The 72089-nt window shown below is 42.9% G+C and overlaps 4 protein-coding genes and 1 pseudogene across 4 annotated transcripts in view; 2 read left to right on the forward strand and 3 right to left on the reverse strand.

Annotated features, from left to right (window-relative positions):
* Positions 1-1637, forward strand: part of pheta2 (PH domain containing endocytic trafficking adaptor 2) — a 2489-nt gene extending 852 nt beyond the window's left edge. The window contains 5 exon segments of the mRNA XM_065010292.1: positions 260-368; positions 746-833; positions 836-1051; positions 1156-1175; positions 1177-1637. Of these exon segments, the coding sequence (XP_064866364.1) occupies positions 260-368; positions 746-833; positions 836-1051; positions 1156-1175; positions 1177-1590 (847 nt within the window). The 3' untranslated portion in view covers positions 1591-1637.
* Positions 1638-11985: 10348 nt separating this feature from the next.
* Positions 11986-16014, forward strand: mylpfa (myosin light chain, phosphorylatable, fast skeletal muscle a). Its single transcript, XM_065010293.1, has 7 exons — positions 11986-12074; positions 12747-12841; positions 14742-14821; positions 15013-15117; positions 15337-15415; positions 15523-15571; positions 15668-16014. The coding sequence occupies exons 1-7, from the start codon at positions 12072-12074 to the stop codon at positions 15767-15769; spliced, it is 513 nt and encodes a 170-aa protein (XP_064866365.1). The 5' UTR covers positions 11986-12071; the 3' UTR covers positions 15770-16014.
* Positions 16015-19847: 3833 nt separating this feature from the next.
* Positions 19848-32720, reverse strand: LOC115110764 (TBC1 domain family member 10B-like; annotated as a pseudogene).
* Positions 32721-49635: 16915 nt separating this feature from the next.
* LOC115110771 (3 beta-hydroxysteroid dehydrogenase type 7-like) lies at positions 49636-60036 on the reverse strand. Its single transcript, XM_029636670.2, has 6 exons — positions 59524-60036; positions 55928-56083; positions 54457-54565; positions 52540-52639; positions 51823-51985; positions 49636-51652 (listed from the first exon to the last, which is right to left on the reverse strand). Exons 1-6 carry the CDS (start codon positions 59681-59683, stop codon positions 51240-51242), a joined length of 1101 nt encoding a protein of 366 aa, XP_029492530.1. The 5' UTR covers positions 59684-60036; the 3' UTR covers positions 49636-51239.
* A 10121-nt stretch (positions 60037-70157) lies between these two features.
* Positions 70158-72089, reverse strand: part of setd1a (SET domain containing 1A, histone lysine methyltransferase) — a 14586-nt gene continuing 12654 nt past the window's right edge. The window contains 1 exon segment of the mRNA XM_065010313.1: positions 70158-72089. This exon segment is cut by the window's right edge and continues 276 nt beyond it. The gene's annotated coding sequence lies outside the window, so the exon portion shown is untranslated.

The following is a 72089-nucleotide window of genomic DNA, read 5'->3' on the forward strand; positions in this document are numbered from 1 at the left end:
AGAGGTAAGCTTGGATGACACATTACTCCTCCGCTAGACTGGCAAGAGATAGAGGTGGAAATTGTGTGTAGATTTAAGATCATTGTCATAAAGAATGGACTAGTTGAATACAGGATGATGGCAACTGGTTACTGGCAATGTTTCTTTACTGGTGAAAAAGAAAGGAGGTATTATGACAGACAAACAAGGCTCAAAGGTTATGTGTTTGTACTACTGGTGCTGGATTGATATTATCAAGGATGCCTTTCATCCTCTAAAGGATCCTCTCTTTGTTGGAGAACGTTGTAATGAAGATCCATGAGAAGATTTTAACCCATTACCTATCCTGCACCTCACCGATAGATAAAGAAGGATATCTCTACAAAAAGGTATTGTAAAACTTAACAGACACAAGCAAGAGACAAATTACATTATCAATATGCTGTGAGATTATGTTATAACACAGTCTTCTCTTGGCCTTTTTCGTTTCCCTGTCTAATAATAATATATCTCATTTGATATTTGAAGCTAGTTTATTATTATCAATGTCACCCCCTCTATTTATATATCACTGACATAAATAGAACATTGAAATGGAGGGCTTGTATAATGGCACTCATTTGGGTAAAATTATCTCTGTATTTATCTCTGTATCTATTCTGACTCTTTACAACTTCCCTTCATCAAAAATATTGTAACTTACTCCTCCCTTCTCCATCTTTCACCCCACCACCCTGGCATCCTCCTCTTACACATACCACATCAGAAAGAGAGGACCTCCTCCTACCAGAGACGCTGGTTTGTCCTGAAAGCCAATCTCCTGTTCTACCAGGAGCGTCCGGCAGATCGACACCTGCTGGGGTTATTGTCCTAGAGGGCTCTGCTGTCCAGCGCTGTGAGTCTGAGGGAGGACTGTTTGCCTTCTCCATGGTGTTCAGAGGTTCAGGGCTGAAAACCTACGGGCTTGCTGCTGAGAACCAGCTGGGCCAGGAGAGCTGGGTCAAAGCCCTGCTCACAGCCAGCCACTGTTACCTTTCACTGCTGGTCAGAGACCTGGGGAAGCAGTACGAAGGTGAGTGTGTGGAGAAAGTGTGGTGTGTGTATTGTTGTATTCATGCTTCAAAAATATGTGTTCCTTTCCTGCCTCTCAACCTGTATTCTTTTGTCACTAAGCAGAGGCTAAACGCCAAGCTGGCCCTGCTGAATCCCATCCAACGAACCACTGTGACTGGTCCAGGCTCAATGTGCCAATCCATGACTTACCTGAACTCATGCTCCTCCTCCTTCCTCATGCCAGGACCAGAGAGGAGAGAAGGGGGAAGCCACAGTGCCAGTAATCTATTACAAGCCCCTCCAATCCCCAGCAAAGTCATCAATAAGAGGTCCCCTAAGCATTGGCCCAAGAGAAATGCACATGTCACACCTATAAATGGACCAGCACCACCATATGGGGAATGGCCACAAGTGGACTTTGATCCTCTAGAGGATTTCACCAAGCTACATGATTACTATGGAGAGGAGGTGAAACAGCTGAGAGCTGATTGGCTGAGGAGGAGGCAGGAGGAAGAGGAGCACCTTGAGGAGGATCTCATTGACCTGAGTGAACACTGACCCACAGAGACAGTCACCACTCTGGTTATTTTGATGAGGACTTTGGTGTCACCTGTGTTACATCATGATGGGATTATAGTCCTATGAGGTTGATGATGACCCTAAAAATGTCTTGTCACTAAGCAGAGACTCATCATCAAACTCATAGACTAATCACCCATAGTGGTGTTGCAAACAACCAGATGCATCCGGTTCTCAGGGATAGAGCCCTGATGTGGGAACTCTGCTCGGGTGTTTCTTTTGTGCCTGCTACGTTAGGTTATAGGACTATAATCAGCTCATGCTGTATACACAGGTGACTGGTGACTGGTTCCTCTTAAACACTCTAGTTCCTCAAATGATAGTCACTTTCTTATTTCAGAGTACTGGCACGCCTACTGGTTTGTCTGTTACTGTTTGTAAATTATCATTAAAATCACTGGTATATTTTCTAGGTAATATTGATGGTAAGTGTGAAGCTTAACTTTCTGTCAGCAATCAGGGTAGTTATGCAATATTGAAGCAAAGAGCTTCCAGTCGAAGCTCGCATCTACTACAAGACCATGGTGCTTACCTACGGAATAGCAAGATAAACTGCCCCTCTCTACCTTCAGGCTATGCTCAAAACCTACACCCCAACCCGAGCACTCCGCTCTGCCACCTCAGGTTTCATGGCCCTCCCACCCCTACAGGAGGGCAGCTCCCGATCAGCCCTGTCCAAGCTCTTCTCTGTCCTGGCACCACAGGGGGAAACTTCCCCCTGAAGCTAGGACAGCAGAGTCCCTGCCCATTTTCCACAAACATCTGAAACCCTCTTAAACAGTAACTTAAATAAACAGTATCCTCACCTCAACCCCCCCAAAAAAAAACAACAACACAGCAACACTTCATCAGCGCTTGACCAGCTCTGCTTCTACTGATAGCTATGTTATTGAGGAAATATGTACTTTATATTCCTGTGATTATGTGGTTGTCCCACCTTGCTGTCTTAAGATGAATGTACTGACTGTAAGTAGCTCTGGATGAGAGCGTCTGCTGAATGACTCAAATGTCAAACGTAAAAACATCCTTGTGATGTGTTAAACATCATATATATTGATGTGTTGTTACACACTGTCAAGTAAAGGCTTCACATCCCTGTTTAACAAAATAATAAGTTACAGTGCAGCACTATATAATTAGGTGTATATCCTTCATGTTAAATGTATCCATTATTTTTAAGCAACTTTAATGCTTTATGCAGCTCAGCCATGCTGTACCACCAGAGGGTGCTACAAACACTAGCTGTGAATTAAACCATTAATGTCCACTGATTAAAACGTGTGACAAGACTCATTTAATTCAATCATAATATTGTTATAGAGAGAGACATAAGTATCAAAGAGCCCTCTCTGGTATTGCCCTGATGGGACATCCATCCACCAGCCAACATGTAACACATTCAGTTGAAAAACCAAGAGATGAAAAGTGAGCTAATATTAACAGGACCAATGTAGTCTCTCATGACAGATGTGAGATTTGGATCTGTGTTCTGAGATAAGGATATATGAGGATTAATATAATGTACACTAGTGAGACACCAGTGGTAAAATAAACAAGTTACTTATTTAAGAAAATCAGATCAACAGATCAAACTGAAGTTCACACAGTGGCAGGTATCCTAGCGGTAAAGAGCATTGGGCCAATAACCCAAAGGTTGCTGGTTTGAATCCCTGAGCTGACTAGGTGAAAAATCTGTGAATGTACCTTTGAGCAAGGCTCACATCCATATTTGCTCTGGGTCAGCTAAAAGGTGAAACTTTAACCTTTTAAGTTGAAGTGTGAAAGTGGTTTTCTATGTGCTTCTCAAAGATGAGACTTTGGCTTCACCACATAGCAGAAATTCAGACCAATCATCTAGAATGTGATAGATTTGTCCAGGGGAGCGTGGAAGTGTGTCACCTACACAAAGCACATACATCTGTATATTAACACCTCCTCACACTGTGACAGGATATAAACAAGCCATAAGGTGTAACCCAGGGCTGTTCAATTCCCTTCCTGGAGGGCCAAAACACTTTGTTTCTACCTGGTAGTTAATCGCACTCACCTGGTGTCCCAGGTCTGAATTAGTCCCTTATTAGAAGGAGAGGATGAAAGTCAGAAGTATTTCGTCCCTCCAGGACCGACATTGAACAGCCCTAGTAACCTGTCTTATAATAAAGTAGGCTATGTGCACTCTATATAAGGAAGTATGGGGTCCTGTTACAGAACTGTGTGTAGATAATGTATGGTACACCATATGACCAAGCATCCTTGAATGTAACTTCCCTGGTTAAATAAACTAAAGGATAATTAAAAATGACTTTACTTTACAGTTTACCATGGCAATAACAAGGCAGATCAGAGGCCATAGAACAACACAGACAACCGACGGCAGGTTACAGGCCCTACCCTAGTCTCCCGACACTGGGGAAGCTTCTCACCTGTCTGGCGGCACTTTGGGTTTAAGTTGTTTAAAAATAAATAAAAAATAAAAGACACCAGACTGGGATATATAAAAACAACTAGATGAGTGGATGAACTATAGATGGACAGTTTTAAAATTGATGATGAGTGGGGGGGGGGACAAGTTTCCTTTGCTATTTTGGTCTTTCTCAGCTGTCCCTCATATATATTCTCCTCAGAGCTCCTCCTGCACCCTCAGTCCCCCTCCCTGTGATCCCCTCCAACATGGCATTAGGAGTAGAGCACTTGAGGAGGGAGAGAGAGCTGGTGTGTGTGTTTTTGTTTATGAGTCCACAAGGAAAAATGCTATTTTAGGCTTACGGGTTAGGTTTTGGGTTAGGGTTACAATTGGGGTTAGGGTTACAATTAAGGCTAGGAGTTATGGTTTGATATAGGTTTAAGATTAGGGGTTTAGGAATAAAGTTAGGGTTATGGTTAGGTTCAAGGTTAGGGTAAATAGGATTTAGGATGGGAATCAATTCTTTGGTCACCACAAGGATAGCAATATAAAACTGTGTGTGTGTGGAGGGGGGGGGGAGTCTGACTTTCTGTGTGTGGCACTATGAAAACAAATGAAAGTGTGTGCATCACTAAAGTAGGATCTCTAATAAAACCTAGGAGAAAAAGGGGCATTGGTCAGGAGTTGACAGTGCCTGAAGTTTCTTGGGTTTTTGTCAAAGGTTAACAACCTGAGGTTGGTTTTAGGGAGTATAGTTTCTTTAGCACTCCTGCCACTGATGGTAAAACCTATTAATGGGACCCTTGTGCTAATCAAATTAGCAAAATAAAAAAAATCCCCATAAAAATCTGTCTGTTTAAGCTTGAGATATCTGAATTGTTTTGGGATGGGCTGCGTCTCCCATCGCTGTGGGCCTTCTGCATGGCAGTGGAAGGTGACAGCGGTGTGTTTGTCAGTCTTTGCAAAAATGTCTGTAGCATCCAATTAATATTACCCCACCATTGAAAGCTGTGACTCTCATGAACACCTACAAATCGTTGTTTGGCTCTACGACACCCACAAGCCTTTATTTATTTCACCTTTATTTAACCAGGTAGGCAAGTTGAGAACAAGTTATATTTTCAATTGAGACCTGGCCAAGATAAAGCAAAGCAGTTCGACACATACAACAACACAGAGTTACACATGGAGTAAAACAAACATACAGTCAATAATACAGTAGAAAAATAAGTCTATATACAATGTGAGCAAATGAGGTGCGATAAGGGAGGTAAAGGCAAAAAAAGGCCATAGTGGCGAAGTAAATACAATATAGCAAACACTGGAATGGTAGATTTGCAGTGGAAGAATGTGCAAAGTAGAAATATAAATAATGGGGTGCAAAGGAGCAAAATAAATAAATACAGTAGGGGAAGAGGTAGTTATTTGGGCTAAATTATAGATGGGCTATGTACAGGTGCAGTAATCTGTGAGCTGCTCTGACTGCTGGTGCTTAAAGCTAGTGAGGGAGACATGAGTCTCCAGTTTCAGAGATTTTTGTAGGTCGTTCCAGTTAATCAAATCAAATCAAATCAAATGTATTTATATAGCCCTTCGTACATCAGCTGATATCTCAAAGTGCTGTACAGAAACCCAGCCTAAAACCCCAAACAGCAAGCAATGCAGGTGTAGAAGCACGGTGGCTAGGAAAAACTCCCTAGAAAGGCCAAAACCTAGGAAGAAACCTAGAGAGGAACCAGGCTATGTGGGGTGGCCAGTCCTCTTCTGGCTGTGCCGGGTGGAGATTATAACAGAACATGGCCAAGATGTTCAAATGTTCATAAATGACCAGCATGGTCGAATAATAATAAGGCAGAACAGTTGAAACTGGAGCAGCAGCACAGTCAGGTGGAAGTTGAAACTGGAGCAGCAGCATGGCCAGGTGGACTGGGGACAGCAAGGAGTCATCATGTCAGGTAGTCCTGGGGCATGGTCCTAGGGCTCAGGTCAGTTGAAACTGGAACAGCAGCATGGCCAGGTGGACTGGGGACAGCAAGGAGTCATCATGTCAGGTAGTCCTGGGGCATGGTCCTAGGGCTCAGGTCCTCCGAGAGAGAGAAAGAAAGAGAGAAGGAGAGAATTAGAGAACACACACTTAGATTCACACAGGACACCGAATAGGACAGGAGAAGTACTCCAGATATAACAAACTGACCCCAGCCCCCCGACACATAAACTACTGCAGCATAAATACTGGAGGCTGAGACAGGAGGGGTCAGGAGACACTGTGGCCCCATCTGAGGACACCCCCGGACAGGGCCAAACAGGAAGGATATATCCCCACCCACTTTGCCAAAGCACAGCCCCCACACCACTAGAGGGATATCTTCAACCACCAACTTACCATCCTGAGACAAGGCTGAGTATAGCCCACAAAGATCTCCGCCACGGCACAACCCAAGGGGGGTGCCAACCCAGACAGGATGACCACAACAGTGAATCAACCCACTCAGGTGACGCACCCCCTCCAGGGACGGCATGAGAGAGCCCCAGTAAGCCAGTGACTCAGCCCCTGTAATAGGGTTAGAGGCAGAGAATCCCAGTGGAAAGAGGGGAACCGGCCAGGCAGAGACAGCAAGGGCGGTTCGTTGCTCCAGAGCCTTTCCGTTCACCTTCCCACTCCTGGGCCAGACTACACTCAATCATATGACCCACTGAAGAGATGAGTCTTCAGTAAAGACTTAAAGGTTGAGACCGAGTTTGCGTCTCTGACATGGGTAGGCAGACCGTTCCATAAAAATGGAGCTCTATAGGAGAAAGCCCTGCCTCCAGCTGTTTGCTTAGAAATTCTAGGGACAATTAGGAGGCCTGCGTCTTGTGACCGTAGCGTACGTGTAGGTATGTACGGCAGGACCAAATCAGAGAGATAGGTAGGAGCAAGCCCATGTAATGCTTTGTAGGTTAGCAGTAAAACCTTGAAATCAGCCCTTGCTTTGACAGGAAGCCAGTGTAGAGAGGCTAGCACTGGAGTAATATGATCAAATTTTTTGGTTCTAGTCAGGATTCTAGCAGCCGTATTTAGCACTAACTGAAGTTTATTTAATGCTTTATCCGGGTAGCCGGAAAATAGAGCATTGCAGTAGTCTAACCTAGAAGTGACAAAAGCATGGATTAATTTTTCTGCATCATTTTTGGACAGAAAGTTTCTGATTTTTGCAATGTTACGTAGATGGAAAAAAGCTGTCCTCGAAATGGTCTTGATATGTTCTTCAAAAGAGAGATCAGGGTCCAGAGTAACGCCGAGGTCCTTCACAGTTTTATTTGAGACGACTGTACAACCATTAAGATTAATTGTCAGATTCAACAGAAGATCTCTTTGTTTCTTGGGACCTAGAACAAGCATCTCTGTTTTGTCCGAGTTTAATAGTAGAAAGTTTGCAGCCATCCACTTCCTTATGTCTGAAACACATGCTTCTAGCGAGGGCAATTTTGGGGCTTCACCATGTTTCATTGAAATGTACAGCTGTGTGTCATCCGCATAGCAGTGAACGTTTACATTGTGTTTTCGAATAACATCCCCAAGAGGTAAAATGTATAGTGAAAACAATAGTGGTCCTAAAACGGAACCTTGAGGAACACCGAAATGTACAGTTGATTTGTCAGAGGACAAACCATTCACAGAGACAAACTGATATCTTTCCGACAGATAAGATCTAAACCAGGCCAGAACATGTCCGTGTAGACCAATTTGGGTTTCCAATCTCTCCAAAAGAATGTGGTGATCGATGGTATCAAAAGCAGCACTAAGGTCTAGGAGCATGAGGACAGATGCAGAGCCTCGGTCCGATGCCATTAAAATGTCATTTACCACCTTCACAAGTGCCGTCTCAGTGCTATGATGGGGTCTAAAACCAGACTGAAGCATTTCGTATACATTGTTTGTCTTCAGGAAGGCAGTGAGTTGCTGCGCAACAGCCTTCTCTAAAATTTTTGAGAGGAATGGAAGATTCGATATTGGCCGATAGTTTTTTATATTTTCTGGGTCAAGGTTTGGCTTTTTCAAGAGAGGCTTTATTACTGCCACTTTTAGTGAGTTTGGTACACATCCAGTGGATAGAGAGCCGTTTATTATGTTCAACATAGGAGGGCCAAGCACAGGAAGCAGCTCTTTCAGTAGTTTAGTTGGAATAGGGTTAATGGCAGCAGAGAACTGGAAGGAGAGGCGGCCAAAGGAGGAATTGGTTTTGGCGGTGACCAGAGAAATATACCTGCTGGAGCGCGTGCTACAGGTGGGAGATGCTATGGTGACCAGCGAGCTGAGATAAGGGGGGACTTTACCTAGCAGGGTCTTGTAGATGACCTGGAGACAGTGGGTTTGGCGACGAGTATGAAGCGAGGGCCAGCCAACGAGAGCATACAGGTCGCAGTGGTGGGTAGTATATGGTGCTTTGGTGACAAAAAGGATGGCACTGTGATAGACTGCATCCAATTTATTGAGTAGGGTATTGGAGGCTATTTTGTAAATGACATCGCCGAAGTCGAGGATCGGTAGGATGGTCAGTTTTACGAGGGTATGTTTGGCAGCATGAGTGAAGGATGCTTTGTTGCGAAATAGGAAGCCAATTCTAGATTTAACTTTGGATTGGAGATGTTTGATGTGGGTCTGGAAGGAGAGTTTAGTCTAACCAGACACCTAGGTATTTGTAGTTGTCCACGTATTTAAGTCAGAGCTGTCCAGAGTAGTGATGCTGGACGGGCGGGCAGGTGCAGGCAGCGATCGGTTGGAAAGCATGCATTTAGTTTTACTTGTGTTTGATGCCCTTCCATTCGATACAAGAAAGCTCAGGAAATTACAAGACTCATTTAAAATTAATTTCCTGAGCTTTCTTGCATCTCTCAGATATATAGAACAGACACTTTTAAAACATACTTCATTTTTTGCCATGTATATCATATCATTCAATGCGTTTCTATGGGCTAATAGCAAAAGGCCAAATTCAATGTTCCATCAAATAATAAAATACTGTATATATACACACACATTACACAGGAGGCTGCGGAGGGGTGGATGGCTCATAATAATGGCTGGAACGGCATGAATGGAAGGGCATCAAACACATGGAAACCATGCGTTTGATACTATTCCATTTAATCCGCTCCAGCCATTACCACAAGCCAGTCCCCCCCAAATGAAGGTGCCACCAACCAACTGTGAAATATATACACATACTGTAACTGGTCAAAAGTTTGGACACGCCTACTCATTCAAGGGTTTTTCCTTTATTTTCTACATAATAATATATAAAATGCCTAGAGAGTGCAAAAGTGTCATCAAGGCAAAGGGTGGCTACTTTGAAGAATCACAAACATAAAATATATTTTGATTTGTTTAACACTTTTTTTGGTTACTACATGATTTCATGTGTTATTTCATAGTGTTGTCTTCACTATTATTCTACAATGTAGAATATAGTAAAAAATAAAGAATAACACTGGAATGAGTGGGTGTGTCCAAACTTCTGACTGGTACTCTATATACAGTGCATTTGGAAAGTATTCAGACCCCTTGACTTTTTCACATTCTGTTACATTACAGCCTTACTCTAAAATGTTTTTTTTTTTTACTATATCCTCAATCTACACACAATACCCCATAATGAAAAAGCAAAAACAGATTCTTAGAAATGTTTTCAAATTTATTCCAAATAAAAAACTGAAATATAACATTTACATAAAGTATTCTGACCCCTACTTAGCACTTTGTTGAAGCACCTTTGGCAGCGATTACAGCTTCGAGTCTTCTTGGGTATGACCCAACAAGCTTGGCACACCTGTATTTGGAGTTTCCCCATTCTTCACTGCAGATCCTCTAAAGCTCTGTCAGGATGGATGGGGAGCGTCGCTGCACAGCCATTTTCAGGTCTCTCCAGAGATGTTTGATTGGGTTCTGGCTGGGCCACTCAAGGAAATTCAGAGACTTGACCCAAAGCCACTCCTGCGTAGTCTTGGCTGTGTGCCTAGGGTCGTTGTTCTGTTGGAAGGTGAACCTTTGCCCCAGTCTGAGGTCCTGAGCGCTCTGGAGCAGGTTTTCCTCAAGGATCTCGATTTTTCTTCATTCATCTTTCCTTCAAATCCTGACTAGTCTCCCAGTCCCTGCTACTGAAAAATATCCCCACAGCATGATGCTACCACCACCATGCTTCACCGTAGGGATGGTGCCAGGTTTCCTCCAGACGTGACGCTTGGCATTCAGGCCAAAGAGTTCAATCTTGGTTTCATCAGACCAGAGAATCTTGTTTCTCATGGTCTGAATGTCTTTAGGTGCCTTGTGGCAAACTCCAAGCGGGTTGTCATGTGCCTTTTACTGAGGAGTGTCTTCCGTCTGGCCACTCTACCATAAAGGCCTGATTGGTGGAGTGCTGCAGAGATAGTTGTCCTTCTGGAAAGTTCTCCCATCTCCACAGAGGAATTCTGGAGCTCTGTCAGAGGGACCATTGGGTTCTTGGTCATCTCCCTGACCAAGGCCCTTCTCCCCCGATTGCTCATTGGCAGGGCAGCCAGCTCTAGAAAGAGTCTTGGTGGTTCCAAACTTCTCCATTTAAGAATAAAGGAGGCCACTGTGTTCTTGGGGACCTTCAATGCTGCAGAATTTGCAGTGCCTCGACTCAGTCCTGTCTCTGAGCTCTACGGACGGTTCCTTCAACCTCATGGCTTGGTTTTTGCTCTGACATGCACTTTCCACTGTGGGAACTTATATAGACAGGTGTGTGGCTTTCCAAATCATGTCCAATCAATTGAATTTACCACAGGTGGACTCCAATCAAGTTGTAGAAACAACTCAAGGATGATCAATGGAAACAGGATGCACCTGAGCTCCATTTTGAGTCTCATAGCAAAGGGTCTGAACATTTATTAAACTTATTAAACAAAAAGTTTAATACATTTGCTAAAATTTCAACAACAATTTTTTTCATTCTCTTTGTCATTATGGGGTATTGTGTGTAGATTGACGAGGGGAAAACATGTATGTAATCCATTTTAGAATAAAGCTGTCAAGGGGTTTGAATACTTTTCGAATGCACTGTGTATATATATATATATAAATATGATTTGTTTTATTATTATTATTTTATGAAACATTGAATTTGGCCTTTTCCTATTAACTCAGATATATACCACTAGAGGTCCTTAAATTCAAAATCAAACAGCCGAATGGTCCTTGGTATAACCATCTTACAACTCCATATGTTAGCCTAATAGAAACCCAGGCTCGGGCCCTTAGACTCTAGAGGGATTATGGGAGACCTCACTACCGACACCAATTAACACGGTCTAATATACACAAACACTGTACCAGAGTGTTCCCAAAATATTCCAAATATTGATGCAGTGACAGTATTTTATGTAATGACATTACACATGCATGCTGGACAGTGCAGTGCCATGCAAAATGTGAGAAGGCCGTTTCAATTGCCTGTGGACATCGCTGGACATATGAATATAGAAAGTGTAGACAGAGAAATATATCTACCCATGCATGCACATGCATAAAAATGTATATTTCAAGTCACTAAGAGCACAAAATGTGTTTATTTTAGCCTTTAATATTGTAATGTAAAAACTAAAGTCAATGATAGGTTGATGTGCCACACTGAAGGGTGATGGTGATGGAGACTATGGAGGGGTGGGACGGTATCAAGATGTGTCCAGCCAGCCAGCAGTCCATCAAGCCTTTTACGTCCTGAATGTCCATATTAGTCCACGTGGGACACTAAACGTATGGCCTGGTCCCTGTTGTATCGGGTTCCCTTCATTCCAAGACTCCTGGGTCTATTTCTGATCTCCTGTAAGGTGATAGCTTGTCCCTCATTCTGCCTGTCGCTTAACTTTTGCTTCAAAATCATCCCTCCCTCCCTCTCTCTCTCTCTCTGCCTCTACAAATCCAAACTTGAGGCTGTGGCTAAAGTTAGCGCGGTCTACAGAGGTATATAAGCCCCCGAGGATAGGGGTTTAATGCGGCTTCACATCAGTCTCTTCTCTTGTTGACCATCCAAACCTCCATACATACCGTCTCGAGATGGTGAGTAACACCGGTCCTCACTTTCTGACTGCTTACCTGTCCACTACTCTGTGTGCTGTCGATGGGAACCTCCAGGAATAACACAGCATTCCCAGATTTTCTTGTTTTTCTATTTTAAGCTTTTTTGCTAGATTGAAAAATATATTTTGGAACTTTTTAAAACTCAACTGTACTTTGGACATTTTTGGGTGGTGACATTTTTAGACATTTTGTGTAAAGCTGTTCCTGGATATGCAATATCATTCACAGGATCTAAACATTGTGTTAACACTTTATTAACAACATTTATATAAAACATGCTGTAAAAGGTTAGCTACCTGAGGAAAATTAATGTTTTAATACATCCACATTCAAAAACACTGTCCTCTGTCCTGAGCCAGAGAAAGATTGTACCTGAACTGTTCTGAGAACATTTCAAGAGCTAGGTAGTAAACTACATTTACATATTCACCCCACATCACACTGATAGTCAGATCAAAGACTGTAACGCTAGATGGCGTACGAAACAGTGTACTGGACCTACACACAAGGACATCCTTTCACCTGTCGCTGACCAGGAACAGCTTGACACTGAAGTCAAAGGTCACTAATTGGCCTCCTGAGGGCTACAGCTGCAGGATGAACAGACCTAGAAGGTCCCATTGTTAAGCAGTTGATGTGTTTGTCCTTCAGGCACCCAAGAAGGCCAAGAGGAGGGGAGCAGCAGCAGAGGGCGGTTCCTCCAACGTGTTCTCCATGTTTGAGCAGAGCCAGATCCAGGAGTACAAGGAGGTGAGGATTTCTTAACACACTATGCAACACCTCATCACTTTTACACCTTAAAATGTCAATGGGACAGATTTCCTTTCAACTCCCTATCTGGGCTGAGAGTGAGTGACTCTAGTCTGGCCACCAGTCAGTTTCATTGTAACCTAATTCTGCTGTAGAGTGGCTGAAATAGTTGCTTACGCTGAAACAGACAGGCACAGTGGCTAAATTGATACTGTTATAATCATGAGTCAATCATGGTGTACTGTTTTCCTTGTTTCATTAAAGGAGTGAACCCAAATTAGATTGTAGGTGGCTGGCCTCTGATTGGTAAATTCTCAGTGCAGTTGCTATTTTGTCTGCCCCCCCCCCAACTTAAAAAAGCTCTCTGAAGTTTCTGTAACCTTTTGAAGCTCTCCAGGCCTCCCTCTCGTCTGAGCCTTCAGCTGTCACTCAATCTCTCATCTTAAGTCCTCTGCTGCTGAGGGCTGCATGTTTTAAGTATGGCAGGACAACTGGGCCCTGGCTGGCACTGTGCACACAGAGGAGAGGGGAAGGGCAGTGAGGGGGACTGGGGTGGAGGGAACAGGTGGGGAGAGAGTGAACAGAAGGGGTGGGGGGTGGCACCTTCTTGAGCTTCTGATAAGGTCTAGAGTTTGGAAGGCAGGTTAGTGTACCTGATTATGAGGAGAGGAAGGTTGGAGAGGTGAACGGTATGTAGATGAAAGACGGAGGGTAGAAAGTGGAAGGATACTGTGTGTATGGAAGGATGGATAAGGTCAGGAAATAGGGATCTGGCAGTAGGTGGGAGATTGTATATGATTGTATTTGTTTTCAAAAGTGTTGTCAAGGAATATGGGCACAGACTTGATGGAGGGAATTCTTGCTGCTGTATGTGATACAGACTTCTTAAGTTTCACTTGGGGAATGTCTGACATCATCATTGGGACAGTCTTAACACTTTGTAAGGATGGGGGGAGTGTGTGCATGTGTGTGAGTCAGGAAGATGGATTACCAGCTGCTTTTTTAAGTTCAAGATCAACCATGGGGGTCCTCTTGGGTTTCATAGACGTAAGAGATGAGGTCCAGAGACAGGCTGGGACAGTGGAAGAAGGATTTAACAGGTGTAACTTAATGAGCTCTCCCTAAATGAACTTGTAAGAATTTCAATTTCTTCTGTTCTTTTTAGGTCTCGCCTAACAAGGGTCACATAGCATTGTGCCATAAATAGGCAGCACCTGGCACTTAAATGACCATCGTTGACAGAGGTGTCTCTAAGTTGTATGGAGTGCACATGCTACCCACGTCCCACTACGCACAGGACTGAACCCCCCCTCTTCCATGTCCCACTACACACAGGACTGAACCCCCCTCCTCCATGTCCCACTACACACAGGACTGAACCCCCTCCTCCATGTCCCACTCCAGGACTGAACCCCCTCCTCCATGTCCCACTACTACAGGACTGAACCCCCTCCTCCATTTCCCACTACACACAGGACTGAACCCCCTCCATGTCCCACTATGCACAGGACTGAACCCCCCTCCTCCATGTCCCACTGGGGATGACATGTCCCACTATGGCAGACTCCCCCTGGTCCATTTCCCACTGGACTGAACCCCCCTTCCATGTCCCACTATGCAGGACTGAACCCCCTCTCTCCATGTCCCACTCACACAGGACTGAACCCCCCCCCCCTCCCTCCTCCATGCCCCACTTCACAGGACTGAACCCCTTCTCCTCCTTGTCCCACTAACAGAGACTGAACCCTCATGCCCCAGCAAGGACTGAACACCCCTCCTCCATGTCCCACTACGCACAGGACTGAACACCCCTCCTCCATGTCCCACTGGGGATGACAACTTGGCAGACTCTGGTGACTGGTGTTCATTTAAGACCTTTTGATTCTGACTTCATCCCTCTAACTTCCTCCTTCTCAGGCTTTCATCATTGAAAACAGTGTGCAAGGATGACTTGAGGGACGTGCTGGCCTCAATGGGTGAGCAAGGGTTACATTTAAGACCTTTTAAGATTCTGAGGACATATTATGTGACTGATTTGTCTGATTTGTCTTAAAAGTGTGCCTTAGTATGTCCACAATGTCCTATATGTACTGTATATGTGTGTGTGTGTGAGAGAGAGAGATAGATAATGGTGCTAGCTAACCTCCACTCCCTCCCTGCTCTGTAGGCCAGTTGAATGTGAAGAATGAGGAGCTGGAAGCCATGGTCAAGGAGGCCAGCGGCCCCATCAACTTCACCGTCTTCCTCACCATGTTCGGAGAGAAGCTCAAGGGTGGGTCTATAACTCACTGTACTTGCTTGCTCTATTTATGTTTCACAATATCCTAATTCCTTGGTTTGACTCTGTTAGGCTCACTGTCTAACTTGTTATAACCAGGTTATAATCGCTTCAAAGTGTTAGTGGCTTTCTAAGTACACTTCCATATCTGAGGACATTGCATGTGTCTTGCTGCCAGTGTAACATGCCTGCCTGACGCTCTGTGTGTCTCAGGTGCTGATCCCGAGGATGTCATCGTTAGTGCGTTCAAGGTCCTGGACCCCGATGCTACCGGTTTCATCAAGAAGGACTTGTGAGAATATTTCCTTCCTTATTTTACAGTTGTAGTAAATGAGTGCACTCCATAACAGAATCCACAGCTTCATGAATGTTTCTGACTTTGTCTCCCTCTCTCTCTAGCCTTCAGGAGCTCCTGACCACTCAGTGCGACAGGTTCTCTGCAGAGGAGGTGAATACATTTCTAATCATTCAGTTTGAATATCATCATGATCTCTCGTTGTCCCTTGACTTGGCGAGTGGCTGACCCTCCTTCTCCTCCCCTCAGATGAAGAACCTGTGGGCTGCCTTCCCCCCAGATGTGGCTGGCAACGTAGACTACAAGCAAATCTGCTACGTCATCACACACGGAGAGGAGAAGGAGGAGTAATGAAACAGACAGAAGAAAAGAAAACAGCCTCCCTTGCCATTCTACCTTCCTGCTCCTCTCTTCTTCCTTCTATTCTCTCATACCTTCCTTCTCTTTATGTGTACTCATGTGCTCTGTCTCTCACTCACACAAATTCTCTAAAAGACCCGTCTCCACTCAAGAAATTTGTGTGAGAGCGGGTGCTCATGGGTTGTCTGTTTGTTCGTGGGGATATGGGATTATTTTCAATAAAAATGATCTTTTAACATCTCCATCTCTTTCTCATCCACTTTCCCTTCCCTTAACCCTCTTCCTCCTTTTCATCTCTTACTCATATCTATCGTTGGTTGTTTCCCCAGTCTCTCTGTTAGAAGAAATGCACACAGCAAGTCGTATTCCACTGCTGTGGTATGGATGTGTAAACCCCAAGGTGAAATGGAGCACCAGTCTTTGCCTCGGCTGCAACAGCTCAGAGGTTAGACCTGGAAGTCCTTTCACTCCCCCTTTAATTTAACCCTCAGGTGGGCAAATAAACCAAACAGAGGGATATCGATCTATAAATATTGTAGATGTTATCTCCTGTAGATAAGGTGGGAAAATAGGAGATATTCTAAGAAGGAATGAGGCTAGAGAAAAACATGGTCTCCTTAAAGTGACGGCTACGTTTTTCTCAAGAAGTGAAAGGCTGCTCGAGAGAAGAGAAAGGACCCAAAGAAAACACTCGTCTTCCCCTCCTTTCCCTCCTCCCTTTCCTCCTTTACTTCTACCTCTTTGTTTTCTATAAGCTCCTTTGTTTTCTGCACCTGGACTAGCTTTAGTCTACCAGAAACTCCTCTGTAACAAATAAAAGGGACTAACTGTGAATAAAATCTCTTATCTTTTGTACACTAGTGTCTCTGTTCATGAGTGGTTCTGGTAGAGTGGGATTGAGAAACAACAGGGCTGGTGTGGGTGTATTTCCTGTGCTGTGTGCATTGGGGGAAGAAATACAAATTCTGAGACACCACCAAAATCTTATCAGCAGACTAGGCCCATTTGTAAAGACAGCAAAAATACACCGTTACTGCCCCCTGCTGGACGATAGATTGTCTGAAATATGAAGTTTTAGCAGAATGGAATAAAATGTTCATGCAGCTCATTGGGAGAATGTGGGCTATATCAATATGAAACGAGAATGCAAGGCAGAGCAGGGTTCTTTAATATATTATGGTTTATTATTCATCACAACTGTCATTATCATTAATTAAATACATCATGTGTAGATTTTCTGCAGGTAAGGAATGCATTTCATTATCTAGGATTTTATTTTCCACCAATAACAGTTCCATGTAAACTTAAAACAAAAAAGACACAGTTGGGGAGAAAGCAATGACAAAATAGAAAAACATAAAAGCAACAAACTTTAAAAAATCTAATCAGTGGGACGCTCCCGATTAAAAGCAATCAAGCTCAAGGATTTCAGGACCAAAGCAGAAATATTGCTCTATCCTGATTGGTTCTGATAGGGAGCAATGACAGGATGACTGTCACAACCTCTTGATGACTCAACATAGAATTGAGGACCTTAAGGAGCCTACCCAATTGGATGAAGCCAGGGCCTGCTTGGAGAAATATTGCTCTATCCTGATTGGTTCTGTAGCAACTCCATTCTCAGGGTTCTCCAACTAATTATTGCCATGAACACTACTGATCTCAGCAGTGGCATTGCTGGCCGTCAGTGCTGCTATTTGACAACATGCTTTGTGAACAGTAAGGTTTGCATAAACATGTTCAGGTCATCTTCGCCGACTCTACTCTGATCCAAGTGATTCTGAGAAGACAAAGCAAAATGTGGAGGAAGAAGGGGAAAGCAGAGGCTTCAAAAAATAACACGAGTTGGGGAAAAAAACAGTGAACACAAAGGACATTTTGGCTACGATTACACTAAAGACCCTCCTCTCCTACAAAAACAGTACAGAGAATCAGTGTTGAGAATCAACGGTTTCCACCAAGGAATGGTGTTACAGTAACAAACCGACACTATCCATCTAATGTACAGTATAGATACGTTACATAACACTGTCTGTGAGTGGGTTAGGGAGTTATTAAAACATCATCATGGTGGTTGGTTACAACATACTAGCAAAGACAGACAACTTCAGATCTTCAATTACAACCCATGGCAGAGTTGACTAAATGCCTCCCAGTATCTCATACAGTACTTTATGACCTTCGGCTCACTCAAATTATGTCATATCTGAAATACTCATGTGAATCTTAGTTGATTGGTTGATGGTCATTCCCCTGTTCTTCAATCACTGTCAGGTTTAATACTGTAATAAGGTAAATGGAGAATTGTGGACCTAACATTATCCATAGCTACCACAGTAAACTTGACATATGAAATGACATAAATAGGATTTGTTATCTTAGAAGATGACAAATGTGCAATAATGAAATCAAAACAGCCATACCAGTATCTAAAAAAAAAACAATACTTAACATTATCCTCCTTAAACTGGGCTTCACATCGCCAGCCATCCTTCCAGTTAACCAGGTGTCCTTTACTCGCATAGAAAAATAGCAGTCAGATCCAAAATAAAGAATAATACATATATAATATCTGATTAAATTAACCAACTTTGTACATAAATACATCAGAGCTTGAAGGTCAGAGTTCAGAGGTTAATGCTACATTGGCACACCTGACCCGCCCAGCACAAAGTGGCTTCCTATGGGTCCTAAAGGCGCAGGTGTAAGAGGTGAAACTATCCCATAGAGATGGAAAGAGGCCTCATCATTGTATCCGTGCCATTATGGCATCTGTGACAGCTTCATTGAGGCAATCTCCATTTCAAAGGAGTCAATTTTCTTCTTCCCAATTGGCTGATCCCCCCTGATGACCTGGTTGCACAACTCCAACAGGGTCACCAGTAGGGATCAGTCAATGAAGTTGGACATCCCACCCAGTTGACTACATTCAAATGGTGGAAGCCCTCATGGCCCTGCTCTTGTTAAAACAGTCTTTTGGCCACTAGAGGCCTCTATTATTCTCTATGAACTATCCAGATGAGATTCAACAACCTACCTACCAAACAGGAGTGGTCAACTTAAGTTTCTCAGATCACTCTAAATAGATCACATTCCAATGGGTTAATTTACTAAAAGCCTCACCCTTATTAACATTTGGCTAAATAAAATATAGATTATTTCATTTACCACAAGCAAAAAAAATAGATGGACATTTGATCTGATGGGCAGATTCAGAGTTGTCATTGAATGTAGAAGGACCCTCCCTCGCTAAACTACCAGTATCTATCATCATCTCCCACTATAAACATACTCAAAAGACTTGAAAAGACAAACAAAAATAATTGCATTCTAAAATGAAATCACTCCGTGTTGTTAGGGAGGTGCCATCCTGATCCATGCATGTCTGTCTGTCAAGGCTCAGAATGTCATGTTCATTTCTCCCTATCGCAGTGTACATCTCTCCATTTACCTGTTGGGATTATATTCCTCTGGCACTGGTCAGAGGACTAAAGATCAATAGATGAGAGAAAGGGGGGAGAAAACAAGCAACTCAATAAAGAGGAAGACAAAGACATGAGAGAAAGAGCAGAGAAAATGGGTGGCAATATTGAACGGTAACTCAGCTCACTACGCTACTAAGGCACACACTCACACAACACTTAACACTACAATAAATAGGTCCTCCCAGACATCCAAATACCATAGGTCACGGTCCTCAGTGCCTCTGGGTTTGAGATATTTATCAATGGTTTACTTTTATCTGCAGGCATTCCGGTTGGACATCTGACCACAAACTGAACACGACAGGGCATTATGGGGAACGACTCAAGGGTCCTACATGGATTTAGGATGTTCCATTTAGACCCAATCTATAACTCCCACCTACTCTATGTCCAAAGGCTTGTCTGTCCACCAGCTTTAGTCTGATAAAAACTAAATAAAATAAAAAACTAAATGAGAAAACAGGTGTGTGATCTTGGGAGATCCATTGTGAACCACACAGACAATTCTCCAGTTGCAAAAGGTGCCCCATCTTAATTATTCAAACTCATTGATGAAGAAAGCATGGGGGGGGGTATGGGGGGGCATGACCCCTGGGGTGCTAATAAAACCATGATCCAGATGTCTCCTGACTATATGTAGTCCTCAAGATGCACTATACAGGAGGCCTTCTCCTTTTCTCTCCTCTCATTCCACTTCTGGGGGTCTTTTGTTTCCATGTCCTCTTTTTTTCCTTCCCTGTTTTCTTTCTGAAGGAAAACAGGATAAACTAGGCAGAATCTCTTGGTGCTGTGGCTCCATTCTTCTCCTCTGCCTCGCCTCCCCCTCTGTCCTTTTTCTTCCCCCCCTTCTCCTTTTTCTTCTCTTTCTCTGCCCGCTCCTTCTCCTTCTTCTGGCTCTCCTTGTCTGCTTTGTCCTTCTTCTTCTCCTTCTCTTTCCTCTTCTCCTCCTCCTTCTCTTTCTTCTTGTCTTCCTTGCTGCTCCTCTTCTTCCTGTCATCCTCTCCTCCTGTAGCTGCTGCTGCCTCCTCCTCCTCTCCCTCCGTCTGGGAACGGGGGCAGAGGTGTGTTGTTAGCGGTGGGTGATGGGATGGTGGGTGTGATCTGCTCAGAAGTAACTTTGGGGGAGAGGGTGTTTGGTGGTGTATGGTGTACTGGGGCTGATGCACCAGGCTGGCTCTGTGCTGAGGTCTGGGCTGTGCCAGAAGAGGGGCCTGGACCAGACCCAACCAAAGGACTCTGAGAGGCAGGCGCCCTAGCTACAGAGCCACTAGACATGGGTGGTTTGTGGGCGGGGCCTCTGGGTGGGCTTGAAGCTGCCGCTGAGGGGTTCTGTCGCTGCATGGCCTCCATCCCAGAGGCCCCAGAGAAGGAGCCCTTCTTCTGAGAGAGGAAGGGGGTTTTGGACTTGCGGAAGCCGGGGAGGGAGAGCAGGCTGGAGGAGGCCCTGAGGGGCCCTGGAGGGGGGATGGACCCCAGGAAGGAGAAGCTACCCCCGGAGCTGATGGCGGAGGCCCGACGCTTGTGCTCGTGGATGTCCCGTGTCCCGTGGAGCCGTCGGACAGGCTGGTGGGTCAGTTCGCCCCTGGACTCCCTCCACTTCCTTACCTGAATACTGCACTCCCTCTCGATCAGAGCCTCGGTCACCGCTAGGGACACCACCTACACACAGACAGAGACATACAGAGGAAGTCATCAAACCAGATCTAGACACACAGACAGTGAAACGTCAGTTGAATCGTGTCAATGAGTCAGAGTATGTTTAGAACACATGTATGTGTGTGTATGTCTGTGTGTGTGTGTAAACACTGTTTACAGTCTCACCTCCTGCACCAATAGGTCCTCTCTGACAGACTCAGGTGGGATGTTCCGGAGGCGCTCCATGGTTTCGTACATGCCCTGGACCTCCCGCAGTTTATCCACCGAGCCAAGCATCTGCTTGAGCAGCACCAGGCCCACACGGAACACTATCTTCACTCCTAGAAAACAGCACAGTTAGCTAATAGTTAGCCACAGCATCATGTGCACTGTGTGTGTGTGTCTTACCCTCACAGAAGAACATGTCCCACACACGTAGCACACAGGACCACGGCAGGGTGCGTGAGAAGACACACATGAACCACTCGGTCATGTAGAGAATGGGGTCTATCTTAAACTTCTTCAGGTGACGGTAGGCCATGGGACAGACACGACGTAGCAGAGAGAAGAAGATCTCTCCATCCAACTGGATTGCTTCCTAAAAGAATGATGAGTCGGCTCAGTGTACACCGGAGAAGAAGATACAGTGTATGTGTTCGTTCACTCACCAATCCAGCGCTATAATATCCAGGCAGGTACGTCTCACAGATCTGCACCAGACACCAGAAGGCATGCTGCAAGTTGGGAATATACACATTATACCACATTATAAACACCTAGCCCCATCCCACTACTTCATCATTCTAGAACATTGTTCCCATTCCCAGTCTCCTCCACAGTCCCCCTCCCTCTCTCTGTGTCCCCCAGCAGACCCTCACCTCTGCAGGCATGTGCATGAGCAGGACAGCAGCCACCGGGGCCTGGGCCTGGCAGTATCCCTCTTCAGGTCTGTACACTGTGTAGGCTTTCAGTACCCTGTACAGATCCTGCTGCCTGGAAGCCACACCAGAAGAGAACAGACAGTTAGCACACATGCACTCAAAGTACATTTTTATTGTACATGTCAGCGTGCTCTACATGGACTGAACAAATCCTATTATACGTCAGTAAAGCATGGTCATTTACCCATGTCCACCGCGAGCAGCAAACATCTCATGGAAGGGGAACTGTCTATGCAGGTCCTTCTCTATAATGTCCAACCATTTAGGGTCTCCCTGCTCCCTCTCCAACTCCTACATAGATTGAGAAAGAAATGTTCAGATCATTTCTAATTGAGCAACTTTAAAGCAACATATCTAGTTGGAGCAACATAATATGGAACAGGACTGAGTATAACTAGGCCTTTAACAAAGCATGTCTGTGTCAGAGTGAAAGCAGAGAAAGGGAAGGAAAAAGGGTTTATCTGATATGATCTGTCCAGACCCCCAGGTCTGTGAAGGTAGACCCAGCCAGGCTGGATTACTGCCCAGGATAAGAGGCTTAGAGCTGGGGAGGTCTCTGCGCCCCCTAATAAACACCCCTGGAGATCTAACTGGTCGAACGAGCCACAACTCCTCCCCATCGCATTAACTTCTGGTTCCAGTTAGTCTGTCTACCTAGAGGTCACTGAAGAACTTCTGTATTCAAATACGTTCTTTGACTACAATGACCCTAAATACAGTTTGACTACAATGACCCTAAAATACAGTTTGACTACAATGACCCTAAATAGTTTGACTACAATGACCCTAAAATACAGTTTGACTACAATGACCCTAAATACAGTTTGACTACAATGACCCTAAATAGAGGCTGTGGGAATGATGGCCTTGGATTTGAATTGGTGAAGAGTATTTAGGCAGAGTTAGTCTTTTTTGAGTGTCTGCTTCACAATAGACATGTTTTTCATAGTGGAAGTGTGAGTATGAAGACAGAAAGGGTGTGGGTTAGTGGCAGTACCTCAAACTTGCCGGGGTTGGAGTCCAGGAGCTCCTTGCTGTTGGAGAGCAGCTGCCAGGCTTTAGCCCTGAGAGAAGAGGGGATCCCCTTCCTACAGCGCAACTTCACCTGGAACACACACATACACTTATGTTATACTCACATACAATGTATGTAATAGATATACAATCTCATACCATACATAGACAGATGTAGCTAAGTACCTTTTGGAAGCGTCTTGAGACCCATTTGTCCCAATTGTTGAACATGTCCAGCCATTTCAGCTCTCTCTGCCGTGCTACATCAACTCTGATGTCCTTATCACTGTAACACATGGAGAAAGAGTTAACAACACCAAGACACACATGCATGTCAACCACACTGGGCATGTAAGACAGTGTATTTATTGCTTTCCAGGGATTTTTTGCCATTGAAATCCTTGGGCAGGGCACCTAATTATTATTTTTTATATATAATAAATATATTTTCAGGATGGAAAAACACTTCCACTGTCAACGTAAACGATTTAAACCAGCTCAGATTACTGAGACTGCCAATGTTTGTCCTCCATTGGGCAGCACTTACACTGGTGCTAAGTGTCTGGATTATTCCTTTCATCTGGATGATGAGAGTGTGTGGAGAGCACAGCAGAATGATGCTGCCATCATGGCGATCCACAAGAGTCTGTCTGAAGAAGACTTGAAGAGTCGCTTCAATTAGATGTTCAGCATAATTCAGGATAAAGTGTATCGAAAAACTCCAAGAGGAGATGGAACACGTAGCACCCATTACCACGTCTTCATCCCCTCGACATTGACTGACCAAATGATCCAAGCTTATCATGCCAACCCCATGTGTGGCATCTTGGAGTTTACAAGACCTAACGAAGATTACAGGAGGTGGCTTACTGGCCAGGTTTACAGGTTGATACTAAGAGGTTTGTACAGCAGTGGGAAGTCTGCCAGAAATACAAACCAGACATTGGTAGACATGCCTGGAAACTGGAGCAGACATGGTGAACCATCCCAATGAAGTGCTGGGAATTTATCTCATGGGACTTTTTCCTCCCAGCCGTGGGAACCGGGAATTAATTTTTATTGGTGGTAGTGGACTACCACACACACTGGTTGGAGTCGTTTCCCCTCCATCCGCTATTGCTCTAATTCCGCGAAGAGGGGTCTTAACCAGATTCGTGATTCCAGACCAAATTCTCTCTGACCGAGGTCTGCGGCTCACATCAGGAATCTACAAAGAGCTCAGTACCTACTGGGGTGTAGCTGGCAAGCTGACCACGACCTACCATTCTCAGACCGACCTGACCGAGGGTAAACCGCACCTTGAAGGAGATGATTACTTCATTTAAGGGGGATCAGCACCCAAGGTGGGATCAGTATTTTCAGAGTTTCGCTTTGCACTGAAATCCGCAGTCCAGTAGATTTCTGGGGTCACTCCCGGCGAACTCCACCTGGGAAGACCACTAAAAGGTCAGATGGACAGAGTCTTGCAAAGTTTCAACGTTTCACCTGACTGCCCAGCATTTGATGCAGTCCAACAGCACCACACCTTGCTAGCCAGAGTGGAGGCCAGCAGAATCAAAGCCAAACAACGACAGGTCAGAAACTATGACAAACATAGACGAGTGTTTCCCACCCCAGTCTCATGTCTGGAGTCTCATGTCTGGATCAATTATCATCTGTCAAAGGCTTCCAAACAGTCCACTGCCAAGCTAGCTTCAAGATGGAAAGATCCATACCGCGTGGTGCAGCAGTTGAGGCCGGTGAACTACTTGGTCTGTTTGGAGGACACTTGGGAAGATGTCAGGACGGTGCATGTTGTTGACCTAAAGCCCTGCTACCCTACTGCAGAAGAGGCAAAAACAACACCTGCAGGAACTCTTCTTGGAGGAGGACTTTCCTGGTTTAGTGTAGGAGAAATCTGAACCTGCCAAAACCTGCATCCTCTCTGTTTCTACAGGCTTTGGCAAAATCCTGCACGGAGCCTTCACCATGCCCTGCCACTTTAAGAGCGCATCAGCAGTCAGGAAGGAGGAAATAACGATAGCTCTTCCGGCTCTGTGAAGAGCTCTCGGTTGGCGCGTGAGTTTGACAGTGTGTGCAACTCGGCAGAAGTATTGTTCATTTTCAGCATGCTTAGTTGTAAAGTGTTTAAGTCGATCACCGGTGTTACCGCTCTAGGTCGTGGTTGTAATCTTTTGGGACCGCTCCTGTCATTGTTCGCATGGAGTAGTAACTACATTGTTGCGAAGCTTTGAAAAACAAACCATCAGGTGTATCAGATATACAGACAGTGTAACTGCAAGTCCCCCGCCCTCTCATATTCCCTCTATCGCTCCTGTGCTTTTTACTGCAGCAGACTCTCTTTTTATCCTAGATGCTCCTTGAGATGTTCAGTGTCGTTGGACATTTTAGTTATTGTTTATTGTAGTTTGAACTGTATTGAGTTTGTGTGGGACTATTTACATTTGGCCAAGAAGATTTTTGGACATTTTAAGGCCTTCTTTGTATTGTCTATGAACACACACTCCACACACCCATTCATACCGCCCCCCTCTGAGGTAATGCAGATTATATTGCAAATCATCTAATGTTGATGACTGGGTTCTTTCTTGTCAATTGTTTCTATGAAGTTGCCTTTAAATTGCTCTGCCATTATTATTGGTTGGGTTCCCCCTGTGCTGTGACATGCGTTTTATATGGTGTCTTATCTTTTCTCTCCACTGGCTATCTGGCAAACAGGCTACACTCTAGGCAGTCTTCTGCTGATGTGTGTGGGTCTGGTAGAGGTACTCTATCTATCCTACTCTTTTCCTTTCAGCAGGGTTAATACCTGCCTGGTGCCTGAAATAAAATCTTTATCTTTACTAGAGGTCGATCGATTAATCGGAATGGCCGATTAATTAGGGCCAATTTCAAGTTTTCATAACAATCGGTAATCAGCATTTTTGGACACCGATCATGGCCAATTACATTGCACTCCACGAGGAGACTGTGTGGCAGGCTGACTACCTGTTATGCGAGTGCAGCAAGGAGCCATGGTAAGGTGCTAGCTAGCATTAACCGTATCTTAGAAAAAACCATCTTAACATAATCACTAGTTAACTACACATAGTTGATGATATTACTAGTTTATCTAGCTTGTCCTGCGTTGCATATAATCGATGCAGTGCCTGTTCATTTATCATTGAATCACAGCCTACTTTGCCAAACGGGTGATTTAACAAGAGCATTCGTGAAAAAAGCAGTCGTTGCACCAATGTGTACCTAACCATAAACATCAACTCCTTTCTTAAAATCAATACACAAGTATTTTTAAACCTGCATATTTAGTTAATATTGCCTGCTAACATTAACTTATTTTAACTAGGGAAATTGTGTCACTTCTCTTGGCATTCTGTGTAACAGAGTCAGGGTATATCATAAGGTGAACGCACCAATTTGTAAGTCTTAAATGTAATGTAATGTAAATGTATATGCAGCAGTTTTGGCCGCCTGGCTCGTTGCGAACTGTGTGAAGACTATTTACTCCTAACAAAGACAGCCAACTTCACCAAACGGGGGATGATTTAACAAAAGTGCATTTGCGAAAAAAGCACAATCGCTGCACGAATGTACCTAACCATAAACATCAATGCCTTTCTTAAAATCAATACACAGAAGTATATTTTACTAAACCTGCATATTTAGTTAAAAGAAATCCAGGTTAGCAGGCAATATTAAACTAGTGAAATTGTGTCACTTCTCTTACGTTCATGGCACACAGAGTCAGGGTATATGTAACAGTTTGGGCCGCCTGGCTCGCTAATTTGCCAGAATCTTACGTAATTATGACATAACATTGAAGGTTGTACAACGTAACAGGAATATTTAGACTTTCGGATGCCACCTGTATCTTATCTAACGGAACGGTTCTGTATTTCACAAAGAATAAACATTTTGTTTTCGAAATTATAGTTTCTGGATATGACCATATTAATGACCTAAGGCTCATATTTGTGTGTTATTATGTTATAATTAAGTCTATGATTTGATATTTGATAGAGCAGTCTGACTGAGCGGTGGTAGGCAGCAGCAGGCTCGTAAGCATTCATTCAAACAGCACTTTTGTTCGTTTGCCAGCAGCTCTTCGCTGTATTTCAAGCATTGAGCGGTTTATGACTTCAAGCCTATCAACTCCCGAGACTATGCTGGTGTAACCGATGTGAAATGGCTAGCTAGTTAGAGGTGGGCGCGCTAATAGCGTTTCAATCGGTGACGTCACTCGCTCTGAGACCTTGAAGTAGTTGTTCCCCTTACTCAGCAAGGGCCGAGGCTTTTGTGGAGCGATGGGTAACGATGCTTCGTGGGTAAATTTTGTCGATGTGTTCCTGGTTCAAGCCCAGGTAGGGGCGAGGAGAGGGATTGAAGCTATACTGTTACACTTGCAATACTAAAGTGCCTATAAGAACATCCAATAGTCAAAGGTACATGAAATACAAATGGTAGAGAGAGAAATAGTCCTATAATAACTACAACCTAAAATGTATTACCTGGGAAAATTGAAGACTCATGTTAAGAGGATCCACCAGCTTTCCATATGTTCTCATGTTCTGAGCAAGGAACTTAAAACGTTAGCTTTTTTACATGGCACATATTGCATTTTTACTTTTTTCTCCAACCAAATTGAACGTTTCATTATTTATTTGAGGCTAAATTGATTTTTATTGATGTATTATATTAAGTTAAGTTCAGTATTGTTGTAATTGTCATTATTACAAATAAATATATGTAAAACAATTTGGCCGATTAATCGGTATCTGCTTTTTTTGGTCCTCCAATAAATCGGTATCGGCATTGAAAAATCATAATCGGCCGACCTCTAATCTTTACCCCTCTCTAACAATACCGCTACAAAGTACGTAGAAAATATAATGGACCAACATATATTTTAAAAAATTATAATAGAATCTCTGAGAACTAACATCAGCAAAATAAAAGCTACAAAAATTACAAAAACAATTAATTGAACAGTATTAAATGTGTTATTATGTTTGAGCAAAAGAACACAGCATTAGAAATGGCAAAATGCATAGAATTGCAGGTAAATCACCTTAAAAAACTGCAACAACGTTCTCAGCTCCAAGGCAGAATATGTAGAAATGCAGGAAATTAGCAACATTTTCTCTCAGTTTCATGGCAGAATATGAAGAATTGCAGGAAAGTAGATTTAAAACAGCAAAAATGTATCTCAGTGCCATGGAGAAGTTTGGAGAATTGCAGGAAAGTGTCTTAAAAATATAAAAAATTGCGGGCCTCTAAAATCTAGCCCCACTGATGGGCTGACTGTGCCCCTTGTCACGACCCCTGCCATGCCCACTGTCACGACCCCTGCCATGCCCCTTGTCACAACCCCTGCCATGCCCACTGTCACGACCCCTGCCATGCCCCTTGTCACGACCCCTGCCATGCCCACTGTCACGACCCCTGCCATGCCCCTTGTCACAACCCCTGCCATGCCCACTGTCACGACCCCTGCCATGCCCCTTGTCACGACCCTGCCATGCCCACTGTCACGACCCCTGCCATGCCCCTTGTCACGACCCCTGCCATGCCCACTGTCACGACCCCTGCCATGCCCCTTGTCATGCCCCCCCTTGTCACGACCCCTGCCATGCCCCTTGTCACGACCCCTGCCATGCCCACTGTCACGACCCCTGCCATGCCCCTTGTCACGACCCCTGCCATGCCCACCACTTAAGCACATTTTTTAATCCAGAAAAAAAAACTGTTATCTAAATATGGATATCCTAAGATTGGATGCAGCCACAGGGTCATGTTCATTCAGTAGATTCCAAACAGGAGCTAGAGTTGTTTTAAATGGAAGCTGTGCGACCTGAGATTCTTTCAAAGGATTACTCATCTACAGATTTATATTATACTTCATATTATATGCTCATTTACAATATTTCTGTCCTACACTACTCTCTCACACACAGACACCCTTTGATAATGACCCTGAAGGGGAACAGGCTTAATCAATACCAAACTAAATCAATAAAACAGAGGAGGAAGTGCACTTAGAGAGACTGTCCGGGGGGAGGGGCAAGATACGTTCTCCAGAAAGAGAGGGAAATGAGTGGCTGGGCGAGGCACAGTCAGTACAAATTGTGTCACAAAAGCGCTCTCAGCACTATCTATCTGAGTCACACAAAGGAGAGATGAAGGACAGACCGATAAGTTTAGAGTGGATATAGGGAAGACTGGACAGAAAGGGTGGGGAGGGAAGAGATCACTTAGGGCAAGCTGGGTGACTCAGAGAAGATGACCAAGCCAGGAAAGACGGTTGATTGTCAAAGACTCCAGCCACCCAAGTCAGAGTTCTCTCTGCTACCGCACGGCAAGCGGCACCAAGTCTGGGACCAAAAGCTCCATAACAGCTTCTACCCCCAAGCCATAAAACTGCTTAACAGTTAATCAAATGGTCACCTGGAGTATTTGCATTGACCCCCCTTTGTTAATACGTTTTTGCACTGACTCTCTTGCACAGACTCTGTACACTCACAGGACTCTAACCACACACTCACTACACTGACATTCCAACACACACACATGCATATTGACGCTACACATACCCATTCACATTATGCTTCTGCTACTCTCTGTTTAGATCTATGCATAGTCACTTTACCCCTACCTTCATGTGCATATTACCTCAATAACCTCATACCCCTGCACATTGACTCTGTACCCTTTGTATACAACTTCATTATAGTTATTTTATTGTGTTACTATTTTTCCTTTAGTTTATTTAGCAAATGTTTCGCTTTTTTAAATTTATTTTTTACTCTGCACTGTTGGTTAATGAAGGACTAGTAAGTAAGCATTTTACGGTAAGGTCTACTACACCTGTTGTAGTCAGCGCATGTGACAATTAGAATTTTCTTTAAGAGAGAAAAAACAAACCAGTGTAATTGCCCATCTACAGTCAGAGTGAAGACACAGTAGATGTGTATTTTACATGGGTGTGTGCATAGAGTGAGGGTGTGTTTTTGTTTTACCATGCCCACCTGCCCTCGCTGTACTGGGTCCCGCCGAGGAAGCCATATTTGTCAGTGCGTCTGACAGCCAGGCCGTTGATCTCTGAGTCTGACCCGATAGAGCTTCCATCCTCCCCCAGGCCAGACAGAGACTCCAGGGTCCCTGACATCATGCTGGCTGACTCTAGGTAGCTGAGGGTGTCTGGGGCTGGGGCTCTGGGGTAGGGCAGGGAGAAGGAGACAGGTTCCTGGATCACTGGAGGGCTTGGGTGCCCTGCTCTGGAGGGGGTGTTGGGTAGCTCTACCATTCTGGGAGATTGGCTTGAGGTCTCGGGTATGGGAGACAGGCTGGGGGTGTCCAGTTTGGGAGGGGGTTGAGGGTTTGAGTGAGGGTTTTGGATTTCTTTTGGTGGCTGAGGATTTTGTGCTTCAGGGGCTGCAGCTGCTGCTGTTTGGGTGGAGTCTGGAGGAGGGGGAGTGTAAGTGGGGGCAGGAGGAGGGGGATATTCCACCATAGACTGAGGCTGAGCATAATCAGTAGCAGGATTAGTGTTCACAGTGACATGAACACTGGGGTAGAGATTAGGGGTGAGATTAAGACAAGAGGGGCTGGTAGTCTGCTGTGTTACCCCCTGTACCTCTTGCTTACTGTGGGCCTGTGTAGGGCCCTCTGAGGGGGCATTCAACAGCTCCTTGCCCCCTGGGTTACTCATTTCCTGCTTTACAGCCAACATTGGGCTGGCACCTGCCTCCATGTCTGTCTCCTTCACTCCCTCCCCTGGCACAATGCTACATCTACAGGTGGTATAGCAGGAGTACCTAGGGCTATTACAGGTAAGGCGGCAGGTCTCTCTGGGGTTATTAGAGGTGGGGGCACTGGAGTCTCTGGAGTTAACGCTGATGAGACGCGTTTGGGGGGACTCGGTGGAGGTCCTCTCCCCCCTCTCTTGGGAGAAGGAGGGTGAGAAGGAAGCGTCTCTCCTGGTACAGTTAATGTCAGAGAAGCTTTGTCACCGTACAGAGAGGACTTGGGGATGGGGTTCTCCTTAGGGGGCTCTGGGGTGGTGCTGCTGGGAGGAGAGGGGGCAGTAGAGGGTATGGGGAAGGAGGGGGCAGCATGTGTGTCACCTATAGCTGGAGGTGAGGGGATTAGGGCGGAGATTTCGGCCATGGCGCCTCCTTATTTTCTCCTTGACAGATGGAAAGAGAAGACAGAAAGGTTTCATGAGAAACCAAAGTTAACAGAACTCTTAATCATGATCACATGGAAACAACCTCTCCACATTTCCATAGTGTATTAGAGTAAATGACGTTGGACTGATGAAAATAAATAATACTGAGGCCATCAGTCCCTGCCCCACACTTGTCAAACAAGTTTTTCACAACAACAAAAAAGTCCTTGCTGCCACAACGTTAAATGAAGAAGTTGGCTGTATATTTCAAAATCATGGACATTATTTGAGAGATAGGCTAATGCCCAAAGTTTTATTGGCTACTATATTGGTGGAATTGCAGTTTTGAACAGTGGGGAAGATTCTAATAACAGACAATGAAAACCAGATAAAATGTAACAAACAGTTCCCTATATCTGAAAGAGGACATTGGACATTCATTACACACCTACCCCCTACTCTATGTCTTCTATTTGATATTTAGTTAGTGGACATGGATTTGGATTTTTCGAATTATTGCCCATTGGGGTATTTTCAACAAGCACCATCTCCACAATACAGTAACAATACAGTAATAGGTAGAATTATGCATGTCTATCTGAGGTTTCGCTTAATGTTGTTCAATATGATGATTTGACCTGTGTTATTTACTATACCCAAACCCACCTCTCCATTTCTGCCCAATATCTATCCAGTGTCATCGGACACTGAAAATCCACGGACAATCTACAGAGCTGGATGTTGACAATGACATGTCTACAATTCAAATACATTGTAGAATACATTCATTCAAGACTGCCTGGCCCTTACGATCAACTCAGGTGTGGCCACAAACAATATCAAGTGCATGCACTAACAAGCACAACAGTCAGACAAAATTACCTTCGCTAGCAACCACCGATGCAGTAACGTATTTCTTCTACCAAGATTACGGACAATATTATATTTATATTTCGCTGTGATCTAAGCAGGTTGGTTTGCTAACTCGCGTCAGCCAACACGCTAACTACCTAGCTACTATATATACCTAAAAACGAACGATTGTGTTTTCATATCCTCTCGATGCCTCATTCAAAGCGACACAACTTCCCGATTCAACCACAGGAAAATTATATTGTTGCCTAACAGGCATCTTAGTTTTTTAGTTAACTAATGGTCCACTCCCCTCCCTGACGTCGGGGCCCTGCCTGACCATAGGGTCCACGGCCTTGCCCAACCGCTTCCCTCGCTATAAACTCTCTCGTGTAAACTTACCCACGGCCCGCGTGTCTACGTGTTCCGTCCGCCTGGACGCCCAGGGCAGGGGGTTTGTCCGCGGGCCCCCCACAGCTCCGGTCCACTAAGCTCCTCCGTTCAATGAAAGCACGACAATGAGAGCTGGACTGTCCAGGCAACAAAAGTGAAATAAATAGACAACGGCTGAGCAGGTTAGGAGGCGCAATGTCCCCCAAAACTAGCTAGCTAGTTAGCCTACCTTGCTGGCTAATGATGTTAGAAGGGTGTTGTTAACCAAGCTGTCTGTTTGGGTTACTCTCTGGCATAACTGCAGAGAGTTTAAATCTTACAGATGTATATCATTTTACGACCAAATGGTATTCCTTTCTCCCAAACTGTCCTTCACAATCAGTGTGGTTGTGCTGCTGTTAGACATTTAGCACAAATCGCCTGCATTTCCTACTGCTGACAGCCACGTGCGCGCTCCTGTTAGTGCGATCGGGCACTCACACGTATAGGCATAATCGGGACCATCTGTCAACACGAGTGCAGAACATGGCAAAGAAAATAATAATATCAGGTTAAACTAGAACTAAGTACATAGTATTTGTCTCAAATAATCTTTCATTTTCAAATATGTTGTTGAATCTGTATATGCACCATTTGATTGAACTAAACTATCTTCTGATTTTTCACGGTAGCATACATTTGCCCGATTGTCGCTGTCTCTCAGTACTCCGCTTCCCTCTGCTGTTGGTATGAGGCCATTACTTTTTAGAATTATACCGACATCTCTACAATTTAACAGCAGGTAGCACAATACTTTAAGACCAGTATGAGACCAGTAGGTGGCATAAGATATTAACATTAACACGTTGTAAAACAAACTGTGTTGCCAATTGACTGACTTTCAGTTCCAATCATTACCATGAACATAATGTACATTATCGATGAAGTATGCATTATGATACATCATTCTACAAATATATTGTCGTAATCCTGTAATATCCTATGTTCTCCCCAAATCGTGGCTGAACAAGGATATGGTAAATATACAGTACCAGTCAAATGTTTGTACACACCTACTCATTCCAGGGTTTGTCTTTATTTTTTATTATTTTCTACATTGTAGAATAATAGTGGAGACATCAAAACGATTAAATAACACATATGGAATCATGTAGTAACCAAAATATGTTATATTTGGGATTCTTCAAAGTAGCCACCTTTTGCCTTGATGACAGCTTTGCACGCTATTGGCATGCTTACTTAGGGTGGCCATTTTATTAATTATTCAGCAGTCTTTTGGTACCCAGATCTGTGCATCGACTTCGACCTCATGGCTTGGTTTTTGCTCTGACATGCACTGTGAATTGTGGGACCTTATATTGACAGGTGTGTGCCTTTCCAAACCATGGCCAATCAATTGAATTTACCCCAGGTGGACTCCAATCAAGTTGTAGAACCATCTCAAGGATGATCAATGGAAATAGGATGCACCGTAGCTCAATTTCGAGTCTCATACAAAAGGTTTGAATACTTATATAAATAAGGTATTTTTATTTTTAATAAATGTTCACAATATTCAAAAAATCAGATTTTGCTTTGTCATTATGGGGTATTGTGTGTGTAGATTGATGAGGGGGGGAAAGTATATAATACATTTTAGAATAAGGGTGTAACGTAACAAAATGTGGAAAAAGGGAAAGGATCTGAATACTTTCCAGATGCACTGTACATTTGACATCCACAGTAGTACCATGCACAACAGAGGAGGCTGGTGGGAAGAGTTATAGGAGGACAGGCTCGTAATAATAGCTGAAATGAAATTAATGGAACAGAGTTAAACACGTGGTTCCCATGCGTTTGATGTTCCTTTCATTCTATTGTGTACTTTGTAGGGTTTGGAAGTCATAAGCGTTACTCAATTGTTATTGTCATTGATCCAACCCAGCCACTTACAACTCTGAGTGAAGCTCAACTAGCACAGGTCTTATTTATTTATTTTATTTGTTCACCTTTATTTATCCAGGTAGACCAGTTGAGAACAAGTTCTCATTTACAACTGCAACCTGGCCAAGATAAAGCAAAGCAGTGCGACACAAACAACAACACAGAGTTACACATGGAATAAACAAGCGTACAGTCAATAACAAAAAAAAAAAAGTCTATATACAGTGTGTGCAAATGACATGAGGAGGTAAGGCAATCAACAGGCCATAGTATTTGCATGTGTAAATATTTAGAAGATTGCTATGGAGAAACCAATCCAACACGGGACACCCAGACATGTCATAGAGTAGAATGGAATCCCTGACTGTTTACAAGGGAACTCCCTGGTTACTGGGTAGCCTCTCCTTCTTTCTTAAGTCTTCCCCTCATTCTTCCCTTTCAAGCTTATGTGGTTCAGAGCATTCTCTCTCTGCACAACTGAAATTGTATAAAAAAAGAGGCTGCACCGCTGTTGTGACATACCACATTGTTTGCTGTAACGTCCCTCTGGCTCTCAACCCTCACAGTGTTCGGTTCCACCACTAGAGCTGGAAGTATTTACTTTGATTCTGGAGTCTGAAAAAATGTTTCCATAATAGCAACATGGTTGCATAGTTCTGCATTACAAAACAACATCTGTGTAATCTCCATGGTAACTTTACATTTTTTCTCTACAATGACTCACTGGTTTGTAACTAGGACACACCATTGACATAATGAGGTTAGAGAGAACGTAAAGAATGTGTAATTAATGTTTTAAACCTTGTGTTCCATGTGTTCCTCCATTTTGTTTCTCTTGCCATTTCCGAGGTCACCATAGTCACTATGTGTTCCTGGACTTAGGCAGTTTCCAGGGAAGAGCTTGTGTAGTGTATTTTAAATTCTTGCTTGAGAAATAGTTTTTTGCTAAAAAGCAATTTTATGGGAATATATTACAGTAAGGTACTTATTCATTACCCAGAAATGATTTGATATTGATATAAAAACGACTGCATTGGGCCTTTAACAAAATCTAAAACAAACTGAGCAGGGCCAGACTAATGCATTTGGAGCCCCAAATATATGGGAAAACGGAAAGCTAGCTAAATATTGAATTTGAATATTCAATTAAATTGAAATCGAATTTTAAAATGGAATGCAATATTCATTCAATTCAGTTCATATTATGAATTCTATGATTACATTTGTGCATTACAAATTCTAAGATATATCATTAAAATGTAATATCGTAATATAAGTTCAAAATTATGGAATTCAAATACAGTTTCTGTTGGCAGTGAAATTGCTCCATATCTATTAACCAATTTACCACCTGGTGATATCACCAGGCAAGCTGAAACTCCCGCCCATGCAAACCTGCTGATTAGGTCCTATGTAGATTGTATTTTCAACCAGAAAGTATCAGGAAATAACACTGAACACATTTTTTCACAGTTTTCCACTGTTAGCTTCATCAGCTGTTGTACACAATGATTTATATATATACAGTGCCTTGCGAAAGTATTCGGCCCCCTTGAACTTTGCGACCTTTTGCCACATTTCAGGCTTCAAACATAAAGATATAAAACTGTATTTTTTTGTGAAGAATCAACAACAAGTGGGACACAATCATGAAGTGGAACGACATTTATTGGATATTTCAAACTTTTTTAACAAATTAAAACTGAAAAATTGGGCGTGCAAAATTATTCAGCCCCTTTACTTTCAGTGCAGCAAACTCTCTCCAGAAGTTCAGTGAGGATCTCTGAATGATCCAATGTTGACCTAAATGACTAATGATGATAAATACAATCCACCTGTGTGTAATCAAGTCTCCGTATAAATGCACCTGCACTGTGATAGTCTCAGAGGTCCGTTAAAAGCGCAGAGAGCATCATGAAGAACAAGGAACACACCAGGCAGGTCCGAGATACTGTTGTGAAGAAGTTTAAAGCCGGATTTGGATACAAAAAGATTTCCCAAGCTTTAAACATTCCAAGGAGCACTGTGCAAGCGATAATATTGAAATGGAAGGAGTATCAGACCACTGCAAATCTACCAAGACCTGGCCGTCCCTCTAAACTTTCAGCTCATACAAGGAGAAGACTGATCAGAGATGCAGCCAAGAGGCCCATGATCACTCTGGATGAACTGCAGAGATCTACAGCTGAGGTGGGAGACTCTGTCCATAGGACAACAATCAGTCGTATATTGCACAAATCTGGCCTTTATGGAAGAGTGGCAAGAAGAAAGCCATTTCTTAAAGATATCCATAAAAAGTGTCGGTTAAAGTTTGCCACAAGCCACCTGGGAGACACACCAAACATGTGGAAGAAGGTGCTCTGGTCAGATGAAACCAAAATTGAACTTTTTGCCAACAATACAAAACGTTATGTTTGGCGTAAAAGCAACACAGCTCATCAGCCTGAACACACCATCCCCACTGTCAAACATGGTGGTGGCAGCATCATGGTTTGGGCCTGCTTTTCTTCAGCAGGGACAGGGAAGATGGTTAAAATTGATGGGAAGATGGATGGAGCCAAATACAGGACCATTCTGGAAGAAAACCTGATGGAGTCTGCAAAAGACCTGAGACTGGGACGGAGATTTGTCTTCCAACAAGACAATGATCCAAAACATAAAGCAAAATCTACAATGGAATGGTTCAAAAATAAACATATTCAGGTGTTAGAATGGCCAAGTCAAAGTCCAGACCTGAATCCAATCGAGAATCTGTGGAAAGAACTGAAAACTGCTGTTCACAAATGCTCTCCATCCAACCTCACTGAGCTCGAGCTGTTTTGCAAGGAGGAATGGGAAAAAAATTCAGTCTCTCGATGTGCAAAACTGATAGAGACATACCCCAAGCGACTTACAGCTGTAATCGCAGCAAAAGGTGGCGCTACAAAGTATTAACTTAAGGGGGCTGAATAATTTTACACGCCCAATTTTTCAGTTTTTGATTTGTTAAAAAAGTTTGAAATATCCAATAAATGTTGTTCCACTTCATGATTGTGTCCCACTTGTTGTTGATTCTTCACAAAAAAATACAGTTTTATATCTTTATGTTTGAAGCCTGAAATGTGGCAAAAGGTCGCAAAGTTCAAGGGGGCCGAATACTTTCGCAAGGCACTGTACTAGATGAGTTATAGTGAGCGCTGTGTTGAAGCCACCTTGCCTCCATCTTGGCACTCCCTCACCTTTGTAAAAAATATTTACATTAGTTTTTGCCACATTTCTTTTATTACAGACACCTTATTCCATACTTCTAAATGATACTATGTGAGCTAAAAATATAAATACACTACCTTGCCAACAGTAAGTGGACACCTCTTCAAATTAGTTGATTCAGATTTTTCAGCCACACATGTTACTGACAGGTGTATAAAATTGAGCACACAGCCATGCAATCTCCATAGACAAACAGTGGCAGTAGAATGGACCGTGCTGAAGAGCTCAGTTACTTTCAACGTGGCAACGTCATAGGTACCTTTCCAACAAGTCAGTTCGTCACATTTCTGCCCTGATCCAGCTGCCCCGGTCAACTGTAACTGCTGTTATTGTGAAGTGGAAACGTCTAGGAGCAACAACAGTTCAGCTGCAAAGTGATAGGCCACTCAAGCCAACAGAAGGGGACTGCCGAGTGCTGAAGCATGTAGCACGTAAAAACTTCTGTCCTCGAATGCAACACTCACTACCGAGTTCCAAACGGCCTCTGGAAGCAACATCAGCGCAATAACTGTTTGTCGGGAGTTCATGAAATGGGTTTCCATGGCCGAACAGCCGCACACAAGCCTAAGATTACCATACGTAATGCCAAGCGTTGTCTGAAGTGGTGTAGTGGAAACGCGTTCTCTGGAGCGATGAATCACGCTTCACCATCTGTCAGTCCGACAGACGAATCTGGGTTTGGCGAATACCAGGAGAACGCTACCTGCCTGAATGCATAGTGCCAACTGTAAAGTTTGGTGCAGGAGGAATAATGGTCTGCGGCTGTTTTTCATAGTTCGGCTACGCCCCTAAATTCCAGTGAAGTGAAATCTTAACGCTACAGCATACACTGACATTCTAGATGATTTTGAGCTTCCAACTTTGTGGCACACAGAAATGGTTTGTTGAGATTGGTGTGGAAGAACTTGACTGGCCTGCACAGAGCCCTGACCTCAACCCCATTGAACATCTTTGGGCTGAATTGCAACGCCGATTTTGAGCCAGGCCTAATCACCCAACATCGGTGCCCGACCTTGCTAATGCTCTTGTGGCTGAATGGAAGCAAGTACCCGTAGCAATGTTCCAACATCTAGTGGAAAGCTTTTCCAAGAAGAGTGGAGGCTGTTATAACAGCCATGTGGGGACCAACTCCATTTTAATGCCCATGATTTTAGAATAAGATGTTCAACAAGCAGGTGTCCACATACTTTTGATAATGTCGTGTATATATAAAAACATTTTCCTTGAAGTTGCATTTTTTGAAATTTCTAATGTTACTGTCTCCATTACAACAACAAAAACTAAATACGTGTAATTTTGTCCTTGAAACAATGAATGTAAATGCTGTACAAATTAATTAATTCCTATGGAGAACTGCTCCTACTGGGGAGTGCCAATATGGCCAACCGGTGGCGTCAAAGTCTTTCAATGGCCAATACATAGCATCATCAATCCAGGGTTTACACCTCGAGGTCGGGGCCCCGGGCACATGCCCGGTGTGCCAGTTTGGTCAACCCCCGGAAACTGTGGGTTGACACAATTGACAGACAGAGAGACAGACAGACTTACAGAAATACCTTTTTTACATTCCAATCATAAGTATTAAAATAATGTACATTATCAATTAAATATCTATTGTGATACATCATTCTACAAATACATTGTAGTCAGTAATAATATATGTATTTGATATTCACAGTGGTACCATGTACAAATACTCTATATTTGGTAGGGTTTGGAAGTCATAAACCTTACTCAATTGTTATGGATCCAGCCAGGCTTTGCCAAAATAAAACGGTCATGGATCCAACCTCATGGATCCAGTTCCAGCACTGCTCTTACTGCATGTATAAATATTTAGAAGATTGCTATGGAGAAACCAATCCAACGGGGGACTTCCAGACATGTCATAGAGTAGGATGGAATCTCTGACTGTTTACAAGGGAACTTCTCTCTCTCTCCCTCTCTCAATTAAACCCTTGACATGTAAAGTGTTTAACACATACACTGAGTGTTTAGATGCACTATTGTAAAGTGGCTGTTCCACTGGATGTCATAAGGTGAATGCACCAATTTGTAAGTCGCTCTGGATAAGAGCGTCTGCTAAATGACTTAAATGTAAATGTACAAAACATTAGGAACACCTTCCTAATATTGAGTTGCACCCTCTTCTGCCATCAGAACAGTCTCAATTCTTTGGGGCATGGACTACAAGGTGTCGAAAACACGCCACAGGATATCAAGTAGGCTGGATGTCCTTTGGGTGGTGGACCATTCTTGATACACACGGGAAACTGCTGATAGTGAAAAACCCAGCAGCGTTGCAGTTCTTGACACACTCAAACCGGTGCGACAGGCACCTACTACCATACCCCGTTCAAAGGCAGTTGTTACGAATCCCTTTTGGCCCGACAGTCTAGGGGGGGATGGTAATGAGACCCGTAACATAACTCATGCAAATTATTATTGTGACAAAGTAAAAGTGTGCACGAAATAACCACAACAACAGAAATCTACCGTCAAACTCTAGGTTTATTTATAAACACACGGTAATGGGGGGAGCAGGAAAAGGGGCTGAGCTGGACCCAAGGAAAGAAACAATAAGCATCCAAAACACCCCTAAGCTAGACTAGCCTACTTTAACAACAGCTAACTAACTAACCAAAAATACAGTGGGTGGTCCGCCCAGTTCTAACTAGTGTATTTAACAAAGTTTACCTACGGGTAGTGTATGCCCATGGGCGACTTGTCTTGGTTTCCCCTTTTCCCACCAGCAAACAAACAAACACCATAACCCAAAAACAATACTCACAGGTGATGACAAAGTGCTATGGAGGTGCTTTAAACAAAAGACAGGTTAAGACACAAAGCGAGAGTGAAACACAGAGACCTACAGACATGGCATTTACAGACATGGCATTTACAGACATGGCATTTACAGACATGGCATTTACAGACATGGCATTTACAGACATGGCATTTACAGAGAGATTGAGCGAGAGATTGAGCTAGAGATTGAGCTAGAGATTGCTCCAGAGCAAACAAATGATGGGGTTTTTAAACCATGGGGAAGGAACTGTGATAGGGTAGGAAATAGGAGGAGGTGTGTCTTCTGATTGATGATTGATTGTTGACTGATTGGGGAGTGATGGTTTTCACCTGTGAGGGGAGAAGGAGAGAAAAGAAACACACACAGGATACACACACACACAGGATAACTGTATCCGTAACAGCAGTTAAATATTTTATCTTGCCTGTTCATCCTCTGAATGGCACACATACACAATCTTTCACTGTTGGAGCTAAGAACACAAGCATTTCGCTACACCTGCAATAACATCTGCTAAATACAGTGGGGCAAAAAAGTATTTAGTCAGCCACCAATTGTGCAAGTTCTCCCACTTAAAAGATTAGAGAGGCCTGTAATTTTCATCATAGGTGCACTTCAACTATGACAGACAAAATGAGGGAAAAAAATCCAGAAAATCACATTGTAAGATTTTTTATGAATTTATTTGCAAATTATAAAGTATTTACTTTGATTCTGGAGTCTGACAAAATGTTTCCATAATAACAACATGGTTTCATAGCCCTGCATTACAAACCAACATCTGTATAATCTCCATGATAACTTTGTTTTTTTCCTCTACAATGACTCACTCTGGCTTGTAACTAGGACACACCATTGACATAATGAGGAAGAAGTACCCAACTGTCATACTTGAGTAAAAGTATAGATATCTTAATAGAAAGTTACTCAAGTGAAAGTGAGTCACCCAGTAAAATACAACCTGAGTAAAAGTCTAAATGTATTTGGTTCTAAATATACCTAAGTATCAAAAGTAAATGTAATCCCTAAAATATACTCAACTATTAAACGTAAAAGTATAAATCCTTTCAAATTCCTTATATTAAGCAAAACAGATGGCACCATTTTCTTGTTTTTAAAATGTACTAATAGCCAGGGATACACTCCAACATCATTTACAGACGATGCATTTGTATTTAGTGAGTCTGACAGATCAGAGGCAGTAGGGATGATGACAATGTGTTCTCTTGATAAGTGCGTCAGTTGGACCATTTTCCTATCCTGCTAAGCATTCATCATGTAATGAGTACTTTTGGGTAGCAGGGAAAATGTATGGATTAAAAAGTATATAATTGTCTTTAGGAATGTAGTGAACTAAAAGTAAAAGTGGTCAAAAATATAAATAGTAAAGTCAAGTACAGATACCCAAAAAACTACTTAAGAAGTACTTGAAAGTATTTTTACTTAAGTACTTTACAGCACTGGAGAGAATAGTCCCAGTCGGTATTCACATAATACTAAGGAATTCCCTTAACCATGCCAACAAATTGGAGAAACCAACATTCCTTCATAGTCCCAGTCGGTATTCACATAATACTAAGGAATTCCCCTTAACCATGCCAACAAATTGGAGAAACCAACATTCCTTCCAATTGACCCACATTGTAAAAAAGCAACTTCGTTGTCGAAAATAATTTTAAAAATCCAGAAAAGCTGCTGTGTTGTTCAATGTACATGTAACCAGGTCAAATATTCTCACCTACAGTTCACAATGCTAGAAGAGTCCTGTACTGTGGCTTCAAGCTATTGTGCGTGGGAGAGTGGGACATGTGGGGTCCTAGTGTCCAAGTAGGCTTCATGTAGCTGTTGGTGGAAATCATTTAATCACAGGTAAGACAACATTTAACGTCTTTACACTGAACAAAAAATATAAATGCAGCATGTAAAGTGTTTCATAAGCTGAAATAAAAGATCCCAGAAATGTTCCATATGCACAAAAACCTTATTTCTATCAAATTTTGTGAACAAATTTGTTTACATCTCTGTTAATGAGCATTTCTCATTTGCCAAGATAATCCATCCACCTGACAGGTGTGGCATATCAAGAAGCTGATTAAACAGCATCATCTATCGCTCTCTTTTTTCTTACCATCAACACACGCAGTACAAGACTAGAGACTCGGTTTGTTTTACTTTAACAACAAACTACTATGGTAAAAGTTTACAATAGTTTTCCTATTCATATCTGGATCCTGGGACACAGTTATCATTAACCCTGGAACCACTGATATATGTCCCGCGATCCTTGCTCAAAACCTGACCCAAATTACGACATTACCAACCAGAACGTTCCGGTATCATCATCAACTTGGGTCGATCACATTTTTACTAACATGGCTGAACATTGTTCTAAAGCTGTATCAGTGGCACGAGGTTGCAGTGATTATAACTTGGTTGCACTCACTAGGAAAACTAAAATACCAAAGGCTGGCCCGTAGGTAATCTACCAAAGGTCCTACAGAGGGTTTAATCAGGACTCACTCACTAGGAAAACTAAAATATCAAAGGCTGGCCCGTAGGTAATCTACCAAAGGTCCTACAGAGGGTTCAATCAGGACTCACTCACTAGGAAAACTAAAATACCAAAGGCTGGCCCGAAGGTAATCTACCAAAGGTCCTACAGAGGGTTCAATCGTGGATGAGATTAAGAATGTGCAATGTTTAGAAGTGTGTAGTAAGGATGATCCTGAAATGTCACTAAGTTTGTTTAAGAAATGATTTATGAGTATAGCTGATAAGCATGCCCCTTTAAGAAATGATTTATGAGTATAGCTGATAAGCATGCCCCTTTAAGAAAATGCACTGTGAGGTCAAACGGTGCCACATGGATTGATGATGAGCTGAGAAAGTCTATGATTCAACGTTTTGATGCCAAAGAAATAGTAGATAAATTGTGACCAAGCTAAACAAAGGAAAGAACGAGGGATTCTATCAGCACAACATTGATGAAGTAAAGGGTGATGGGAAAAAACTGTGGAGAATTTTGAACACTATTATGGGTAGGAATTTGAACATGTCCCCCTCTTGTTGAATCAGAGGGTATTTTTATTACAAAAACACATGACATCACAAACAAATGAATATTTTACAGGCAAAGTAGACAAGTTGAGGAATGCTATGATTCCAACTGATGGCTCTATGTCATATACCCTTATAAAAGATTGTATCATGAAGGAGAGGCAATGCATGTTTGAATTTCATCAAGAAAAAAGGGAATTGGTAGAAAGGATGCTGTTGTCTTTTTCGGATGACAAGTCACCTGGTACAGATAATCTTGACACCAAATTGCTTAGAGTTACAACTAACCAAATATCTACCCCAATCTCTGGGGTGTGCCCAGAAGTCTGGAAAGAGTCAAAGGTCATTCCACTACCTAAGGATAAAAAATCTGCATTCACTGGTCCTAATAGTCATCCTATAAGCTTTCTGCCTGTGTTAAGTCAATTATTGGAAATAATTGTATCTGTACAAATCCAGCATTATTTATCATGTAATGATCTGATAATGGGTTTCCAGCATGCATACAAAGAAGGGCATTCCACGAGTACAGCGATATTACAAATGACGGATGATTGGTTAAAGAGTATGGATGACAGGAAGTTAGGTGGTGCAGTGTTGCTAGATTTCAGTGCTGCTTTTGGTGTAAATGATCATGAACTGTTACTTGTTCAACTCAAATGTTATGGTTTTAACATTCTGTATACTCTCTTTGTTCTAAGGGTAAAAAATGATAAAGCAGCACAATTGAATTTTAAACCCCAAATCTATTTGCATGAAGAAACAACCTATCATTCATTACAAACTTTTTGAAAATCTGTGTTTTCCCTCTTCACAATGCAGACAGACGGCATTTAATCAGTGGACACCATGAGTTTTTATTATAACACCTGTCATAATTGTTTTCTTAACTAAAGTAGAGGTTTATTATTATTATTGCTAAAGGTACTGCATAGGTGTAAACATACAGCAGAGGCTGCTGCGCAGGGGAGGCACTCCCTTCTTTGAATGTGTGGGGTTACAAGTGCCTTTCCCAGCTGCTCCAGGAACACCCTTCTCTTGTTCTGCTTATCAGGCATACAGGCAGGGTTGATCTTGTTCCATATCACCAAGGCATTGTATGAGGACACATCAATGATGTTATGGAAGATGACCAGGGGCCAGCGGGCAGTCATCCTCCTGCAGCTGTAAATTCCAGCTGTGGCTTCCTGTCCTCACGATCACTGATCTCAGCTGTTTTAACCACTGTGCTCAGGAGGACCACATTCTTGTTCCTCTTTGGGAGGTAAGAAACTAGAGTGGTGGTGGGGGTGAAGGCAAACTTTGACGAGAAGGCCTCTCTCCCCTTGTTGTGAGGAGTGCAGGGGGAGCTCAGGAATGTTCTTTGTAACTGTGCCAACCATGGTGATCTTCCTCTTCAGGAGCTGCTGGCTGAGTTCATGAGAGGTGAAGAAATTGTCACACGTGACATTGTGCCCCCTCAGTCCATCTGTAACATCAAGCACAACCCGCATCCCCTGGTTTTCTCCGGGCCTCCACTCGTCGGCTTCCCTGTGTGGACTTGCATCTTCCATGCATAGCTGGATTGTGCATCACAGGCCACCCATATCATGATGCATACTTTGCTGGCTTGCTGGGCATATACTGCCGGAAAGGACAGCAAACTTTTGACAAAAGAGATCACTATCAGAAATTAGTATTAGTGTCAAAGAAAACAGTCACATAAATCAATGATATTACAGAAAAACAATAATAAAATGAACAGTGAAAATCACTTACATTACAGATATGAAAATAAACATTTACCTCTGAATGGAACCAGTTGCTCATCCACTGTTTCTTCAGGCCGAGGGTTTTAGAGGTATGGCAGACACTCCACCCACTTCTCTCAGATCTCTCCACTGTTTCTTCAGGCCGAGGGTTTTAGAGGTATGGCAGACGCTCCACCCACTTCTCTCAGATCTCTCCACTGTTTCTTCAGGCCGAGGGTTTTAGAGGTATGGCAGACGCTCCACCCACTTCTCTCAGACCTCTCCACTGTTTCTTCAGGCCGAGGGTTTTAGAGGTATGGCAGACGCTCCACCCACTTCTCTCAGATCTCTCCACTGTTTCTTCAGGCCGAGGGTTTTAGAGGTATGGCAGACGCTCCACCCACTTCTCTCAGATCTCTCCACTGTTTCTTCAGGCCGAGGGTTTTAGAGGTATGGCAGACGCTCCACCCACTTCTCTCAGATCTCTCCACTGTTTCTTCAGGCCGAGGGTTTTAGAGGTATGGCAGACACTCCACCCACTTCTCCCAGACCTCTCTTATGGCCGCTAGTTTGTCTCTCACACGTCTTGCAGGTCTTGGCTCACGGTTATCAAACCATAGCATTCTTGAGAAAGTGTGAAAGACTTTCAGTGGCACCGTGACACGGAAAATCACCCATCCACTCTCTGCATCCCAGAGACTACATGTAGCCTCACCCAGGGACCTATACACACCCGCTAAGATTAGCAGCCCTATATAGGCATGCGGGTCAATCTCATCCATCCTTTTCCAGTTGTCTCCATATTTACAGAAACCCTCCAAATTTGTCATCTCCAGGATGATTTTGTCGATGGCTGGTGTGATGAACATGTAGAATGTTGAGGTGATGTCCTGGGCATGGGCAACTGCATGTGGGACCTGGGGTCATCCTTATGACATTTTGTGTTGCCATTCGGCCCTGGTTGTCATATGGTGACAAGGACCATGTTATTTTGCTGTTCTTTGACAAAAATGTCTCTCTTTCAGCTTGGGGGATTTCTTCTTCATCTGAAGATGATGCATCGTGCTCTGGGTTGTATTTTTCCCCATCTTCTTCTTCAGATACCTCCTCCTCTTCGAAATCATTGTTCTGTTGTTCCTCCTGGACATCTGATAAAAGATCAGATCTCTGACCTGTTGGGCACTGAAACGTTTACTCATGCTTCAGTCAATGCTTCAGCAAAGAGAGAACTGGGGGGACTGTCATCTGCAGCACCTTTACAGCCTCTGACTCCATTCCCCATTAGTAAACAATGCTTTCAGCAAAGAGAGAACTGGGGGGACTGTCATCTGCAGCACCTTTACAGCCTCTGACTGCATTCCCCATTAGTAAACAATGCTTTCAGCAAAGAGAGAACTGGGGGGACTGTCATCTGCAGCACCTTTACAGCCTCTGACTCCATTCCCCAGTAGTAAACAATGCTTTCAGCAAAGAGAGAACTGGGGGGACTGTCATTTGCAGCACCTTTACAGCCTCTGACTCCATTCCCCATTAGTAAACAATGCTTTCAGCAAAGAGAGAACTGGGGGGACTGTCATCTGCAGCACCTTTACAGCCTCTGACTCCATTCCCCATTAGTAAACAATGCTTTCAGGAAATAGAGAACTGGGAGGACTGTCATCTGCAGCACCTTTACAACCTCTGACTCCATTCCCCAGTAGTAAACAATGCTTTCAGCAAAGAGAGAACTGGGGGGACTGTCATCTGCAGCACCTTTACAGCCTCTGACTCCATTCCCCATTAGTAAACAATGCTTTCAGGAAATAGAGAACTGGGAGGACTGTCATCTGCAGCACCTTTACAGCCTCTGACTCCATTCCCCATTAGTAAACAATGCTTTCAGCAAAGAGAGAACAGGGGGGACTGTCATCTGCAGCACCTTTACAGCCTCTGACTCCATTCCCCATTAGTAAACAATGCTTTCAGGAAATAGAGAACAGGGGGGACTGTCATCTGTAGCACCTCTATAGCCTCTGACTCCATTCCCCATTAGTAAACAATGCTTTCAAGAAATGTTGATTTTGTCAGAAATGTGTTTATTTTGTCTGAAATTGTTTATATTTTGTCTGTGAACTTGAGTAATGTGTGGGGTCGTGCACATGCACAATAAAGTTTTAGTTTTGTCTAAGTTCAATCAGCATCACACATCATCTCCATTTCTCATTGTGTGTATGTGTGTCTTTGGTTTTTGTGGTGTGTAAATTATTTTATAACTGCTGGGTCAAAAATTACCCTTAGACAATCTTTGTACCCTGGTGGTGTAAAGCTTTCATGGAAATATGAACAAAGGCGATGTTTTCTAATGTTGGGGTTACTCTAGGAGAAGTCATCAAATTTAAAGTTGAAAAAATATAATTTAGGGGGTTTTCTCCACTGTTAAACATAGTGGCGGGTCATTTTTGACCCTTAAGACAACACAGGGTTAAGTCTGCAGTTCTATCCTGGATGGAAAGCTATCTATCCAGAAGGAAAAAATTGTTCTTTAATTAATGGTAGCTTTTCAAACAGTAAAGATATACACTGTGGTGTTCCTCAAGGAAGTTGTCTAAGCCCACTTCTCTACTCTATCTTTACTAAGGATTTACCTTCAGTAATGAACAAAACAAGAGTGGTCATGTCTGCTGATGACTCTACAATGTATAGCACAGCATCCGAATGTAATGAACTAACATGTCCTGAGCAGTGAACTAAGAATGGTGTCTGAAAGGGTTGATATGAACAAATTGATGTTGAATGTTTCTAAAACTAAATGTATTGTATTTGGTTCAATATATATGCTTGCTGATGACCCCCAATTTAATTTGTCGATGAATAGAATGTATGTAGAGCAAGTGAAAAAACAAAACTACTAGGCGTCATGTTGGAAGATGGGTAAGGGAATTGCTGTTACAAGAAAATGTTCAGAGTATGTAACATCAGGCACACTGAATCAGGTGATTCAATCCCTGGTCCTATCACACTTAGAGTACTGTCCAGTTATATGGCCATCTGCAGCAAAGAAAGATAACAGCACAAAAACATCCTGTGGCGGACTGCAATAGCATCAAATAGTCCCTGTGATATGCAACTGTTCAGGGAAGTCAGGAACCAATACACACAGTCAGTCAGGAAAGCAAAGGCTAGCTTATTCAAATAGAAATTTGCATCCTGTAGCTCTAACTCCAAAAAGTTTTGGGACACTAAAGTCCATGGAGAACAAGAGCACCTCCTCTCAGCCGCCCACTGCTCTGAGGCTAGGGAACACGGTCACCACCGATAAATCCATGATAATCAAAAAATTCAATAAGCATTTCTCTACGGCTGGCCATGCTTTCCTCCTGGCCACCCCAGCCCCGGCCAACATTTTTGCACATTTAGTTTATATTGTTGTTCAGTATCGTTTAGTCTTTAACTCCCCTGATTACTTGTAGCTGTATATTCCATTAGTTTGTGCTGTTGGTCTCACTCAAGTGGCTGCTAGCACCGTCATGAAAAGGGGAATGAGGGAATCCCTACAATATTACGTATTCCTAAGTAGTAGGTGTCGGGGTAGGTTCCTTGTTCCTTGTCAATCATTGGCTTATTGGTAAGTAAATCAATCAAACCTTTGTGAATGCAATTGCAGACAGAAGTTGACAACGGAAACACAGCACGTATGTTTCAGAGTAAGTTCTGCAAAGTAAAAAAGGTTAAAGTTGCTTTATACCTGCAGTCAACCCCTAGTGGTGTAACTGCCTACGTCAATACCTTCTACTCATGAGACCAAGCCCATGCATGTACAGTTATACAAACTTGCAGGAGAAAACAATAGTTCAGTCTTTTCTAAGGGCTCAGCAGTTCCATTCACGTATGGCTTACAGTGGTATGTCTGACTTCTCTCTTATCTATTTACTCCCCTGCAGGGGTCTATGTCTATGTATCACTTTTAGCCTTGAGGCGCTTTCTCACAGACACCCTGTTTTGACTGTTTTGACTAACTCACACATCTCTCAGACGGTTTCTTATAAGAGGCAGAGACTAGAAAAGAACTAAACCTTATAATGCATATATATATATATATATATATATATATTACTAATCTGTGGTCCAGGACCCTATACATGTAGTGGGGGAGTGTCTTATAGCCCTTCCCCTTCTATTAATACATCATAAGCATAATCAATTATTATAATACATCAATCATTTGGTGTAGCCCCTATCATGACCAAGGTGACCCCCATCATGACCAAGGTGACCCCCATCACAGGCAATGCTGAAAAGTAATCTTTAGATGTACTTTTCTTAAATGTAGTTTTGTAACTGACTAAAACAAGCAGACAATAAAATTACTTTTGAAAAAGGTAACCACAAGTTGTTTTCCCCACAGGCAGGCAGGGGCGCAACGTTCTATCTAATACCGACTGGGACTATGTAAAGGACATGTAATGAATGTGCTGTTAACATATATTGCATATGTTTCTCCATTTAGTTTCTTTTGCAGTTTCCGAGGTCACCATAGTGGACCTAGGCCGTTTTCAGGAAAAATCATGTGTTGTGTCATTGATAGTATCATGTTTACCTTATAAAAAACAAATCAACTTTGAATTAATTAAAACAGTTGTATTTGGAATTAAACATAAATACATAATACATATTTAATACAATATTCAATACAGAAAGAGTATACTTTCCAAGTCACAGGGGGCTGCTGAGGGGAGGATGGCTCATAATAATGGCTGAAATGGAGCTAATGGAATGGCATCAAACACATGGGAAACATGTGTTTGATACCATTCAACCAATTCTGTGTTCCAAGTATGTCTATTGTTTTCTTAAAGGGGGCTGAACTTCCTGATTTCAATTCTCCTCATTAGGAAATTAAACTAAACGAGTTTTGGGTCTCGGAGGAACTCTTTGATGTGGGCGTCTCTTGTGTTTGTTCCGACGTGGGAAGCATTTCTACTTACACTGTGCTAAAACAGTACACACCCTTTGAGATAACTTGAAACATTCAAACAAGGTCTTGTGTCTGGAAGAAGCCTAAATTAGCTAGCACGCTATCCAACTTCTTTGCCGGCTGGTGTGCGACAGTGTCAAAATAGTTTTGACTTTGGATAGCCTATCTCTGGGGATAGTTTGGGACCATCAATAAATTACACATTGTAAATAGGACAATATTTTCATGTTACACATGTTTTATAGGTGTCTCATGAAATGCTTACATTTCTTTAATGTAGTTGGTTTGAGACATAGGCCATTTTCTACCAGAGAATATACGTTTTTTATTGCCTTCAGTTGCTCTTTAAGTAATGCTACTTCTCAAAATTATAATAATAATCAATTATGAAATATAAAATTAACATTTTCTCTGTCTGAAGTTTAAATCTGACTGCACTGGGAAATGTTCTTTAATTATTTTATTTTATTATTGTTTTTAAATTGGCAGTGCATTCAGATGATAAAATCACCTTAATGTATAGCAGGTGATTTATAAAACTCTAAAATCACAGAACATAATCAGACAATATTCTCTGTGTGCATTAATGCATGTTTAAGATGTAAGTACTTATTTTCTGCACTAGTGCTCTTCAACAAAAACAGATCAAGTCTATGTAGTGATGATGTCTTGTGAAAAATGTATTGCAAAATATGTATAGCAATGTATTGCACCATGTATTGTTGGAAATAGACTCAAAACAATTCATGAGCAGCTTTCCTATATCACATATCTATATGCCCTTTTATGACTACAATCACATTATATCTACCCCTTTTGTAAGAAGATGAATATTGCAATGTCCGATAAAGCCCCAAACATTTATATTGAATCTCCAATATATTATCTCTTATTTAGGGCTGGGAAGGGTCTCATGTGAATCAGAAGGTCATGGGATGGATAAGTGACCCATTTCAGTGTGGAACATGCATTGTCATCATTTTGCCTGAGGAGCTACAGGCTAGCCACAAGTAGTGACAGGTAGGAGGACATAACCATTTTTGAAGAACACGTGCAGGAGGTCATAGCTCAGGGTTTAAGAGTTCAGGGGTCAAGAGTTTGTTTGCATACGTGTAATGAATATACTGCTTATGATGAAGCAAACATAGTGAGAATATAAATCTGAGAAAGTCCTCTCACTCCTCCATCCATCCCAGGTTATGATGTGTGGTGCATCGGTTTAGCCCAGACAAGGTTCCACCAGACCAGCAGATCAGGAGTCCTTGGGGCCTGCGAAGGGAAAGGTGTCCACCCATCTCTGTGTGCGGGCCTTGCACTGGTCCCAGTCATAGAGGGGGCGGTACTGGAAGTGGCGCTGGGCCTTGTCTGAACCCACTGTGAAGGAGGTGCTGGCCACAGCGAGGGTGTAGCTGTTGAGTAATGGTGTGTAGCTGCACACAGGCTTCAGCACCCAGCGGAGCAGGTCATTCAGGCACGCCACAAACCACAGCACCAATAGCGGCACATGAACCTGGCGGAAGTTGAACCCAGACAGGAACTGCATGTTGAAATCCTCATAACTCTTGTAGGGTGAGTCGTCATAGCAGAAGTAAACTTCCCCTCCAAGCCTTTGGGGGTGCTCTCTCAGGGAGCGAGCAGCCAGCAGATGCATCCAAGCCACATTACCTGAAAAAAAGAGAAAACTATGCTGAGAACGTGTATACCACTAGCCTAATCCATTAGGGCTGTTCAACAAGTTAAGTAGCCACCTTGGTACATAACCAAGAGCCCAGTAGAAAATCAGCTAAAAGATCTTGTAGGTGTGGCTAGGTATCAGCACGCGTGTCAGGACTCACCTGCATAGACACGACCATGTTCCGTGTCCTTTGGGACGCCTCGAATGATCCAGCCCCCTGTCCTCACACCCATCTGATAGAAGTCCCTCATCAGCTGGTGCTGCTCACCATAGATCCCTGTGGGACGGAGGGAGCATGTGTACAAGCAGGCCCCTTCATTCACCTGGCCAGAGAGAGGAGAGGAAGGATGTGGTAACAGAGCATTAGAAACTGATGGGAGCAGATGGGAAATGAAAACAGTTTTGAAACCCAGAATCCCAAATATGCAGTTTTAACTCAACATGTTAACAGAAGGGTGGAGTAGACTAACACACAAGGCCACAAGGGAACACTTCAACAGCTTTTTGGCAGAGTAACAGTCGACAGGAATTCTACCATTTATCATAACTCATAAATATATATTTTTTTGCGCAGAGTAATAGCACAAATATGGCCATTGGGCGAAAAAATCTTACATGCAACATAAGCTCCAAAACATTACCATAGTATATTTGTGTTCTGTGGTAACTTTTGGAGCAGTTCAGTCAAAGAGAGAGAATAAGTATCTGATTATGGTCCATGAAGGGATTCCCTATCTGATTCAGGCTATTAATGAGGTACATTTAAAAGCAACTATCCCCAGATCTTTCAAATGTCCATCAAATAGAAGTGTGTGAGTTGGTCTGTGTGTGTTATTACCGCGTCTTTGTATGAGATGCGATGTGTTAATACAAGTACCTTATTGCCATTGGCCTCCAACACCAGTTTCTCTGCCTTGGCCTTGCTCCTGGGGTAGGGCATATCATGATAAACATTGTAGATGGTGTCTTCATCACCTCTGTGCATGAAAGAGAGAGAGGGGAACGGGGGGGGGGTTATTATTTGATGACCTTGGAACAGAATATCACATTCACATGTGGAATGTGGAATGATTCAGTATAATAGCCAGATGGACATTGGCAGTTTTCATGATGTTGTTTCTCCTTGCTGGCTGTGCAGGACTCATATCCTGTTGTTTCTGTGAATATTTGAGCAAAGCCAGTCATGCATGCAAAGGCTGACAGACATTTTTACAGATACTGTGACTGCTTTAGCTGATGTGAAAGGAAGAGTATGACAAACACATCTGCAAATCCTCAGTGTGTGTGTGTGTGTGTGTCTGTCTGTCTGCATCTAGAAAATATTTTCAACACGTGACAACTGGCAGGACGATATCAGGGTTGGCTGGTGATCAACTATTTCCCTCATCTCTCTCTGTCACGAATTCCTTGGTATGACAGAAATTCGTTAACATATGAAATGTTACAAAAGAGATACGACGACGCTACACAAAAACATCTACGGCTCCCAGGACCCGCCAGCCTAAAACAGGTATAACCAGACAGTTATAGGCTTTGTGTACCGGAGCCTATTACCTAACACAGGGCTGTTTTTATGATGTAGTTATTGTTGCCGCACAGTTTTCCTGACATCATCACACAGCATTGCAAAGTACATTGGCCTGGATATGTTCATATTGTACTGGCAATGTGCAGCTTCAATTCAATGGTGCAGATGAATTCTATCCTGTGATGTTCCTCAAAGCTACTACTGACTGTCATCATCTTTGTCACATATCCACTTTTCTTATAAGGACCATATGTGATAAGTACATTCCTAAACACACCTATAATAACACACAATGACATTGTTTCACCCCCTCACTTTCTCCCTCAGAACAACCTCAATTTGTCGGGGCATGGGGTCTACAAGGTGTTGAAAGCGTTCCACAGGGATGCCGGCCCATATTGATTCATTTCATTCCAATGCTTCCCACAGTTGGCTGGATGTCCTTTGGGTGGTGGACCATTCTTGACACACACGGGAAAGTGTGGAGTGTGAAAAACTCAACAGCGTTGCAGTTCTTGATACAAACCGGTGTGCCTGGCACCTACTACCATAACCCGTTCAAAAGGCACTTCAATATTTGGTCTTGCCCATTCACCCTCTGAATGGCACACATACACAATCCATGTCTCAATCATCTCAAGGCTTAAAAATATTTCCCCTTCATCTACACTGATTTATGTGGATTTGACATCAATAAGGGATCATAGCTTTCACCTGGTCAGTCTGTCGTGGAAAGAGCAGGTGTTCTTAGTGTTTTGTATACTCAGTGTAGAGCATAACATGTCTGCCACATCAGAGGCTAGTGCTTTTGTCTGTGTTAGAGAGGGAGGGATGAGAGAGGGAGGGATGAGAGAGGGAGGGATGAAGGAAGTGTGCCTTGATGTGGGCTCTGCTTAATATCCATCATCCACTAGACCTTAACGCAACACTATGACTGGAATGCTCCCTATCTTTCATGTCTCTCTAATAATAATCTTTATAGTCTCTCTCTATTCCTGTCTCCCATCTTTCCCCTGACCGGTCTCTCTCTCCTCGCAGTAAATGTCTCTCGATTGAGAATTAGGTTAGAATAGAGACATACGAGTTCATAGAGAAATCAGAAAAGAAAAGAAATAGTTACATGCCTGATATAATGCAGATAAGGGAAATCTCTACCGTACGGGCTAGACAAAAGACAGATGGAGGAGAGGTAGTGATTTAGTGGAAAGAGGAAAAAAACAACGAAAGCCTAAAGGAGAAACAGATGTTTGTGAAGTAAAACTCTACCTGATAAAGGGGTCTCCTTTCACATTGGGGCCGACCACCTCCATGCTGCTGGTGTAGACCAGATACTGAATACCATTCTCCACACAGGCATTGATCACATTCACAGTTCCTGTTAGAAAGATGGAGAGAGGAAGAGAAACATTCTAGAGGCCAATAACTAGAGGTAATCATTGATTTAATTGCAGAAAGAAAGGGCTAGGGTGTGATGCGGGCAACAGGAAGTGTGTGCAGAACATCTGGACAAAGACATTGGCAGACTATGAGTACACAAGCACCTGGAGGAGCATGTTCTAGGAACTAGCCCGGGATGATAAGTGTTTTCTCAGAGCTCAACACAAACATCCTAGAAGGATCTGATATACAGTAATTACACTAACTAATACAAACAACTATTCCTGTGAGGACAATGTCACATTTTCCAAGAGACGAAGAGCAGAAATATGGGACAGATACCCAGATCTGGGACAGTGACACACACACACAACACAGTAGGCCACCCACCAGACGGGGAATAGATAGAATAACCACAAACTGGAAACAAAGTGTCGGTGTTCAATTGGGCTTATATAATGCTTCAAAGTGCTTGCTATTTTAATTTGATGTTGTTAGTTTAATAGAAACCAGATGAATTGCAGTGGATCACAGAGAGCAGCTGATTCCCTTCAATAAGTTGAGTTTGTAGGTAATTCAGTTGCATGAAAACCACCTGACAGGCAGGCACTAACCTTATCGTGAGATGTGAAACATTTTGAGAGGAGTCTTTTACAGTCATTTCAATCTCATGACAAGCACACACACAATTTCTATAAACATACCCTCTCAGAGACACACACAATTTCTATAAACAGACCTTCTCAGAGACTCACACACATTTACCCACTACATAAATAAATAATGACCTTATTTGTGTATGTCTATGTTTGCTGACTATAAAACCATTGTTGTAGTTGTCATCCTTCAACAGACTCAAGGGGCAGTTTTATAGTTAGAATGTTCAGAGGAAAACATCAGGCACTATAGGAAGGGAGAGGCGACAGGCAAACAGGAAAAACGTGGGTTATACCATGAATCACAATAACTTTAGGGAATACTATTTCATGGGTTTTCATGAGTCTCCATAACAGTTCCTGCTGTGATTTAATTTACAATCAAGAGAAGGCAACCACCCCTCCTATGTTTGTCTCGTTCTATCATCCATCATCTCGAAGGCAACCATTTCTCCCTCTTCTCTTTTCCTTTCCCTCAACATATTTTCCATTCCCTTCTTCGTAAATCCTCCTGTGTCTTTAAGGCTTCCACACATCGCACCGAATGTGGATCTAGTGTTCGTCTGCCCACCGTTCAGCGCGCTGTGTTTTAGGGACCACCCGCTGTAGACGTCTGACTGACCACATTTTTTTTGCGATTCTACATGTACAAATTGGTGCATATTCTCGGCCAGTGAATGCTATTGCTGCGCCTGAGGCCTTACCTTGAACATTCACAGCCTGGATGACTGTCTCAGGGACTCTGTGCCAGACATCCACCAGGCTGGCCGTGTGGATGACCAGGTCTGCCCCCTTGGACACCTCCAGGACACTGGAGTAATCTGTGATGTCCCCCTGCGTCACCACCACCTTTACCCGCTCTGACGAGGGAGAGAGAGAGAAAAGTGGAGGGGAGGGGGGGGGGGTTGTAAGATGTTAGATATAGTGTAAAATAGATTTAATTCTGGTGAAAACAATATCTATAAACTGATCTACAATGCACAATAATACAATTGATCCTAGATTGAGATTGGACAACAAGACATGGACATCACGTACAGAATAATAGCCTAAGAGAAGAATCAGACATGTTGTGGTTAGAAGGTCTAGGCACATATGTTGTGTGAGGAGGAACCAAGTCTTTCTATGCATGTTTCCATGGCTATATGAAGTATTCTTTCATTCTTTGACTTGAGTGTTCATTTGTTTCCTCTAAATCAGATCCTACGTTGCCTAGCTACCTAACCAAAGCTGGGTCCACTGGGGAACTCGCTGTCTCTGGAAAACATGTCATCCGATTGTTGCTATAAAAGACCCAATCACCCCACCACAATTAATGTCTTCTCATACAAGGTATTTATGTTTATCAGAACACCGGTAGGTGGGTCACAACAAAATCACGTTCTTCACAAATGTGTCTTTTGAGAGCATTTGTCTGTTTGTTCCGTCTTTCCTTCTTGGAATGATAAGATGGAAAAGAAGCTGCCCTTATTCTCAATGTGCTGTCCCTGGCTTGGCTTATCTAGATCATGGCCTTGAAATATATCTGATGACCATGAAGCCAGGACGGGGCTGGAGTCCAAGTAACCACAGGAATGGTCCTGACTCTTAAAAACACATTCTTGCCTTGAAGTCACACTACTGCAGCTGTCTCTTTTAGCTCTGCCTCAGTGGCTTGGTTAAGTAGCAAATCAAATCAAATTCTATTAGTCACATGCGACAAATACTTACAGTGAAGTGCTTACTTACGAGCCCCTAACCGACAATGCAGTTTCAAAAAATACAGATAAGAATAAGAGATAAAAGTAACAAGTAATTAAAGAGGAGCAGTAAAAAATAACAATATATACAGGGGGGGCCGGTAGAGTCAATGTGCAGGGGCACCGGTTAGTTGAGGTAGTATGTACATGTAGGTAGAGTTAATTAAAGTGACTATGCATAGATGACAACAGAGAGTGGCAGTGGTGTGGAGAGGGTGCAATGTGAATAGTCTGGGTAGCCATTTGACTAGATGTTCAGGAGTTTTATGGCTTGGGGGTAGAAGCTGTTTAGAAGCCTCTTGGTCCGAGACTTGGTGCTCCGGTACTGCTTGCCATGTGGTAGCAGAGAGAACAGTCTATGACTAGGTTGGCTGGAGTCTTTGACAATTTTCAGGGCCTTCCTCTGACACCGCCTGGTATAGAGGTCCGGGATGGCAGGAAGCTTGCCCCAGTGATGTTCTGGGCCGTTCGCATTATCCTCTGTAGTGTCTTGCTGTCGGGGGCCGAGCATTTGCCATACCAGGCAGTGATGCAACCCATCGGGATGCTCTCGATGGTGCAGCTGTAGAACCTTTTAAGGAACTGACAATATTTGATGATTTCCATTGAACCAAACCAAAGTTGGGTTTTGTAATTACCCAGTAACTACAGTAACTGTAATTTAAGTAATTACAGGAAGTGAAAGCTTCAGTCAACCTTGTCCTCTGAAGTTTACACACCCCTCTCTTACTAGGCTACTGTAACTACATGAGATGCAGCAGATCCCACGCTACGCAACATATACACCAATAACCAAGTTAAATTCTTGGTTTGTTTTGGTTATCGTTTTAATCACTCATACACCTTCTCTGTGAAAACATATGTATGCTTCATATCTAAAGAGAACCTACAGAATGTAAATACTTTAGAAACATTTCAAGCAAAGGCTCAATGTTTAAGTTGCAAATCTCATTCAATCACGGCATCTTGGTCTTTTCAGTTCACTGTTACAGCGAGATTAGAACTAGACTATGAGCTCTGATTACATAAAGTGTACTTTTGGCCTCCCCCTGGCTGGGCTATATGAATACTACTAGCCACCAGGCTTTGTGTACGCTTTGGAATAGCCTACATCCCTCAAATTCAAGTCTGGGCCTCGAAACCTGCTCCACTGAGGTTTTTCAATGTCCCCTTCTAAATCAGTGACTGATTTAGACCTGGGTCAAGAGGTGGGTGCAATTATTAATCAGGTAGAGCAGAAAACCAGCAAGCTCCAGACATAGTAGGAGGTGAATACCACTGGCCTACATAATGAATGGTAAGAAAATGATTTATTCGATTTTTCCTCAGCCCCTACATCTCCTCTACTTGAAAAGCACACTCTCACCAGGGGAGAAATATATATGTTTGCTATTTAAGAGAAAACAAGGTGTTCTAATATTACCTGGATGTAGCCTATGGCAATATAGAGGTTAAAGACTAACAATCTAAGCCTATATGGGCGATTTCATTTGTAATCAATGCCATGTATTTAGCTCATCAGTCAAACACATCTATGGAGTGATCTTCTATCACGGAGTTTGGAGGAAGGCTCTGTCCAACAAACCTGTTGGGTGTGGACCATCGGTGTCCATGACCCCATCATGACATTGTTCATGCAGACCGATACAGTCAAATCAAACGCATTTATAAAGAGCTTTTTACATCAGCAGATGTCACAAAGTGCTTATATAGAAACCCAGCCTAAAACCCCAAACAGCAAGCAATTCAGATGTAGAAGTGACCTCAGCTGAGTGTAGATATGTGTTGTTTACTATCCTAACATTTCCCTTTCAGTGACATTCGCTAACTCTCATCTCTGTCACACTCTAGTATGTATCTGACTTTCAGCTTTCCCATCTCTCCCTCTCAGTCCATCTACCTACTGCCCACTCTCCACCTCTATCCCATATATGGCTCTGTTTCTGTAGTGAAGACTGACAATGGAATAAAAGTTTGTACAAAGATAGTAAATTAAAATGTGCATGTTCTTATGCCTGAGAATATATGAGTAAGAAAGGTGTAAGCCAAAGATAAAGGGTGTCAGAAACAAGTTTTCATGGAATACAGCTGATATCCAGAATTGATTTGATTGGGTATGTATGTGGGTAAAGGACTGTGATGCTAGTCTAGGTTATCTCACTTTCAGTCATTTCAATGTGCTAAGGTAGATACAGACCCGAACTGTTTCACTGAGGAGTTGACACCCCACCTCTTCTCAGTGCATAAACCCCTGGACATTCAAGATTAGAGGTCTTGCCACTTGAGCCTCTATATATCTTACTAGGAGTAGCTGGCCCAATAATAATTGTAACCATGAATAAGGGTTAAGAGTAGCTTAACTCATGTTTAAAACTCCACAACTGTAAATCATTCCGGACATGTATGAGCCGTTTTCAACTCAGCAGCCTCGTGTGGTGTATGGTTATGCCAATGAAATATGCATAAAACATTATTAGACAAGAAAACTACAAATGGGGTTGAGCATGTCAGTGAACTGCCAGACATTTACAATTTGTTTCAAGCATATATTTTTGTTTTACCTGTGCTGTGGCCATTTAAACTTGAGTCGATGTGTTTGTCAAAAAGTCGAATTTCCGTTACCGCATCCTCTTTCTCCAAAAGGACCTGTAACAGGTGTTGTCCGAGGAACCCACAGCCCCCGGTGACGAGATAAACCAGGCCCCGTTCTTTAGTCGACATTCTTCACGGTTGCTAGTTGCTACTATCAATTGATGTTTGGTTGATTAGTTACTGAGTCGTCCTTGTTGATTTTCTCCAACTCCCTCTGCGATCCAACGTTCTAAACGAGCGGAGATACACAACGAGAAAGAACTAAATGAAAAAAAGACAGTGATAGAGGTGCGTTCAGTCCTCTTAAACGTTTGCTACGTTGAACAACCGTTTGTACTGAACGACACGCTCCCCCAAAAGGTTCTTGTACGTTCTTGAATATACTACCGTTTGGTAGGTGTGGCTGGAAACAATGAGTTACGTGTTTTTAAAGGGAAGTGGTCATGCTAACAGTGTTCCCCAACCCTCGTCGTTCAGTACGGCACCGTTTCCGTTCAATTGAACGTTCCAGAACGTAAAAACGTACTTAACGCAACACTGATCGGTTTGGACACAGCGATCGTAAACTGCTCCGCTTCACTGGACTTACTGAGTGACCTTCGACTTAGTGTTTGTTCTATCATCAAAGAAAGGCAAAGATCACGATGCAAAATTAACTCGATTAGTCTTCTCGTTTAAATGTAGCTTACTGTAGATAGGCTATATGCCACCATGATTAGATTAGAGTTTATTAGTCACATGCACGGGGTTGCAGATGTAATTGCAGGGTACATCTTAAAACTCTGAGCTCCGACAGTGCAGGTCAAAGGGAAGTTATTGAAACAATACACCAAAACATATATACACATTTCCAACTCTAACAGTGATAAATGTCCATTGGGGTGGGGGCAGGATACATGTTTGTTGAGGGGGAAATGTCCATTGGGGTGGGGGCAAATGTCCATTGGGGTGGGGGCAGGATACATGTTTGTTGAGGGGGAAATGTCCATTGGGGTGGGGGCAGGATACATGTTTGTTGAGGGGGAAATGTCCATTGGGGTGGGGGCAGGATACATGTTTGTTGAGGGGGAAATGTCCATTGGGGTGGGGGCAGGATACATGTTTGTTGAGGGGGAAATGTCCATTGGGGTGGGGGCAGGATACATGTTTGTTGAGGGGGAAATGTCCATTGGGGTTGGGGCAGGATACATGTTTGTTGAGGGGGAAATGTCCATTGGGGTGGGGGCAGGATACATGTTTGTTGAGGGGGAAATGTCCATTGGGGTTGGGGCAGGATACATGTTTGTTGAGGGGGAAATGTCCATTGGGGTGGGGGCAGGATACATGTTTGTTGAGGGGGAAATGTCCATTGGGGTGGGGGCAGGATACATGTTTGTTGAGGGGGAAATGTCCATTGGGGTTGGGGCAGGATACATGTTTGTTGAGGGGGAAATGTCCATTGGGGTGGGGGCAGGATACCTGTTTGTTGAGGGGGAAATGTCCATTGGGGTGGGGGCAGGATACATGTTTGTTGAGGGGGAAATGTCCATTGGGGTGGGGGCAGGATACATGTTTGTTGGGGGGAAATGTCCATTGGGGTGGGGGCAGGATACATGTTTGTTGAGGGGGAAATGTCCATTGGGGTGGGGGCAGGATACATGTTTGTTGAGGGGGAAATGTCCATTGGGTGGGGGCAGGATACATGTTTGTTGAGGGGGAAATGTCCATTGGGGTGGGGGCAGGATACATGTTTGTTGAGGGGGAAATGTCCATTGGGGTGGGGGGCAGGATACATGTTTGTTGGGGGGAAATGTCCATTGGGGTGGGGGCAGGATACATGTTTGTTGAGGGGGAAATGTCCATTGGGGTGGGGGCAGGATACATGTTTGTTGAGGGGGAAATGTCCATTGGGGTGGGGGCAGGATAATGTTTGTTGAGGGGGAAATGTCCATTGGGGTGGGGGCAGGATACATGTTTGTTGAGGGTTTGTTGGGGGGAAATGTTTGTTGAGGGGGAAATGTCCATTGGGGTGGGGGCAGGATACATGTTTGTTGAGGGGGAAATGTCCATTGGGGTGGGGGCAGGATACATGTTTGTTGAGGGGGAAATGTCCATTGGGGTGGGGGCAGGATACATGTTTGTTGAGGGGGAAATGTCCATTGGGGTGGGGGGCAGGATACATGTTTGTTGGGGGGAAATGTCCATTGGGGTGGGGGCAGGATACATGTTTGTTGAGGGGGAAATGTCCATTGGGGTGGGGGCAGGATACATGTTTGTTGAGGGGGAAATGTCCATTGGGGTGGGGGCAGGATACATGTTTGTTGAGGGGGAAATGTCCATTGGGGTGGGGGCAGGATACATGTTTGTTGAGGGGGAAATGTCCATTGGGGTGGGGGCAGGATACATGTTTGTTGGGGGAAATGTCCATTGGGGTGGGGGCAGGATACATGTTTGTTGAGGGGGAAATGTCCATTGGGGTGGGGGCAGGATTGTTTGTTGGGGGGAAATGTCCATTGGGGTGGGGGCAGGATACATGTTTGTTGAGGGTGGAAATGTCCATTGGGGTGGGGGCAGGATACATGTTTGTTGAGGGGGAAATGTCCATTGGGGTGGGGGCAGGATACATGTTTGTTGAGGGGGAAATGTCCATTGGGGTGGGGGCATGTTACATGTTTGTTGAGGGTGGAAATGTCCATTGGGGTGGGGGCAGGATACATGTTTGTTGAGGGGGAAATGTCCATTGGGGTGGGGGCAGGATACATGTTTGTTGAGGGGGAAATGTCCATTGGGGTGGGGGCAGGATACATGTTTGTTGAGGGGGAAATGTCCATTGCGGTGGGGGCAGGATACCTGTTTGTTGAGGGGGAAATGTCCATTGGGGTGGGGGCAGGATACATGTTTGTTGAGGGGGAAATGTCCATTGGGGTGGGGGCAGGATACATGTTTGTTGGGGGGAAATGTCCATTGGGGTGGGGGCAGGATACATGTTTGTTGAGGGGGAAATGTCCATTGGGGTGGGGGCAGGATACATGTTTGTTGAGGGGGAAATGTCCATTGCGGTGGGGGCAGGATACATGTTTGTTGAGGGGGAAATGTCCATTGCGGTGGGGGCAGGATACATGTTTGTTGAGGGGGGAAATGTTCATTGAGGGAGCAAATAGCTGACTAGTGGGGGCTATTCAGCAGCATTATGGTCTGGTGGTAGAAGCTATTGGCCAGTCTGTCAGTTTTTGCCATTATGCTCCTATACTGCCCGCGTCTGAGTGATGGAAGCAGGGAGAACAGGCCGTGGCTCGGGTGGCTGAGGTTCCTGATTATCTTCTTGCCCTTCCTGTGACACCTGGTGTTGTATGTGTCCTGGAGGGCAGGCAGTGTGCACCCAGTGTGCACCAGACTGCTTAGAGACCTGGGAATTAAGGGCCAGAGCCAGCGTTCGGCAATCAAAGCTGTATCAGAGGCGGCAGAAGGCAGCAGTCAGTGGCTCTGGATGAAGAGGAAAGACCCCAGCTGGGCCCCGAAGTGAGAGGGCCAGGAGGTATGCGGTCAACAATGCTTGACTCAGGGAGGAGGACGCCCCTGCCATGCATAGTCCCATGGGATGTTGGCTATCAACAACAAGGCAACTCCTATGACTAATTGGGAATGGGACGCAAGCGTAGGATTGATCACCCTGTCGCTGGCCGCCTTTGGGGAGGGTGTATAGTGTGAAAGGCCGAAACACCCTAGGAACCAAAGGTACACTACTGACGATGCGCTCCCCAAATTTCACCACGCTCACTGTTCATTAACTCTTGGAAGTGCTTGCACAAAAGATAGTAACATCTCATCCTGTGTTCTTGGAATCTTCAGCTGAGGGTACCACACTCTGTAGCGCCTTACCGTCAGCAGCGGTGGACTTGCCATACCAGGCTGCCATACACTTAGGTTGGAGTCATTAAAACTCGTTTTCAACCACTCCACAAATGTCTTGTTAACAAACTATAGTTTTGGCAAGCCAGTAAGGACATCTACTTTGTGCATGACAGAAGTAATTTTTCCAACAATTGATTACAGAAAGATTATTTCACTGTATCACAATTCCAGTGGGTCAGAAGTTTACATACACCAAGTTGACTGTGCCTTTAAACAGCTTGGACAATTCCAGACCATGATGTCATGGCTTTAGAAGCTTCTGATAGGCTAATTGACATAATTTGAGTGAATTGGAAGTGTACCTGTGGATTTATTTCAAAGCCTACCGTCAAACTCAGTGCCTTTTTGCTTGACGTCATGGGAAAATAAAAAGAAATCAGCCAAGACCTCAGAAAAACAACTGTAGACCACCACAAGTCTGGCTCATCATTGGGAGCAATTTCCAAACGCCTGAAAGTACCACGGTCATCTGTACAAACAATAGTACGCAAGTATAAACACCATGGGACACGCAGCTGTCATGCTGCTCAGGAAGGAGACGCGTTCTGTCTCCTAGAGATGAATGTACTTTGGTGCGAAAAATGCAAATCAATCCCAGAACAACAGCAAAGGACCTTGTGAAGATGCTGGAGGAAACGGATACAAATGATCTATATCCACAGTAAAACGAGTCCGATATCGAAATTACCTGAAAGGCAGCTCAGCAAGGAAGAAGAAGCCACTGCTACAAAACCGCCATAAAAAAGCCAGACTACGGTTTGCAACTGCACATGGGGACAAAGATCGTACTTTTTGGAGAAATGTCCTCTGGTCTGATGAAACTGTTTGGCCGTAATGATCATTATTATGTTTGGAGGAAAAAGGGGGAGGCTTGCAAGCCGAAGAACACCATCCCAACCGTGAAGCACGGGGGTGGCGGCATCATGTTGTGGGGGTGCTTTGCTGCAAGAGGGACTGGTGGACTTCACAAAATAGATGGCATCATGAGGTAGGAAAATTATGTGGATATATTGAAGAAACATCTCAAGACATCAGTCAGGAAGTTAAAGCTTGGTCGCAAATGGATCTTCCAAATGGACAATGACTCCAAGCGTACTTATAAAGTACGGAATTTTTCTTGGATTAAATGTCAGGAATTGTGAAAAACTGAGTTTAAAATGTATTTGGCTAAGGTGTATGTAAACTTCTGACTTCAACTGTACATAAGTATATGGAAAAGTATCTATTCTCATTATAAACTAAGACAAGTGTTGTTCAGAACACACAACCCAGTTAGTCATCAGTGTCTGTCTAAAAGTGTATGACAGAGTCAGATTTCCCAACATGAAAGAGAGGAGGGTGGCATTGGCGTTCAACTAGTCTACAAGTAGGGTGAGTTAACATGTTTTATTTTACTTGCTCACACACACACACGCGCGCACGCGCACGCGCACGCACACGCACGCACGCACACACACACACACACACACACACACACACACACACACACGGACAGCCAAATGATATTTAACAACATTGATTGAACTAAATTGTTTTTGGTATCTTTAAGTTTGTTTTCAGTCTATTAAACTAAGCATATATAGCCTTGTTGATTTGATAATGTTTAAGTTGAATTGGTGCGGTAACTCTGTGGTTGTAAATCAGTAGTTTGTTGTCTTCTAGCTGTCACAGCCTTATTGTATATAACGGTGGTGTATGAACTAATGGCTATAGAGCAAACAACGCAAATGTCACAACAGGCTGTAATGTGTCTTTTTTACTGGCTTGGCTTGGCTTGGCTTGGCTTGGCTTGGCTTGGCTTGGCTTGCTCAATGATTTTAACCACGGAACTCTACTACCAGTCAGTCTGGGGCAATGAAGCAGACAGCCCCAGTGGTCTGAAAACATCTTCCTTTAATTCTTTCTCTCTGACTGGACTGGATTGAATATCATGTCAAATGTCAGAAGCCGTATTGTTCTCCTGTTTTAACAACATGGCCATTCATCCAACATCTCTCTGTGTCCAATAATAGCCTTCTTGAACAGCCCTGTAAGTCATGCACACAGCAACATTTGAATGGACACCATATTGTGAAACAGATATTGTACTAGCGTAGACCTACATGGAAAGTGACACACACTGTATTGTATTTCCATCCCTTGCATATTTCCAGACAGTCACATGATTCACAGACAAGTTACCTCTAGTCTCAGCTACAGACTGCAAAACATTGTCATTGAATGTGGACTATAACTGATTGACAATCTCTAGATCAACTATCAATGAAGAATGCAAATTATTATTTTAAAATGCATGTCACAAAGTGCCCCCAAAAGAACAGACCAAGCTTGTAAGTGTCCTAGGTAGGGAGAACCCTCCGAGCCTCATCGCTTTCATTTTGAAGGCCACTAGATGCTTGAAAACAAAGTGAAACAGATGCAGTTCCAGTAAATCATTTAGCCATTATGTTTGGGTTATGCTCATTCAATGAGGTAGGTCCTAAATGGATGAATGATAAACATTCAATAAATAACTTCTACAATGTCCTATTTAGGATTTTACAACTTGGCTTCACCTAGTTTTGTAAATTATTTTACAACATGCAACTTTGCATAATAACATATTGGTTATCATGAGTGAGTTCAATCACCCTTGTTATAGAAGCAGAGTTCATGAAGTTAAAAAATAACAAAACCAGCTCAGAAAATGCATATTTCTTCACCACATAATGGTCTAAGTGTATGTTAACCCAGTTCCATACAAGGTCACGTATTCCTTATTTGTGTTCCCTCCTCCTCTGACACGACACATTGCAATACACTTGGCTTCATTTAGAAAGCACCACGTTTTTTCCATCTCTATCGCTCTCACACACGCAGGAAACACTCAGTTTTTCAGGTGGAACATGACTGTCAAACGTACCTTTTGTAGTATCCTCTCTATTATGCACGAGGGTGTTATTCTTGTTATTATTCACTAGGGTTAATGTTTTAATAAAATAGTTCAATTCAATCAAAAAACATGTGTAATTTTGGTATAGAATTTTTGTTTGTGTATAAAATATTTGGCAACAAGAATTTTTAAAATCACAATCATTTCAATGGTCTTGTTATCATTGCAATAGTAACATATATCTTTAATGTCAAAAACATGGGTAGTGTTCATAATGGTAAATAAGTATTTTGCAAGGTTTTCCCCAAATTCTGACACAAATTTACATTCAAAGAACAAGTGAGACAGATTCTCACCTTCTTTTTCCCAGAAAACGCAGATATCATCAATAGCCACAAATTTGGAAATCATAGAATTACATGGATATATCTTATGTAAAAATGTTAAGTGCACTTCCTTAACTTTGTTTGGTATACAATATTTGTAAAGCCTTAACCATGCCTTTTTCTAGACAATATCAAGAATAAGCCTGTTCCAGAAAAATGTTCCTCTCGGTGTAAGTTGGTTTTGTGAATGAAGAATTTGTCTTATATATTTATTACAACAAGCTCTCCCAAGTAAGCCCACGCCTTCCAATCTGAGTTCTGGATCAACAAGTAAGCCCACGCCTTCCAATCTGAGTTCTGGATACACTTTGTGATCATTACCAAAGCTAAGATGAGTTTTCATTAGTGTAGTTAGACCACTGGTAACAGCTTTGATCACAGAAATAAACTCTCTGAAAGGTATTGGAAACTCTTTCAATGTTATACATTGTTCATATGTGAGAATATTACCCTTGTGGTCGAAAAAAATCAAGAACAAAGTCAATATTCCTCTCATGCCAGCTGGGGTAGAACCACGACTTATTCCTTACAGTTATGTCTGAATTATTCAACAAAAGAGCTTTATGTGGGGAAAAATTGTGCAGGAAACAGATGTGCAGGAAACAGATGACAGATGTATTCCTAAATATTTAACACAGTCCTTTACAGGCATATTTTCTATTTCTTTATCATCAGAGTCAAATAAACGTAAGATTTCACATTTAGAAACATTCAGCATTAATCCTGATGCAATAGAACATGCAGTTACAGCATTAAGGGCATGGGTGACCTGGTCTTTGTCTCTTAAAAAAAGAGTAGTATCATCAGCCAGTTGGGAAATTTTGATTTCTTTGTTAAAAATGGTTAAGCCATACAAATTTGCATTATTCAGAATATCTAGAGATAGAAGTTCCACAACCAAAATGAATAAAAATGGCGAAATTGGGCATCCCTGTCGTACACTTCTGTTGATACTGAATCTTTTGGAAGTATTAAGGTTTAGTAACACAGAACTATTTATATAATTGTAAAACATGATAATTACTTTGATAAAATTTTCACTGAATCCCAAAATTTTAAGAGACCTAAAGAGAAATTCATGTTCAATTGTGTCAAGGGCTTTACAGAAGTCTAAAAATAAGACAACCGCATCTGAGTCAATTGCATCTGAATAATCTATAAGGTCCAAGACTAAACTAATGTTTGAGCTTCATAAATCCTGTTTGAGTCTCATTTATAATGGTATCTATTCCTTTCTTTAAACTTTTGGCATAAACCAGAGGAATTAATTTGTAATCAATATTTAATAAAGTAATTGGTCTCCAATTGTCAATGAGAAAGGGTCTTTATCGGGCTTCAGAATCAATGAAATAAGGCCCTGTTTTATAGTGGAGACTATTCCCCCACTTTTAATGCAATCTTGAAACATATTAAAAATCGGGTCTTCTAGTAACTCCCAAAACTGTCTATAGAATTCTACTGACAGGCCATCAGGGCCAGGTGATTTCCCTTTTTTCATTGAATTCAGATCCTCTCTAATGACTTCAATTGACACAGGTGAATCGCAAACTTAGTGGAAATCATCCTCAATTACAGGGACAATTCTGAATGTGGCAAATGTAGCTTTCACAACCATCTTCCTGAAATTGAGAGCTGCAAAGGTTTTCATAAAAGGAATTGACAAATGATGATATTGTAATAGAATCTTTGCATAAAACATTGTTAATTTTGAGTGCAGTTATAGATTTTCTTTTGTAGTTTCTCTTTTCAAGTGCAAAAAAGTAACTTTACCAGATCCTTGTAAAGCTGTTCTAATTCTAGTTGTAAAGATTGGAATACAGACTCCTCTTCTTCAGATAGATTATCTTTCTTTAGAAAACTGTCAAGCTTGCTCATCATCTCTTTTTCTCTAAGGTTCTTTAAGTGCATCAGCTCTTTGGCGCGTTTAATGGCTACCACTCTGACTTTATATTTGAAAAATTCCCATCTACTTCCACGACCCAAGTCTTTTATTGCAAAAATATCTTTGGCTAACGATCTGATGTTTTCATCCGGATTGAAATAACGCCAAGCATCCTCAACACAGAGATCCTTGCATAATGTAGTGATAATATTGCTATTTTGAGGGCTTTGACTCGTTCTAGGAGGAAAACGATCAGCAGATGCATCAGGTGTTTCATTCAAATCCCATGAAATAATTAGAAAATCATCTGAGTATTTGATGCTTAAATCCTGTACTTTCCTGGTAAAACGGGCCTTAATTGGAAAATGTGAGTTATGTCCGTATACATTACAAATGGTGAAAATAGCAGTCAAGTTTGAGTTACTATGACCCATCTCCCATCTTGTGAAGATGTGGATTCTAGAACCTTTACACTTGTGAATAAGTGTCAAAACACCAGCAAAGTGATTTGATCCATGACTGAAATAGGCCATATCTCCCCATTGTGCTTTCCAAAATTTCAAATCACTTTCATTCGAATGAGTTTCCTGAAGGACAAAATCTGCGTTACTGCGTTTACAGCATAAAAATAAAGCTTTCCTTTTTGTAAGATAGAGTGAATTGAAAACGAAATCCTGCATTAAAAAAGAAAGAACACAAATAGTAATGTGAACAATAAAACAAACAGTGAACCTTGAGAGGATTACTCCGACGGAAAACTACACTCAGCTGAGGTAGCTGAGGTAGGTGGTTAACAGTATAAGACATCTATTTACTTCCTTTTTTTTGTTGGGCAAGTGTTCATCAGTTGTAGTTCGAACAGTACATTTATTCGTGGTAGGACATTACCTGTACTCTTTGGCAGTACTCACAGTTCCAGATTGGTTAATGTTAGAGTTACCCAGTAATCATTCTTCATTTGATAAACGCGTGTGGGCCCTTGAACCCAGCCTTCTATCCCTCTTGTCGCGCCTTCGGTATAAGCGGCCAGTTTCTTCCTGGCAGCCTGATCCTGCGGTATCAGAGCTTCTTCTCGTCCAGAAACGTTTTCCCCTTGGCCATTCTCCAGATGATGTTCCTGTAATGGCGCATAGTTAAGCGCAAAATGATATTGCGAGGGGGTCCATCAGATCTTTGTTTCCCAAGTCGATGTACCACATCAATCACGTCTCTAAGCCTGTCTTTGATGCACGGAGACACCTTTCCCAGGATATTAATGACTGTTTCCCTAATATCCTCCCCCTCTACCTCTTACACCTTGGATTTTCAGATTCCACCTGCGAGAGTACCTTTTGAAGTTCAGCTACATTCTCACACAGCTCATTATTTGGGATTGCATTTTCTTAAACTCTTTCTCTAGGAACGTTATCTTTTTTGCTGACACATTCAACCGTTGTTGCGCTTTCGTAAATTCCTCAGTTATTCTGCTCTGAAATCGCATTAGATAGCCAGAGTGAATATAACAACACCTATAGACAACCCAGAGGCTAGGGGAAATCCTGACACTCAACCAAGGCTTTAAAAAAACAAAGCTTTCACTTTTTAAAAAATATTTTAATGCACCATTAATAAAAGATTCCAACGCATTAATACAAGAGAAATATTGCAAATAATATTAAAATCAAATTAAAAGGAAAAACAAAAAAGAACAATGGAAGGTATGTACAGTTTTCCTCATGGGAAGTAGGAAAGGAACAACGTATTTACAGACTGGAACCAGTGTGTTTCTACGAGAAACAAACACCACTACAATATGTACATTTGTCTGAACTTTTTTCTATCTTTTTATTTTTAAAGTTAGAGGGTTGGTTTTTACGCCTGTTGCAACAAGAAATATAGATAACTTTTCTGCTGTGGAAGGAACAGAACACCGAGGGGCCTTGTGACATTTAAAAAATCTACATCAGAGATTAAAACTTGGGACAGCGAATGCTTGATTTGAGAGAACAACTCAAGCTAGAAACTAGATTTAGCAGATCTGATCTACACATAAATTCACCCTTTAAAACCATTCAGAACACACACTAAATGACAAAGTCCAACATACACAGACCTCAACACTTGTATTGGGGTCAATGGGTTATGTTCGGGCTCCCGAGTGGCGCAGCGGTCTAAGGCACTGCATCTCAGTGCAAGAGGCGTCACCACAGTCCCTGGTTCGATTATTGGCTGTATCACATCTGGCCGTGATTGGGAGTCCCATAGGGTGGCGCACAATTGGCCCAGCGTAGTCCGGGTAGGCCATCATTGTAAATAAGAATTTGTTCTTAACTGACTTGCCTACTTAAATAAAGGTTACATTTAAATTAAAAACATTTTTTGAACAGATTTGTCTGTAATGGTTTGCCAAATAAGGGAGATTTCATAGAAACAGTGTTCCTGACAGTGTGCCTTGACCATGTCATACAAAAAGCGCAGACAACCTGACATTTGCAGCTTGTTCAATAGCACAAAACTACTAATTGACAGTGAGAGCACATTCACACGACAGGAATAAAAATGTACTCTCTTTCGTAAGAATACATTCTCTTAAAACACACAGATACACATGGGTCAGGTCCTTTCTCTGCTTCCTAACGTGAGGAGGGACAACATCACAATGGGGAAAGGGGAACATAAAAGGAACTAACAAAGCATTCCAAATTGAGATAAACCTGCAGACTAAAACTCAGCAGCCATCTTAAGCTTTAAAGATAAACTGATGTGACGCCATAGACTATTTGATCTACAAATGATTTGTTCTTATGTAGCATGGTGAAAAACAAATATTTAAGTCAATGGTCTCTCCTCCAAACAAACTGGTGAGGGAGAGTCACGCACCCACCTACAGCTCGCGCAACTAAATCAGAACAAGAATAGTAATAAGAATATGCAATACTATAAAATGACAAAGCTCAAACAATCTTCATTTTTGGAAATCTTGCATAAGTCCCAATGGATTAGAGTGTGTAACTAACACTGCGAACGAACGCCTTTAAAACCCTGAATGTTTGTAAATCCTGTGCGTCTATGTGCGGATTGGTGTGTTTGGGTTAGCGGAAGCTTCCGGTCCACTCCCTATCTGTGCGGAGGCAGACAAGACACACAACACCAGTTCTGATAGGTTACGGTTGCATTCTCTATTCCAAGGAAAGGCTGTTGGAAGAGGGGGAAAAAAATGTCCACCCTTGAACGAACGGGAACAGGTGGTCCTAAGTTATTAAATCCTGCTACAGCGGAGACTAATGCTGCATTTCAGGGGTTTGGGGTACAGGAGAGGGGACCCGATTATTAATCACACCCCTGGGAAGGAGAGTCTCACAGCCCCTAAGATAATAAACCATAACCCCAGGTAAATTAAAGCGTGTGAACAGTGCAAACGTTGCATGTCTCTCTCTGTTTTCTGGATATGGTACAGACAACTGTTTGACAGTCTGGAGGAGCAGGTGGGCTTTGGGGTCTGGAGGGGGGCTGTTGGTGGTGGGT

The sequence above is a fragment of the Oncorhynchus nerka genome, linkage group LG26 (assembly GCF_034236695.1).
Source record: "Oncorhynchus nerka isolate Pitt River linkage group LG26, Oner_Uvic_2.0, whole genome shotgun sequence".
Taxonomy (NCBI): Eukaryota; Metazoa; Chordata; class Actinopteri; order Salmoniformes; family Salmonidae; genus Oncorhynchus; species Oncorhynchus nerka.

What these genes read in the sequence shown, in the direction of transcription:
- mylpfa (XM_065010293.1), top strand. An exon ending in GGACGTGCTGGCCTCAATGG is followed by an intron (nt 14,822 to 15,012) that starts GTGAGCAAGGGT and finishes CCTGCTCTGTAG; the next exon opens with GCCAGTTGAATGTGAAGAAT. An exon ending in GGTTTCATCAAGAAGGACTT is followed by an intron (nt 15,416 to 15,522) that starts GTGAGAATATTT and finishes CTCTCTCTCTAG; the next exon opens with CCTTCAGGAGCTCCTGACCA.
- LOC115110771 (XM_029636670.2), bottom strand. Translation starts at nt 59,683, where the DNA reads ATGTCGACTAAAGAACGGGGCCTGGTTTATCTCGTCACCGGGGGCTGT. An exon ending in AAAGGAGACCCCTTTATCAG is followed by an intron (nt 52,640 to 54,456) that starts GTAGAGTTTTAC and finishes TTTCATGCACAG; the next exon opens with AGGTGATGAAGACACCATCT. An exon ending in ACATGGTCGTGTCTATGCAG is followed by an intron (nt 51,653 to 51,822) that starts GTGAGTCCTGAC and finishes TCTTTTTTTCAG; the next exon opens with GTAATGTGGCTTGGATGCAT.